The following is a 72,089-nucleotide window of genomic DNA, read 5'->3' on the forward strand; positions in this document are numbered from 1 at the left end:
AGCAGCACTGCTTGTTGTGTTTCAGCAGTGGCAACAGCATATGAAAGATAAGCCTTGTTCTAGACATCTGTGAAGATCTTCATAGGTGGAGCATGCAGTCTCTTGTTCTTCAGTGGTGAAAATGCATAACTAATGGAGGTGACTATGCTGAAAAATAGTGTTTTGTAGCTAAGAAATTGTTTATTCAAATAGAGTCATTGTGCTCACTGTATCATTGCTTTTGGAATTACCTATGTACATACATTTATACAAACCAGTATTCCAGCAAAATCCTAATATATGCATGCATAAAATGATCACTGCTTTTTGGACAAATTTCATCAGTTTGTAAATTCTTTCAGTTAAACAAAAATAGTAAAAAATACAGGGAAGTTCAGCCAATTCCTACCACTGGCTGGTGACTTATTTTTTTCACCTTCCAGCTTAATGAACTTATTGTAACACTCGGAGAAATCAAGCCCAACTTATCATGGGGACCAACCCCAATCTTTTAATTACCCTCCCATCAATAAGATATCTAAAATAATGCCACGAATAACACTGTTGTGTTCTATGCATATTTTCATGTGTATTTATTAAAATCCTTGGCCTTAACAATATTTCCTTAGCAAGATAAATGGGATTTTAAAACCTCCATGGGAAAATAAAGTTTTCAAATATGTTTTGAAAAATAGATAGCAGATGCTATTTCAAGACTCACTCCACCTACTATGAGGCACATCCAATTTTCTACACATACGTGCTCTTTTTTATTTTTATTTTTATTTTTATTTTTATTTTTATTTTTATTTTTATTTTTATTTTTATTTTTATTTTTATTTTTATTTTCCCTTGGACATTCCTATTCTCTTTTTAGTCATCCAACTTCTGCCTTGGTAGTGCCATTAACTGCATAGTATTTGTGCCAGTGAGCTAGGCTTCCTAACAATGTGTTACACTTTTTCAAGATGGAAGAGCATTGAATGTAAACAAATATAATGTTTTATAAGCATTAGACTCAGAGATAAATGTTTACATGTTCTATTTAGAAAGAGAGAGTAAACAGTATGGTATGATTAACCTATTTAAACAAATCAAAGATTGGAATTCATTCAGTGTTAATATACGGTTTACAGTTGCATAGATAGGAGTGCCCAGACATGCCTTCTATATACTGTTTGATTAGTGCTGTTATAAACAGAAAATCTCAGTCCCAAAGAACATGCAATGTAATGTGAAACAAAAAGACTGTGATTATTGAAAACTGCAGATATGAAGGAAATACGAATCTGAATATATCTATGCAATTTGAATCAGTTTCATGCGGTTCACCTAAGTAAGATTAATAACTGATCCTTGCAGGATGTAATGTGGTATGTTTCCTCAGGAACTACTACCAAGAGAAGAGGAGACCATTATTTGCAGAAGCATAGGGAGTGTTTTGATACTACTGAATATTCACTCACTTTAGGGTAAACCACTACAGAGTTCAAGGAAAAAGCAATATACATATATATATAAAACAGAAAGGTTATAGTTGTGAAGGGCATTGAAGGTGGGCATAAGAAATTTGCATATGATGCTATGGAAAATGAGGAGATAATGAAGACGTTCAGATAGGAATAATGTAGAGTGACAAGCAAAGAGGATGCTTTTAGATGATGCATTTTGAAGGGATTGAAAAGTTCCCAACTTGCATAATGACGTGTTAGAGTTGAGCACTTTGAAGGTCAAAGCAATGTTTTTATCTGTGAACCTTCTGATACCCATGAATTATCCTTAAACCAACAAATTCACCAGGGTTAAAATAAATTCCCTCAAGGTCAGCCCACTCTACAAATAGAATAACATGCATGCTTCTTTGGCTAACATGATCTCAAATTAGCACAGTATCCAATCTATAAGTGACTGCTTGTTTAGTGCACTGGAGGGAAAAAGGAGAATAAATGAGTAAAATAAAAGTAAACTGCCTTAAACAGTAAATAAATGAGTCTTTACTTTGTGTACAATTTTTGTCAAGGGGCCAAGAAGACAATGTCTTGGATTTTCCTGCAAGGATCACAGGTGCTTTTGGCATCTATCATGTTCAGAGCACATCTTGAGTTGATGGTTACATACAATGGCTGCATTTTTGTGCGGTGGAGCCCTCTGGGAGTGGATTTAAAGAATAAAGCAGCAGCTGTGAAGAGTTAAATTGCCATGCAATAAGTATATTAGGAAAGTTTACTTCACATTCCCTTCAGATTCCAAGGTCCCATGGAACCAGTGTGCACCAGCAGCTTGTGGGAGCTGGATGTGGTTGTATTCCTAGAGAACATGTGTTCTGATTTAGCTCTGTCTGAAAGGAAATCAGTTCATGAATACTGTGATGCTCGGTGATGTAAACAGAGATCCAGATATCTGAGTCAAAAGTGCACACATAATCTGAACCAAAATAATGAATGCAACACACTTGGTGACAGGGCATGTAGATTCACAGATGTGGATCTGGCCCTCACACTCTGATGAAAACTACTTTCTTCCTATAGTTCATTGAGTTTCCAAAATCTGCAGAGCATTGCAGATCCACTATCAAACTGCCTCAGGGCATAAACTGTAAGCAGATCTCCTTGTTCCTTTGGAACACCATATTATAAATCCTAATTTCACCATTCCTGTATGAGCTTGATGAAACAATTAAGTGAAATTTCTAGACATTAGCTAGAAAACACTAATTTTGCTAATTGTGTAGATTCTCTAGAGGTAAGTTGAAGCATGAGAGAGAGCATTATGTTACCAGAAACCTCAGGGAGAAAGATTGAGGGTCAAATACTCAAACAGGGAGGGATAAATGAAGGGAAAAACAAGAAGAGAATTTTGATTTCACATAGTCATAAAACCAACATTTCACCTGCAACACTTCTTTGATTAAAAAATAAATAACTGAGATGTGATAAATATTAGTTTTCTTTCTTCCAGATAGTATCACTGGGTAATAAAAAGTTAATATGCTGTAATAATAATAATAATAATAAAATAAAAAATAAAGAGGAGTGGAAAAAATGCTTCCCTTAATAATATTGCTGATATATGAGATAAAGGAGAAACAGAGAAACAAAAGTCTCCAAGTCTGGGCTCCATCAGAAGAGGCGTGGTCAGCAGGGACAGGGAGGTGATCAACTTTCTCTACTTGTGAGGTCCCATCTGGATTACTGTCCAGGTATGGAGCCCCCAGTAGAAGAAAGACAGAGATCTGATGTCCAGATGGGTCCAGTGGAGAGCCACAAAGATGATCAGTGGGCTGGAGTACCTCTCCTATGGGGACAGGCTGAGGAAACTGGGCTTGTTCAGCTAAGAGAAAAGAAGACTGTGGGGTGACCTCATTGCAGCCTTTCAGTACCTGAAGGAAGCCTACAAACAGGAGGGGAATCAGCTCTGTGGAAGGGTGGATAATAGCAGGAAAAGGGGAAATGATTTTAAGTTGAGGGAGGGAAGATTTAGGTTGGATGTTAGGGGGAAGTTCTTTATTATGTGAGTGGTGAAGTGCCGGAACAGTCTGCCCAGAGAGGCTGTGTATGCCCTATCCCTGGAGGTGTTCAAGGCCAGGTTGGATGGAGCCCTGGTCTAGTATTAATTGTGGAGGTTGGTGGCCCTGCCTGGCAGGGGGGTTGGAGATGTTGAGGTGCCTTCCAACCTGGGCCATTCTGTGATCTGGAAGTCTGTGTAGAGGAAATGGACCTGGGGGTATTGATTGATGCTCAGCTGAACATGAGCCGACAATGTGCCCAGGTGGCCAAGAAGGCCAATGGCATCCTGGCTTGCATCAGAAACAGTGTTGCCAGCAGGAGCAGAGAGGTGATTGCTCCCCTGTACTCAGCACTAACGAGGCCGCACCTCGAGTACTGTGTCCAGTTTTGGGCCCCTCACTGCAAGAAAGACATTGAGACCCTGGAAGGTGTTCAGAGGAGGGCAAGAAAGCTGGTGAGGGGTCTGGAGCACAGGCTGTATGAGGAGAGGCTGAAGGAGCTGCGAATGTTCAGCCTGGAGAAGAGGAGGCTCAGGGGAAACCTCATTGCTCTCTAACTTCCTGAAGGGAGGTTGTAGTGAGCTGGGGACTGGCCTCTCCTCTTGTGTCATTAGTGATAGGACTAGAGAGAATGGTTTCAAGCTATGGCAGGGGAGATTCAGGCTGGACATTAGAAGGTATTACTTCTTAGAAAGGGTGGTCAGGCACTGGAATGGACTGACCAGGGAGGTGGTGGAGTCACTGACCCTGGGGGTGTTCAAAGGAAGACTGGATATTGTGTTGGGGGACATGGTTTAGTGGGAGCTATTAGTAAGAGGTGAACAGTTGGACTGGATGATCTTTTAGGTCTTCTCCAACTTTGGTGGTTCTATGATTCTATGATTCTATGATTCTATGATTCTATGATTCTATGATTCTATGATTCTATGATTCTATGATTCATTCTCCAATAGGATAAAGCTGTAGAAGTATTTCTCAGTGTTCTCTTCTCCTTTTCCATACTTGACACTCTCATTCAATCTTTCTTTACACTAAGCTGGCACATTAAGTTTCAAAATTTTGATGATGAATACAGTGTTGTTCAAATTAAAGTTCATAGCCCATTAGTCAGATGAATGGAAGTTGGGAGAATTCATGGGACAACATAGAATTTGCTGCCATGAAGATCAATGGGAGCCATAGATATCCTGGTGGTAGAATCTGCCAGATTGAATGTGGAATATCAGACTGTGGGGCCAGTTTTGTGCTTTTTATGTCCTGTTTCTGCTCATCATAGAATTCAAAGTCATCTCTTGTCAAATAACAATTTTATTTTGTCCAATTTGAAATGAATGCAAATTCTATTTCTGATATCATGTTAATTATACTTTATATTTGTCATATACACTTTCATTTAAAGTCTTAGGTTAGTTTAATTTAATGAAAATTCCTTGTTGTTTTTCCCCTGAAAGCCTTTAGTTTTCCCTAGGCACGATATCATATAATTACTTTCCTTTACAACTTGTGATCAGCACTGAAAATTCAAATGGAAAACAGGACAGACAGAAAGAGAAAGGAAAATACACTTTATTATTTCACGTTGCTACCCATTCTGCACTCTCCACCTTCCATTTTATCTTCTCTTCACTATTCACCCATTCTGATTCTGTTGTTCTTTCATCAGTATTAATAATCTTAATTTAGACTGTCTCTCCTTTACACTGAGTTGCTTTTTATCTCCTTGGTATTGCCTGATTCCACCACTGTAATAAACCTCATATAGGCTGATGAATTTAAGCATTAGCACATCTGACTGATGTTTACTCTGAAATAAAGTTATCTCTCCTTTTTGCCATTGCCACTGTACCCTCTGATTTTCCTCTTAAATGATTATTAGCTTGGTCTGGTTCTGCCCTTTCTTTGCACATGTAAATTGATTTTTTAAGGATATTTGTAGCCTCAGAGTTTTAAGAAAGTTTCAATTTAGCTTTTATTAGGTGCTGGGCAGCCTAGTGCCAGACTGTGTACACAGTTAAATAACAAGAGCTCTCCCAGGGGTGTATATTGTTCCAAGCTTTGGCATCTATATGCAAATTAGTCTTTCTGTATTTGCTATCAGTTACAATAGAAATTTTCCACCCAGGCAAGATTTCTTTTTTTGTTGTTGTTGTTGTTTTTTTTTCTTTTTTCTTTCTTTCCTTTTTTTTTTTTTCTTTTTTTTTTTTTTTTTTTTCCAGTAGCTATGTAAAATACTGACAAGCCATAAAGAAAAGAGTCTGCTTTCAGTGGCTTTGAAAGTTAGAAAACCTGTAATGGTTTCAGGGATTTTTTGAAGAGGTAGGCTATCTTAAAACATAGCTATAGTAATGCTGCAAAATATACTAGAATAAATAAGGGTAGAAAATGAAGTCTACTCATGAAAAGAGAAATACAGTAATATCATGAAGCTTTCACTGTTTGACATGGGGAGAAGGACTCACAAGGAGAACAAAGAATGTTTTCATGAAATTTTTTTCAGGGTCACTAAATTCTGAAAGATGTCCTAAGAAGACTTTCTGTTGAAGTTATGGGTTTGTGAAGCTGAGCCCCATAAAAGGAAATGTGAACAAAACAACACTTACTTGGCCAGTAACCTTTGGAGGTTGAACAGCTAGGCTGCACTGCAGACCGTGATGATGGAAGATGTGCACCTCTTAGCTCTTGGCCCCAGAAAAATGGTAGTTTCTGAATTCTGGAAGTATAAGCATGCTTCTATTTCCATGATACCCATATGGGTGCTCTAAGATGCAATGGGCATGAATGTGGCACAGAATGAATCTGGAGCTAGCTGATTTTTATTATTACATTTATTTATTTATTTATTTATTTATTGCCTCTATCCAATTTGTGCAACAGAATAGACACATCTGGCTATAAAATACATTTGCTTTTTTTTCATGTGAGGCACTGATGCAGAAAAATAATGTGAGCGATGAGATGGGGGGGATGATGAACAATGTGAAAAGAAGCTGGAAACTGCCAGAAAATCATGGATTACACAACTTCTATGATTTTTATTCGAAGTGTAGCATCTGGGGAAAAAGTGCCTGTACAATATGGTAGCTAGAATGAGAGAATGTAATGCTTCATTTGGAGAATGATGTTGCTGCAATACTGTTTAAATTTAAAAGCAAACTCAGAACTTAAATCTTAATGATAGAAACAAAAAAAGCATCTCTTTGACAGAGCTGGGATACATTTATTCTTGTCTTCAGAGAAAGCAGGGCAGACTTTTTTTACTGTTTTTGTTGCTGTTTGTGTGTTTGTGTGTGTGTGTTTTGTTTTGTTTTTGTTTTTGTTTTTTTTCTGGTCTCTGTGAGTTTACTTTGTTTTTTTTCCTCTTGTAATAATAGGCATCAAGCATTTGAGCAGCTGGAGACCCTCTCCCCTGCATCAGCTTTATGCTGATTCTAACTGACTAAATAAATAAATAAATAAATGAACAGGAGAAACTTTCTGTACATATGTTTAATGCAGAACTATCTTTTCCTTCAGTCTTTCAGATAGGTAACTGCATCACGGTGGGAGGTAATGTGGCAGAGAAGCAAATGCATGCTGTCTTCTGCTGAGGTAGATTGCTCACTGAGTGCACACAAGTGAGCACTGAGAGGGAAACAGAAGACTTTCCATGGTGATTTTCTCCTTTAAGACAGTTGGGTCTGATTCAAATGTTCTGCTACGCTTCTGAAGATGTCAATCCACAGCATGGAGATGGGGAAGGGGCACCCCAGGAAATCAAAGCAAACTCAATTATCTATCTGCTGACAATGACAAAACCATTTCATTCCTCAGCTCTTCACAGAATGTGAGGGAAGGGGGGAATTAAAAGCGTGAACATTTTTAATGAGTGCAATTATTGAATCATCAGTCACACAGTCCATCTGCTTCAGAGTGTTTCAGTGACTACAGAAAGACTAAAATATTGCTTTGCCTTTTTGCATTCATACAATCATATAAATTTTCTTTAAGGAAAAGCTAATGTTATTCATATGTCAAACCCACCATTTCCAATAACTTGCAGTTCCCTTTCACTTACTTCACTTTATTAATCACTAATTTTGAATCTGACACAAGGCTGGTGAAAACATCTTGGCAGGTGCATGGATAACAGCTAACCCTACAACATTAAGTACAGAATCATGTAATAGTAAGTTGGAGAGAGAAATTAATGCAAAATCTATCTCAAAGGCCTCACTTAGCACAAATTTTAGTGAGAAAAATAAACTTTACACTGTAATAAAAAAGGGCGATGAAGGCAGATGGGATTAAAAAATCCTTTCCTCTGGTGCTATCTGTTCACTTGGTACACATTATCTGAGTGTGACAGCATATCAGGAAAGAGCCACAACTTACTCAATAGAGTTTTAAAATCTTTACAGATATTCAGGACCGATAGAGGAGGGAAGGTTCGGATAAGTGCCTGAACATGAGGAACTGGGGCAGAACTATAAATCTGTTTTGATTGTGGTATTCATCCCAGAAAGGCAGAGAAGGTAGATTTGGATCTCAAACCAGTAACAGCCTTTGCTATATGTTAACTTACTATGTTGGGATTTGTGCTACAAGCATATAGCTGATTGAAAAGAAGGATCATTTTGTACAAGGAAGCTTTTCTGGAATTGCAAATAAATTCAAAATTCGGTAGAAAAGTCCTTTGCCTAGACCTTTTCAGGTTTCCTCTCCCAGCTGAGAGTCACTCTAATACAGTAATCTTCACAACTCTGACATATATTAATTGAGAAATCTTTGATTTTTCTACTGGAATCTGTATCCAAAGATTCTAAACCCAGATTCAGGATTGCAAAAAATATTCAGTGTTTTCTCAGTAGGTAAAACAACAAAACTATATAGCATCTTACCCTCTTTTGGAGTCAGAAATTCTGTCCATTTAACTTTGTTTTGTTTGTTTATTTATTTATTTTGTAAATTAATAGTCTTAAAACAAAGTTTCATATTAGAGCATGAAATTCAAACCAACTGTTTCCAATTAACAGCCCCAAATAAATTAGAAATGTTGAGTTATGCAACATTAATCTTGGTACTTGAGTTAAATCCAGGAGAACTGCATGAATTGTAGTGAAATCTCTTTGCCCGTTGTGTGGGATAATAAGGTGAACTATTATTTTAACTGTTACATTATTCTATCCACTTTGTGAAAAAACTGTCACATATTCAGACTATAAATTTTGTCAACGTAACAAAGATCAAATAAACAAACAGCTAGTTGTAATGTTATCATGGCTGCCAGACTGTGTCTAATCAATATGCTACTAACTTTTTCCTTTTCTCCAAGTTTATTTCTAGCTAGAGCTACAAAAACAATTTTTGCTATTGGGTAAAGAAGCATTAAATAAATAATTAAGGCCTGAATTGCCAATTTGTTCTCTTTGTAGGAATTAATTAGATACTGGATTAGTTTTCTTTTTAGTTTTAAATGTGGAAATGCACTGAACCAAATCTCTGTGAAGAAATATGGCCCCATTTTCACAGATCTATGCTTTAGTAATTTAAAAGTAATCACTAATCTCTTGCGTCTCTGAGAAAGTAATCAGTGACATGTAGGAGATTATTGTTAGAATCCAGTGACTGGTGCTAGATTGATTTTTTTTTTTTTCTCCTTCTCACTAGTTTTGACAGCTCTGCTTAATGACTGACAGTAAATGGGTTTTGTGCTGTGTCAGGTGTTCTGGAAAGGGCTCTGGCAGGAAAGATTTGGCTTATCACATTGCAAACTAAGGTCCTGATCCAGCAGACATTCAGAGCACTAAATAACATTCCATTAGGGACTTATCCCTTTCATTTCAATGAGAGCATTTACTCATAAGCATTTTTAGTTTCTCTTACGCAGATCCTACTCCTGTATTTTCCTGAGAGCCTCCTGGGCAGGCATGTTCTCAGTAAGCAGAGGGAGATGGCATTTAATACCTCTTTGGGTATTACTAAATCCATCATTAGAACAATAATTATTATTTGATATTTGCACACTGCCCACAGATTAGCTAAGTGCTTCACAATATGAATATACGGATTTCAGCTTCAGTAAGCTTAAAGTCTAGACACAACAAAAGTAAGAGAAAAAATTATAGACAAGATATGTGACATAGCAATGCATAATATTTTGTGGCAAGACAGAAAAAAATGGCAAAGCTTGCCTTAACTGTTATGCTTTTTGTAGTCCTCAGGGCAGGCTACAGGATTAGACTTATCAGGATGAATTTGAATGAAATGAAAGTGGTGCCTTGGCAGATTGGTTTGGGGACACGATTCAGGGAAATTTTTAAAAAGAGGAAAAAAACGCAAAGGGAGAATTTTATGAGGGGTTGAGCTGTCCATGTGATCAAAGAGAGGAGCATTGCAGAAGAAAAAGTAGAAAGAGAGTTAAGCATTGCAGCACCTAACAGCATAGCCAAAAACTTGAAGTTAGGTTGTGCAGAAGTCATCTCTAAGTGAGAAAAGAAAAAAAACATTAGTTTTTTGTCGTTGTTTCTTTTGTTGTTTTTGTTGTTGTTTGTTTGTTTTTTATACAAAACAGACAGTTCTTAAGCAAGGACCCTACATCTGCTGGAAAGAGCAAAACATGTGGAGAACACAAATAGATTATTTCAGTTGTCAGGGCAAACCAAGAAAATTTACCCTGTGGAGAGACCGGCACCTGCAACACAGTACAGGGAAGAACTGCAGCAGGAGACCATTGTTGTAATTTAGCACAAGGAGAGAAGACAGGCTCAGATGTGATTACAGAGGTAAACATTAGAATCTGAGTTTCAGCCATTCTGATTTTGAGATTTCAGAGAGACAAAAAAAAGTAGGTCAGTTGAATCGAGAAGAACTGAAAGGCTGCATCACATTCGCGGGGTGGAGAAACAAAGATGAGAATTACGTAATGGAAGCACAGGTACAGCTGAAGTGAGACTTAGCTTTGGTAGCAAAGGGAGGGTGCTATTGCTAGCCATGTACTATAGGTATGAGTCAGTGTATCAAACTGAATTTAGAAAGTGGTTGAGTTTTGTGCTGAAACAGTGATAACTGCTACCTGATATGCGCTACCTGATATCTCACTCTTTTGCCACTTTGGGCCAAATATTGTTTGGAGTTTATAAAAATGTACTTACTGTAGACCTGGTCCAAAGAGCTTGAAGACTGTAAGGTCAGGCATAATACGTAACAGGTAACAGGATGAGGGGAAATGGCCTCAAGTTGTACCAGGGTAAATTTAGGTTAGATATCAGGAAAAACTTCTTTATAGAAAGGGTTCTTAAGCTCCCTGGGAATAGGCTCCCCAGGGAGGTTGTTGAGTCACCATCCCTGAATGTGTTTAAAAACTGTTCAGATGTAGTGCTGAGACATGATTTAGCAGAGGTCAGCTAGTTAGGGTAGTATGGTTAGGTTGTGGTTGGACTCGATGATCTTAAGGTTTATTCCAACCTGAGTGTCTCTAGAATTCTATGATTCTATGTGTACAAGTAAAGCAATCTATCTTCAACTTTTTCAGAAGGCTAATAAAATAACAAGTATATCCTGCAAAGGATATATATTAATAATCACAGGAATGACAGCTAGTCTCCTGACTCACCACAATCACAGGCATATTTCTATGGGTCATGTGGCAAATGCAGGCTGAAATAACCTGATATTACTCTGGTTTCTCTAATTTGACTTCCAGAATGGATCACATTTGGCTCTGACAGAAAAGCATGTCCCACTGATGCTGGATTCAGTACAGCTGATTCTCTTCTTGTCAAAATGAGTTTTCATTAAAAAATAAATAAAAACTCATAAAAAATCTCTTGTTATCCAAAGTTAACTGCTAGGAACAGACTGCGGTAAAATATGTTACAGAATACAGTGGCAATGAACTCAGAGGGCTTACTGCTACAGTAAATTTTAATGTCAGCAATATTTCCCACAGATGTTAACTTCAGAAAAACATTTTGCATAGCCATCAGTGCAAAACTGTCAAAAGAACACATCTAAAATGTCTTGGGATCACACACATTTTTATGTGTTTTTAATTTGTGACTGTACCTTTGATACCTTTGAATAACTTTGTTTGTTTGTTTTTGTTTCTTTTTGTTTAAGAATAAAGTTGTATTATGTAATCCATAGGTCATGTCTACAGTACCAGTGAATCTGATGACACAGTGACATTAGTAGAAGTGGTGGAGAGAAAAAAGAGAGATGAGAAGAAAAGGATGAAAAAAAATAAAATAATGGGTCCTTTTTACTGTAAGGGAAGGAATAGAGAACATTAACAAAGAATGTAATTTAATACCTAATCAATTTACTGATTGGATTTTCCATGAGATTAACTCTGAGTCCAAAATGAATTGCACTGATCCTGGAAAATGCTATGATGACCAGCAAGCAGTGATATGTGGCTGTAACAGCATGAAAATAATAATGTCAGAGACTTCAAACAGCTACAGTAGTTAATTAAATGTGTTCAGATAACATTATGGTTGGACATAAACCTACAAAAGCAGAGAAATTTTGAGGTAAGCCTGCCAGAGCACTGACAGAAAATTTTCCTGTGCTAAAGCGATGCTAAACATACAGACTCTTCTCTGAAGTACTGATGGGGGCAGATTCTGCCCTCCAACAAGCACATATGGTTTTGTTCAATTTCCATGGTTGGTTTTGTTTTGTTTGTTTGTTTGCTTGTTTGTTTTATGAGTATCTATCTAAAACTATCAATATATATGCCTGGGAATTTTGAGCTTTTAAAAAAACATATTGTGGCTGTGGGCCACAACTGAACTGTGCTTGGCTCAGGAAGGCGGCAGGCAAAACTGGCTCTTGGGATGTGTCTGCACTTTGATCTGGGGCAACAAAGCACACCACTGAAACAGAGCCAAGTACATGCAGCTGTGCTCTGGTCACTCCTCTTCGAGTGATGCCTGACGGTATTGACACAGGGAGTACAAGACCTGGCTCAAATTCCACAGCCATCATGATGGATTTGTTATGGCTGTACATGTACATGACTTCTTAACAGACTCCAGGATCTGTTCATTCTTCTCTCCTACTTAATCCTTTTATTTGCTGCACTTCAACTAAGGAAAGCTCTTCATATTATATTTGGGGAAACATAATTTATCATAATTCCAGCAAGGAATCATATGTTATTTTTATGCAGCAGAAGGAGAAAAGTTCCCAGGGGGTGCTTTTTTTAATATCATTTTCAGAAAAAGATGCTGACTCCCAGAGGCTACCATAGTATTTCCTACAGGATGCGCTTGCACTGTTAGACTAGGAGGATGTTACGCCTAGGAAAGCCTTGGGATGCCACAAAGAAAGGATTCTCCCTGTTCCACTTCTGCACTTCTGAGCCTTCAGCCACTTCACAAGCATGGAAAAATGTCCTCAAATTAGCTATAGAAGAGTTACAAAATTAAGCACTATTCCACCTAGCACTTACTGCAAATTCTGAAGGCAGCACCTTTTGCTAACCTTATTTGATCCTAAAAAGCGAAAGCACTGCATCTATTTACAGTCTAATGAATCAGTCTAAAAATACAGAGGTGAGACTAAGTTAACCTAAGAACATTTATTTCTGCTAGTCTAACGCTGGTGAATGTGGGGTAAGTCTTAGTCACAGTACTGAACAGTGAGAGAACCCATCTAAACCCTGAAGCTACCTTGTGGGGAAATGTCCCTTGAGATATCCAATGGCCAATAAAAACAAGGTTAAATAAATAGTTTTCATAAAAAATCACAAAAGGAGACCTAGTAATAGTGGGCCAAAGAGGGAGAAGACAAGTTATCTTGCACTTAAATCCACATCTATAGAGACAGAAGGAGGACAGGATGATCTAAAGAGCACTGAACACTTCCCTGGTGTGGCCTGAGATATTTTATGTGACTCTTATCATGTCATTAACTACCAGTGAAAAGCATCAGATGATTCAGCACACTGTAAAAATAAAATAAAATAAAAACAAACAAACAAACAAAAAAGAAATAAAAGAAAGAAAAAAAAGAAAGAAGAGACCACAAACAAGATGGCTCTTCAGTTTCTTGTAATATAGTGAGAAGACAAGAAAAATGACAAAGAAATCTGTTCTCGATGACATCTGAGAAGCTGTGGCAGTCAAGAGAATGCCTGGTGCCTGGAAAAAATACAGTGCCACACCCATGTCTTAGGAAGGAAGCACTTGGGAGTGCTGGTAAATGGCAAGCTGGACATAAGCCAGCAGGGTGTATGGCCCAGAAAGCCAGGTGTATCCTGGTTTGCACCAAAAGAAATCTGGCTACCAGAATGAGACAGGTGATCCCGCCCCTCTGTGCAGGTGATAACTCACCTGAAGTACTGTGTCCAGATGTGGAGTCCTCAGTACAGGAAAGTGCAGGGCCTGTTAGAGTGTTTCCAGAGGAGAGCCACAAAAATAAGTCAAGGAATGGAACACCTTTCCTGTGAGGACCGGCTGAGAGAGCTGAGCCTGTTCAGCCTGGGGAGGGGAAAGATGCAGATGATCTGACAATTATCTAAACTGGAGCTCTAAGAAAGAAGGGGATAGACTCTTTAGCAGGGTCTGTTGAAATAGGACAAGGGGAAATGGTTTCAAACTAAAAGAGGGGAAATTTAGATTGGATAAAGAAAACATTTTTTTTAATGATGAAGTTGGTGAGATGCTGGGACTGAAGAGGTTTCCCAGAGATGTACCATTCTTACAGACATTCAAAATCAGGCTGGATGGAGCTCTCTCGGAGTGACCTGATCTAGCAGTCAGTGTTTATTGCAGGGGTGTTGAACAAGATGACATTTGAGGCACCCCTACAACTCAATTCTACGATTCTACAATTCTATGATTTTGTGATAGCTGTCAAATTTTTTTACAAAGAAGAAGGAAGAGAAATTTTCAGGATGCCTGAGTCTTTCACAAAGGCAGTATCTCACAGGCACAAAGTGACTCGGTAAAGCATATCACTACTTAAAGATAAATAAATAAATAAATAAACAAATAAATAAATAAATTTTAAGAAATCAACATTTTAGAGCTGACTTATATATAGAACATAGCAGGGACCATAAAGACAAAAGGGAATAAGTGCATTTGAAAGCAATAAAAAACGTGTATCACTTGTTGCAAGTTGTTCAGTGTAATTATTTTATTTTATTCTATTCATGCACAGTTGTCAAGTTTAATGTGCACATTAGCTAGGACCCTCAAGCTCCTTGCAAGTCCTTAATAATGACTTCAGTGTCACAGAAGTGATGTGCTGCTGATTTCAGAAATCAATCTATCCAGTGAGATAGTATTTGACTAGTAACTGAAAAGCAGGTTGTATCAATAGATGTTAGCTACTTAAAGCTGAATTCTCCAAGGAACATATTCAGAATATGTTATACTTAGTAACATTATTTGATTAATAAGTACTAGGGAGATGCACTCAAACCTAATGCATTTAAACAGGATGGCAAGACCAACTTCCAAACATAAGGGCTGCTCTGAAAGCAGTGCCTTCTACTTTATTTTGCTTGCCCACGACCTTAGAAGTGGAGGCTGCTGATACAGCGGCAGAGGTTGAACCTTCCCAACAATATTCCATTACATTTAGTTGCCGTATGTCAGAAGCCAGAATAGGGGCAGTCTGACAGAATGGTGTCTGACATGGAGGCATGCATGAAGCAAAGGTGTGTCAGAGTTCCTCCAGGTGAAAATAATTGTACCCACTGACATTCTTCAATGCTTGCTGAACATTTGTGGATACTAAGGTGATGTGAGCACAGTGAGGGGTGGGTGGTGTGTTTCAGCAGTGGCAACTGCTACAGTGGGCCTACTCTGCTGGTGGTGATTTTCACAAGAGCAGCATGCAGGCTACTGTTCATTGCTGACTAAAATGCGCAGCTAAAGGTGGTGACTATGTTGTAACTGAGAATCCACTCTATCAAATAGTGTCACTGTGCTCTTTGTAACTCTTTTAGCATCCATAAATAAGAGGGAATTACTTTTGTCATGGCCTACATGTTTTATGAAAAAATGTGACTGCAAATTACACTGCAAGAATTACCTCAATATCTCAAATATTATACCAATCAAAAATATCAATACCTTTTTGGTACCAGAAACAAATGAAGTTTAGCTAGTGATGTAATTCTAAGTAACCACTATTTAAATTTGATTCTGATTGACAATGAGAAATTTTACACTATTCTGCATTTTTTAAGATATGAATATTTTATAAATTTGACACTGGAAATTGCTGTATTTTCTCTGATACATATACTTTTGCATCTTTGCATGATCTCTACACTTTCTTAAGTACGTATTTTCCATCCTGAACTATCTTCTGGAGTGTTGCAATTTAAAATCTTTGCTACCAGGGTAAGCATAATTGCAATAAATAGTCTATTTTTAAATTCTCACAAAGCTACCATATTTTCCAGAAGAGAGATTTTTTGTTTGTATATTTTTCATTAGAATATTTTAACGTGTTCTTTATCTTGGCATTATAAAAAATATAAATATAAAAATACATATTTTTTTTTCCCTCAGATATATACTGAAAAGATTACTTTCATATGATTTGGGAAAACATATGAATTTATCCATCATAGTGTTTTAGGAGCTCTTCCTTCTTCAGTCTTCATTTTCACCTAAGTTTTCTGTCATCTGTCTCATTTTCTTATCCCAATGCTAGTACTGTTAATACCCTATTATTAATAGCTGACAGCTATTTGTCCTTCCACAACCTAATCCTAAGAAGTGATAAACATTTTATCTATCAGTGAACAACCAAAAACTCCAGGAAGGTCTCACAGTCATCCTGGCTGTGTTTTCCAATTCAGTCATTGAAGAGGCTGACCTGTTCGACTTAGTTAGTGTAATACTCTGATTCATTTGACTTACTTACAGTATTATAGGCATGTTGCTTGAAATCAGCCTGTCTGTGCCTTCACAGCTGTAGAGTTTGCTGTGTTTTATTGATTCTCTCTCCGGACATTCAGCACCTTGTTGGATTAAATCCCATACTGCTACAGATTATCAAAGTTCGTGGGAATATGGGGAGGTCACTGCTGACTGGACAGAAAATGTTGTATGAATCTAAAAAAAGAGCATGAGAGAAAACCCAGGATGCTGCAGATTTGTTAGTTCATACTCAGTCCTTGGAAAACCTATGGAAAAGATTAGCCTGGGGGATACTGAAAGGTTCTTAAAAAAAAAATTAAAAAAAAACTACTAGGCACAGCCAACATGGATTCAGCAATGGTGTTGGACTAAGTAATCTCTGGAGGTCCCTTGCAACCCCTACGATTCAGTGATTCTGTGAGCAAGGGAAACTTCTGTCATGATATTCTACAATTTGATGAATCATAGCATGGTCTGGGTTGGAAGGGATGTTAGAGATCACCTTGTTCCAAATTCCCTAGACCAGATTGCCCAAAGCCCTATCCAGCCTGGCCTTGAATACTTCCAGGCCAGAGACATCCACAAGTTCTCTGGGCAACATGTTCCAGTGTCTCACCATCCCCACATTCTTCCTTATGCTAAACCCAAATCTACCCTCTTCCTGTTTATAGCCACTACCCTTCATTCTATCTCCACATGCCCTTGAAACACTCCCTCCCCAGCTTTCCTGTAGGCCCCCTTCAGGTACTGGAAGGACGCGACAAATTCCTCCCAGTGCCAACTCTTCTCCAGGCTGAACAACTCCAAATCTCTCAGCCTGTCCTCATAGGGAACTTCTCCCTGGAAAAGTTGTTGATGCCCCATGCCTGCCTGAGTTTAAGAGGTACTTGGACAGTGCCTTCAACATTGTTTTAATGTTTGATTAACTCTGAAGGGTTCAAGTAGTTTGGCTTGATGACTTTGAAGGTCCACCCCCAGTGATTTTTTTCTATTTCTTTCCAAAATTTCTGATTTCTGAAGAGGATACATTTCTTTTGCAGTTTGTGCAGACATCACTCGATCCTGCCTTTCAGAATTTTAGCTAGAGAAGAAGATGAACATAATGATACCCTGCTCAAACAGAAGAGAAAAAAGCAAACCTTTCTAGGCTATAGTCAGAGGTGCACACATTATGAATTACATGTAAGAATTATAGTCTTATACATGGCCTCACTGGATGAAGGAATGGTAGAGAATCAACCAAGATGAGAGTTAGATTCACTTATTAATGGAAGACAGAATGGAGGACGGTCCATATAAACACCACTGCTCAGTAGTAACAAAAATAATAAGATGTATTTTAATTCTTAAATACATGCTGTATGGAAAGTATGTTAATCGTTGGTATTCATGGTGCACTAATAGTAAGGTCTTAGCTTGTTTTAGTAACCCAGGAATAGATAATAATCAATAAAATCAGAGTCACTGATTTATGGTGATGCAAAAACAGTGAATTCTTACAATCAGCATACTCCAGGCATGTTAGCGAGTGTCCTGCTTGACACTGATGTTTCCCAATTGCTATTGTGAATCTTACTTAGCTGACTTCATTGGTGTACAAATCAAGGTACAAGCTGATTCTGGTAAATTTTGTGGCTGACCACAGCTCAGCAGTGTGCCTGCTTTTTCTACATAAATACATATCCATGTATTATGTTCATGTGTTATTTGCTCCAGTGGAGCCATGGGCTGTGACAAGCTCCTACACAGAGCGATAATACAGGGACACCTATCAGCATCTCTGCCTTCGTCAGCATGGCTAGACAAAGGCAGCTCTTCTCTTTGAACTCACCAATTTTTTTCCAGACATCACAAAGAGAAAAGTAACTCTGTGCAGGCTGCCAGCCAGTCAGAGGATGTGAAAGCAGCTGTAGGAAAGCAACTTGCAGTGATATTTTTTAACCAAGCCTCCAGCCTCTATGAACTATGCCAGCAACAGCACTACGGAAAGGAAAGCCAGCCACTCTCCCAACTTCTGGGATGGAAGAGGGTGGCAAGGAGTGCACCCACATTCTTGTCCCTGAAGGTATGCAACAGACCTCTTTATAGCCAGAGATGTGAGACATGAGTTAACTCACGAACAGTACCTTGGGCCTTGAGAAAGGCTTGTTTATCTTGTTTTGCCTTGTGCTCCTTTTGTGAAAGGGAGCAAAATCCATTAAACTAATCTGGGGAAGTAGACTGGACAAACTTCCCACTCACATGCACATGCACCCTATTGGCATGATCCTCAACCCATTAAGATACAAGAATGGCTTAACTCCTGTTCTGACTTGGGAGCTTTTCCTAAACACTTCCAATATACTTTTTGAAAAGGAAAAGCATTTTGCACTATTTTCTTCATGCCTTGCATCTACCCACTACAGGTAAATGTTCCAAACATAAGGCAGGATAAAAATTGTTCCCACAGGGAAGAATAGAAAAAATCCTGAATCTTTTCCAGATTCTGAAAACCACCCATTACATCAGAACTCTCCTACCTATATATATTATATATATTTTTTTATTCTGATGGAGTTGAAACAGGTATTGAAATATTACACCATCTGACATTTGTTGTTTCTGTACCACAGATTTCAAGAAAATAACAATGGCTCTATTCTTGAGTAATGTTCAGCATCTTATTTCACATGGACTAAAGGGAACAATTGTCTTTCTTTCTGTCCTCACTTCCTTCCTGTGCTTCTCATCCTCCTGATTACCGGGTAGTGGATTCCAGTGTTTATGCACAGCCTGTTCAAACACAAGCACAGTTTGCCTCACCGCTGTTTATGCAGCCTGTATATAGTCCTCAGCAGTACTCTATTTACAGCATCGTGCCTCAGACATGGTCTCCAAATCCTGCACCTTATTTTGAGACACCACTGGCCCCCTTTCCCAACGGTGGATTTGTGAATGGCTTTAATACACCGGGATCGTATAAAACAAGTGCTGCTTCTTTGAGTATAGGTCGCCCATTCCATAGGAATCGTGTGAAGCCTCACTTCCGATCGTCACACAGCTCAGAGCACGCTGCGGAGGGTCCAGCTGCTGCCGGTACCGTGTCAGTGGGGGATGGAACACTGAGTAGAACCAACTCAAGGAATCTTGTTATGGAGCGACATAACAGCACGCTAACAGGGCACCAAGAGCAAGGCTATTCCCAGAAGGATTCTCCTACCATGCAGATGGAGCAGAATGGAGATTATGGCATCGGCAGGGGCAGGAGGAACATCTTCAGAGGTCGAAGGAGACGAGAAGATGACCGGATTTCAAGACCTCAGCCTTCAACAGAAATAAAGACTCAGACACCAAAGTTTGATTTGCTAGCATCGAATTTCCCACCTTTGCCTGGTAGTACAGCAAAAATACCAGGAGAGCTTGTGCTGGAGAGCAGGATGTCGGATGTAGTCAAGGGAATCGGCAAAGAAAAGGAAAGCAAAGATATTTCTTACTGACTAGTAAGAAATAACACTGATCATCTTCAGATTTCATAGCAAATTCATCAATTCAGCTCTCACACAAAATTCAGTCACATGATATAAGCAAACAGATCTATGTTCTTATACAGCTGTTTCTTGATTAGGAAAACTGAATTTATACATTGATATTCTGTATTTCTCTCCTTCATTTCTTCACTTTTTTTCCAATGGAAAATTATATTTTACTACTACTTACTACTTTTGGAATGTAATGATAGCAAGTGGTTTCAGACAGAAAAAATAAGTGATATGATTTTAAAACACAATTAAGGATGTGGAATATTGCTTCAAGTGTTACTTAAAGAAACCAGATGTTTCCCATCATCTTTCATCACAACCATATAACAGACATTCTACTAAAACAAAAATGTATAGCTTAAAAAATATTTCTCCTGTTCAGCAGATGAATAAATGGTAGGACATATACCAGAAAGATTGTAGATGACACCAAGGTGGGAGGTGGTGTTGATCTGCCTGAGGGTAGGGAGGCCCTTCAGAGGGATCTGGATAAGCTGGATCACTGGGCTGAGGTGAATGGGATGAGGTTCCACAAAGCCAAGTGCCGGGTCCTGCACTTTGGCCACAATAACCTCATGCAGTACTATAGGCTTGGGGTTGAGTGGCTGGATGAACACGAAGCGGAAAGGGACCTGGGGGTGTTGGTTGATCCTCGCCTGAACATGAGCTGGCCAAGGTGGCCAAGAGGGCCAATGGCATCCTGGCCTGCATTAGAAATAGCATCACCAGCAGGAGCAGAGAAGTAATCATTCTCAAAAATATTTGATAGCAACAAAGAAAAGTTGAAAATTGATAAATGAGTACACAGTCCCACATTTAGCAAGAACATTTTTGCAGATGGAGACAAAGATGGTGATGAGTCAGAGCAAACCCTATTTCCAAACTGTTAGGGGAAATGCTCTGAGAAGACAGGTGTGATGGCACCAGAAACCCGATAATTTAATCCTGGCTTACAATGTATAGAACTTTAGGACTTAAAAATAAAAAAAAAAAAAAAAGTAAATTAAAAAAAAATAAAAATGTCCCTAATATCGCAGTGTTGTTGTCTTGTAGAAAAATAAGGAAGGAGTTATTAAGTGACCTTCATGGGGAATAAAAAGACAATAGCAATGGTTTACGTGAGGTAAGGATAAGAATGATTGGTGGTTTTAAAATGTGTTCCGATAAGCAGAAGAAGCCAATGTAAAACCACAGGTGAAAATAATGTGCTTTGCTTCCCAATATTTCAGATCATCCTAGACTCGAGATTTAGAGGTAGGATTTAGGAAGACCATAAAAATAAAATTGCTATCATTGAAAGGAGAAAATATTTATGCAATTAAGCTTCAGTAAACCATGGGAAATTATTGTACCATCTTCTGAAAAAAAAAAAAAATAATAATAATAATAAAAAAATCTGCCTTGTAACTGGTTTTAGGAAAACCTGAATAAATAACAAGTTTAAGCTGTTACAGTCAGGTACCTAATATTAGAAAAGTGTTGCTATATTCCATACGGTAAAAACTTCTCCAACTATCTAACTGGAAAATATATAAGCACTGGGCCTACATATGCTAATTTGTGGCTTCAATTGAAATCAGTTGTGATTTTATTTTTTTTTGACTGATGAAGGAAGAGCCAGATGCCATTTAATCACCTAATATGGTGCACAGGAATACTTTTCTTCAGGTATACCTATATTTTTACACTGGACAACATAGCTTTGGCTGTAAGAGCAGAACTTAATAAATATTTCCAAAGATTATAACTAACCCTTGAACTGAACACAAGGAAACTACAGAGGTATGCATGTGGATACAAGCCCAAATGGCTTAATAACAGGTGATATTCTTCTGAGAGTCTCCAGGGCTCACCCTGAAGAATGTAAAATAACGATAAACCATGCTTAAAATTCTTAGGATGGTTTAAGCACAGGGCTTTTTTTAAACTTTCATTCAAAATCTATATAAAATCTTTGTAAAATAACAGTTTATGTCTGTTCACAGGCCTCATAGAAAGGCAGTGATAGAGAGCTAATGGAGAATAATGAACAAGCAGAAAGACAAATAAATAAATAAATAAATAAAATTAAAGCAACTGAGAGAGATCATGGGCACGAAGTAACTGAATACAATAAAGATTAAGTCATTAGTTTCTAGCAGGGAAAATCCAATTAATTTCAAATATGTATCTTCACTCTAAATTTCCAAAATACTTAGAAAATGGAAACGGAACCCTGAGGATCTTAAACTAAAAGAGACATGATAATTTTTCCTGACACTCTTATCCCATGCAGCAGTGGCAGAATCAGTGCACCTGGCAGTTATGCATTAAAGGAAGTACATAAATGCCATTCACAATAAATGATTTGCTCCAAAGTATGTTTCCTGCTGGGTCAGAAGGGTTTGTTTTGCTCTGCTGACTATAGTGTTTAAAACCTGTGACTACTGAAATATACCCATGGCCTATTCAGAGTTAGCAATCAAGAAGAAAAAAAGCCGGGGGGGGTGGGGGGGGGGTGGGGGGGGCAGACAATGAGAATGATAAAAGGCAAAAGAGGCGGAAAGATCAGAAGGAGAAGTAAGGTGGAAAAGATGAGAGAAATAAAAGGAAAAAGAAAAAAATAAAAGGGAGAGAAACAGGAAAAAGGGAAGATCTGAGCTCTGGAGGCTTTATTCTTGTAGCAAGCAAAGTATGAAGGACTTTCCTGAGAAGTATAGTTAAGAGTCTTAATAAAGGAAACTGGTCTATTAGCTGTTTGAAAACAAAAAATGTTGATGAAACGGATGAAAGATAGATAGGCCACTTCTTTCCTTGGGTAGTGTGTTACAGAGGTCTATGTGAACTGGAATTTAAAAATCAATTAACTGCATCTTTCATAAGACTGTCCAAGTTAATTATGTAAAAAGCACATAAAGCATGCTATAAGGGGAAAAAAAAAAAAAAAAAAAAAAAAGGAAGGAGAAAAAAAAAAAAAAAAAGGAAGGAGAAGAAAGACTCGGTCTCAAGATTATCATGCCTACTTAAAGCAGAGACCACAAAATCCCAAGGGAAATACAACCTTCAAATGAATATTTCCCCTCCCTCTTCCCCCACTCATCTGCTGCTGCACTGGAAAATTTTAATATCTCATCAATTATATAGCAGTCATAAAGTACTGTCCTTTTTTATATAGTTTCAGATGCAAGAAGAAACACATTCTTTATAATGACCAAAGCCTATCAAATGAAATAACACTTTGGGATGATGAACTCTAAATTACGAGTGATTATTTCTAAATTCATTACAACTAAGTCTGGCATTTTTATTACCTTCTTAATTTCTTCCAGCCAAGCCACAGAAATTATTACTCATGATATAAACAGCGCACCAATTAGGATAAAGAGCTTTCCAGGTTTGCACTCTTGCTGTTTGGTTTCCAAAGTTAGATGACAGAGACAGTTATGGGGATGTCATTGAAGCAAACATCAGCATCAAAAGCATAAAAATAAAATAAATTTTGTCATATGCCTTGCACTCCAGAAAGTAAATGTATTTTTCAGGCATTAAGCAATTAAAATGCACAACAAGCTGTTGATGGAGGTATTATTAGCTCCATTTTACAGATGGAGGCAGAATGTCAGGAACTGAGTCATGTCACAGAACAGACAGCCCTTTCATATATCAGCAAGGAATCAGTTTGTAATGATAGAAATCTAGAATGTTAAGATTTCACCCAGATGGCAGTTAAGAAACACACAGGCACTCACTCATTTTCCTCCAGTGGAATGGGGTAAAAAGTTGGGAAAAAGGTAAATGTCATAGAGATATTACAATATGTCAGAAAAGAAAGAGAATTGCAGTGGCTTCTTCTGTCAACTCCCTTGTATTATTGTTCTGCAAGATGCTATACAGCATGGAATATCCTTGGAGGGCTAGTTGTCCTCAGTCTGTTCCCTCACAGCCTATTGTGCACCCCAAGCAACACAGGAGTTTCAGAGAAGCTGAAAAACCCATGACTCTATGTAAGAACTCCTTAAAAACTTTTATTACATTGGTGTGTTGTCAACATTACTCTTTTCTTAAATTCAAAACACTGTGTAATACTAGTGATTAGAAAGAATATTATGGTATTCAGAATAAGGACATACAGATATTCAAAAATGATCAGATTTGGGAAGATCAATGTGAAGTATGGTATGCTGTGGTTTGTGCAAATGTGTAAAATTCTGTGAAAATAAATAATAACTTAGGTGAGAAGCTGTAGGGAAGAGTGCTGTCTCACCTTGACTGAGGGCATAGTTGCAACAGCAGACTGATCTCCATGCCTCGGTGGAATTTTACTTGGCTCAGTAATGACGGCAGAGCACATCTGTCTTCATTTGCTGAAAGAGAAATCCTGCTCTTCTGCGCTTCTGTTCTGACATTTGGATCAGGTCCTAAGGTAGGATGAAGTCTGAGCTTCACACTTTCCACTTATCTACACAGAAACGGATGACATGAGAGTGCAGGGGTGTGATAACATTTGTAGTACTTAGAGTTAAGTTCAAAGCATCAGTCTATTGGGATCTTCTACATGACTGACTAAATATGTTTTCAGGCTTTTGGGCCTTCCACTGACAAATCAAGTATTGACCATTCTGTGAGGCAGGACATTCATCACGTATGGCAAAACCTGTGTTTCTCTGATCTCTCTCTCTCTAGAGGGATCTGCAATTCAGAAGTTACAAACTTCAGTCTGAAGCCAAGAAAAAAGGCAAGAATATGTTGAGTGCTGAAAGAGACAAGAGACCGATTTTGCTGAGGAAGGCACTACTGTAAATGTAATCAGAGCAGCTAGAAAAGCTGGTAAAACACAAGTGACTAGTATACATACACTGCCAAATACATCCTTTTCATCCAGTATATGCAACAAATCAAGTGCAAGTATTATTTTCTTTATCAGAAAAGAGAATATTGGAGTTGAACTCACAACATTATTAACTGGAGACTTTTTCTTTAAAAATAGCACAGGTCTTTCATAGGATTTGTGGCAATACTAACACTGAATAGTGTAGGTTCAGCTGGTTTATTCAACAGTGGAAGTCTGACCAAGGTCTCCTGCTTGTCTGGCTAACAGACTTCTTCACAGGAGCATAGCATCTCACCCTTACTATGAAGTACAGAAAGGGCAGCCTTGGCTATACTAGGCATGCATTTATACACCCACTCTTGTAGGGGCAGATGGTGCATGACCAGCATATCTTAGTCACTGTGACCCTTCCAAGGTTTGTTGTTTATTTTGTTTTGTTGTTGTTGTTTGTTTTGTTTTGTTGGGTTTTTTGTTTGTTTGTTTGTTTCAATTGAAAGCATCTCTAACAATAGCTTTGTCTGGGCATTCTGCCTGGAAATTTTGAGCCACAGCCTGATAGCCTCACACAATTACATACCTCATCTCATGTGCCAGGATGTGCCTGAGAGAAAATAGGTTAAAAACTTTCCCAAAGTACCTTCCAAAACCTGACTACCAGTCCCATATCACTCACCCAGAAACCCAAAATCTTGACAAGAATAAATGAGTGGCTGCATAGCAAAAAGGTGAAATTTTGTCTGGCAACTCTTTGTCAACTCAACATTATCCAACACCATGACAATAGGTAATGCCCAGCAGAGAGCTACTCGTACACTGAAATTCATTTTTCGTCTTTTGACTAGATGAATTATCTAGTTTAGAAGAACTAAACTGGAGGCAAAAAGAAATTCTACCTTTCAAATCTGTAATTTCTGTGGGAAAAATACTGGTATATGGGTTAACACTCCTTCACTTTCAATAGTATCCGCTTACCACTGTGTATCTTGGGTGCTTCATTTTACTGCTTCTTAATTTGCATATGGTCAACTTTTATTAACTTGTGGTTGCTGATCTACCCATGAAATATCAATGCTCCAGCTGCACTGCAACTTCAGAAAATGTTTTTTTAAAGAAACATTAAGAATCTAATATATCCCACAGAAATCGTAGATTTGTGCAGTGAAACACTCTCCAGTTTATGCTATTTCTGCTGATATTATTTTCTGAAAATATGAGCACCATGAGTCATTCTCTTTCTGTCCTCTCTTTTCCTAACCTGGGTTTCCTCACAGATATGACTTCTGCATAATCACAAGGCAAAGTTTTACCTTAGGAGAGCAAGGAATTTCTCCATCAGATGACCTATACTTGGCCCTGGAAATAGCGAGGCAGTCAAAAATATATTCAGATCTCTAAACACTGATCTAAAAAAATCAAACATCTTGCAGTGATATTTCTGTTAAACACCTATTCTCTATCATTATTTTAGCTTTAATTTTGCTTTGGTTTTTAGTGTTGTTTTGTTTTTGTCCAATATTAAGCAAAAGCTTTTTGAATTTGTTTTATACTTTTCCTGGGCACTGTACTTGTGGTCGGCAATAGCTGTTATTAATACTGCATTACCAGTTTCCTTAATCAAATGTTGTTTTATTTATTCCCTGCTCAGGATGAGATTAACTGTAATGAAGTACTTACCGTAGCTAAGTTCCAACGGCCTTTGAGTCTTTCAGGAAGAGGAAAGAAGTCATTCATAAGGCTATAAACATCTAGACATGGAGTACTAGGAAATTTTTAGAATCTATTAAATCTCTTTTACTTGAAGCGGACATTGTTTGATGTGATACATCGCTGCTAGACTCACTCCCTCCATAATGCTAAGCAGCTGTGTAAAGCTTTGCATGATCCTGCTGCAAAAGTCACAATCAAATCTCTATCTGACAAATGTACAATGACCCCTCCTGTAGAACCTGGCCCAGCAAAGTGCTTGTAAGCCCAGGAACAGCAGCAACACCATTATCAGGTAGCTTTATAACCGTCTTTCTCTGCAGGGCAGTTTTTCAATATAGTGGCATAGAAACATGCAGAAGCCAGGTGGTATATGGTCTCTTGGAGAGCCAAAGCTTTGACCTGCTTACAGATCTCCAAACATTACCAACTGTAATGGTGACAAACTGCTTATAATTTTTGGGATCATCTCAGCATAAATATTTTGTAATAAGATTTCAGAAAACGAAACAGACCAAGAACTTCCCAGGCCTTTTCTGGTAATAAAAGTCCACCCCATCCCACCAAATAGGACTGTTTTTGAGTTCATAAAGCATAAAAACAGGATTTAAATGTACTGGGAAAGATAATCAGTTCTAAAAGCACTTGGATCTAAAGTACAAAGCCTGCAGAGCCATTTAAGTATAGCTTACATAACTTACTGATGTAATCATTGTAATAACGAGTACAAAAACTGTAATTATATTCCTGGTCTTATAACATTTCAGAAGAATTGATATCAGAATTTTATTATGATATCTTTTGTTGGATCATTAACAACTCTAATTACATTTCAAAACTCACTGACAAACACTGAACTTTGCTTTTGTGATGAATCAAATATTTGAGAAAGTATTAAAAAGCTAAGGGAGAAACAGTCCTTTAATTTTTAACCTTTCTTCCCTTACTTATCAATTTAAAGACTCAAATCTAGAAATCTTTACTAAGGTGTTATAAGTTTGCAGCTATTCTCAGACAAAAATATCTTCAAGACAGGAGCAGTTTGGATATTAATATTTGGTGCAGTAGCTGCTCATTTGCTACATGTGTTTCATCCATAAATACGAATTAGCAAGTTCTCAGGTTTTCAAACCAAATATAAACATGTGTACTTTGCATCCAGATAGAGTTGATGGGCTTAATACACCTAAACAAACTGCATGTACGCAAATATGTGCAATCATCTTTTCATGAATGCTTTAAAAACTCTGTCCTTTTGATGCAGAAAATAAGAACCAGGCTGCTTAATGTTTGAGGAAGACTAGAAAGAGGGTTTTGTTGTTCTTGTTTCTTGTCCTTCACTTCACAAGCACAATATAATTTCTTCTATATTTTTAGCTTGTATTTCAGATGCTTACTATTGTACGTGACATCAAACACGTATGTTCTCCTTGCAAGGGAAATCTCAGCTTGTGGTATGTGAAAATTTCTAAACTGCTATACACAATGAATACAATTTACAGGACATTCAGTTTATTTTTGGGTTGAAAATAATCCAAAGTAAAAGGCGGTAGAAGAAAACAGGATTGGAGATGGGAATTCCCTAGACAAATTCTTCCTAACTTGCATGAAACTGTTATTTTATTAAATTAAAATTATTTCACCCTGGCTACATTGCTTATAAAAGGTAAATAGCCAGCTGCTTTTCCTCCCCTCTGAGGAGCAACTTTGCATTCTTCAGTAAGGATTCAGCTCTAGCAGTAGTGATTAGGCAGCACCATCGCCCAGGCATTCTATGACTGACAACAACATGTATCAGTGCAAAAGCAGAAGTAAAAACCACACCATTTCACTGAGGAAGGAAGGCTGGTGTTGGCAGATAAGTGACAGAAAGCTTTACTTTTTTTCTTAAATGCTTTGAATGAAAAGACCAAAGAGCAAGGCTGCAAATATGGAGTTTTAAGACAGTAGTAGTGAAATAGAAATATGTAACTCATATGTGCTAATGTACTGCTTCTTGCTGTTGGTGAGAAGAGAGCCCACAGATCCTTTCTATTCGAGCTGCAATAAATAAGCCAGCATCCAGAGACATATCTACAATGAGAGTTTATGAAACTTTTACATACTTTTTCCTGTGGTCTCCATAGGCTGGGACAAGATCAGTGGGACTGAGCAGTACATCATTTGTTACACAAACTATGCAGGATATTTTTGCTTTGCCCAGAGCTCTGAGAACTACTACATATGATAAGAATTGCTTGATCTTCTGCTTCACAGCTTTAAGATATTGACAGACAGATAAAATATGGGTGGACAGTTTTCTCTTTGGAGGATATACTGAGGTGGCAAAATACAGTTCGTTAAGAAAGAGAAAATGTCATAGAACTGCCATAATAATTTCATATAAATTATGGGTCAGTGACTCCACCACTTCCCTGGGCAGTCCATTCCAGTGCCTGACCACCCTTTCTAAGAAGTAATACCTCCTAATGTCCAGCCTGAAGAGCATGGGTACACTCTTGGCTGGGTAAAGAGCTGTCTGGAGGGCCAGGCTTGGAGAGTGGTGGTGAATGGAGTTAAATCCAGCTGGAGACTGGTCATGAGTGGTGTTCCCTAGGGGTTGGTGCTGGGGCCTATCCTCATCAATATCTTTATTGATGATCTGGATGAGGGCATCGAGTGCACCCTTAGTAAGTTCGCAGATGACACCAAATTGGCAGGGAGTGTGGATCTGCCTGGGGGTAGGGAGGCCCTACAGAGGAATCTGGACAGGCTGGAGAGCTGGTATGAAGCCAATGGGATGAGGTTCAAAAAGACCAAATATCAGGTCCTTCACTTAAGCTACAACAACCCTGGGCAACACTACAGTCTTGGGGCAGAGTGGTTGGAAGACTGTGAAGAGGAAAGGGACCTGGGGGTATTGATTGATGCTCAGCTGAACATGAGCCGACAATGTGCCCAGGTGGCCAAGAAGGCCAATGGCATCCTGGCTTGCATCAGAAACAGTGTTGCCAGCAGGAGCAGAGAGGTGATTGCTCCCCTGTACTCAGCACTAATGAGGCCTCACCTGTGTCCAGTTTTGGGCCCCTCACTGCAAGAAAGACATTGAGGCCCTGGAAGGCGTTCAGAGGAGGGCAAGAAAGCTGGAAGGGGTCTGGAGCACAGGCTGTATGAAGAGAGGCTGAAGGAGCTGGGAATGTTCAGACTGGAGAAGAGAAGGCTCAGGGGAAACCTCAGTGCTCTCTAACTTCCTGAAGGGAGGTTGTAGTGAGCTGGAGATTGGCCTCTCCTCTCGTATCATTAGTGGTAGGACTAGAGGGAATGGTTTCAAGCTATGGCAGGGGAGATTCAGGCTGGACATTAGAAGGTATTACTTCTTAAAAAGGGTGGTCAGGCACTGGAATGGACTGCCCAGGGAGGTGGTGGAGTCACCGACCCTGGGGGTGTTCAAGGGAAGACTGGATATTGTGTTGGGGGACATGGTTTAGTGGGAGCTATTAGTAAGAGGTGAACGGTTGGACTGGATGATCTTTTACGTCTTTTCCAACCTTGGTGATTCTATGATTCTATATCCACCTGGTATTCACAGAATAGATGGCTATACTTTCTGCTGTTCCGCAGAACAATGAAAACAGCAAAAAAACCTATTCATATCTACATTGTAACAGAAAATGGGACAAATCCAGGTCTCCAGTACAAAGGGTTTATTTGTCCATACTTTAGAAGCTGACATTTGTCTTTTGCTATTTCATTTCACATCTTTGCTTTCAGTAATCAAACAATCCCCTAGAATATTTATCTTCTGCTCAGAGAGTCTGTTGAGTCATCATCCCTGGAGGTGTTCAAGGAATGCTTAAATGTGGTATTGAGAGTATTAAAGGGAAATATCAGTAGTGGGTGGATGCCTGTAGAAGGTATCTTGGAAGCCTTTTCCAACCTTAGTGATTCTCTGAATCTATGATCTTATGGAGAAGGAGGAAAGAGAAAAGAAGGAATGGAACTCAGAATGTGGGATAAAAAACTGTAATCTTTACAGGATCTATTGTTCCAAACTGTGCTTGTTAATGCAATATCTTACATAAGAAAGTACATAAAAGCTAAAATTAGATATACACTATTTACGTTGTACAGAAGAGTTCTTTGTATGCTTATGTTACTCAAAATGCTGTTTATTCATTTTTCTTTTCTTAATAAATTCTTCTATTTTCTAATATTTTCTAATACATTTGGCTGAACACTGGTTTCATCTCTTCCTACACATGTCCACCATTTCTCATGCCCTATCTATCTGTCTATCTATCTATCTATCTATCTATCTATCTATCTATCTATCTATCTATGTCTAGTTTGATGTTTGATATATATATGTGTCTAATTTGGTATATATATAAAACTAGGAAATGTGATAGTATTACAGCAGTATTGTATACTGTTTCCAGAAGACAAATATTTGTTGTCCATAAAGGAACTGTACGTAACTTCAAAACAAAACATGCAAAGTACATGTTGTTGGGACATCTTTAAATTTGGTCTTCATGGAACTTCTCTGCTCCTAGGCTTTCTCAGCTAGGCAGTCATGCAGATAAGCATATTCCTTTCTGTGTCATATTTGCTCATTATCTTGAAGCAATCCTCTTTGTACATAAAACAAAAGATACATCATTTATATACATAATATTAATGAAGAGTTTAGGGTTTTAATTCACATGAAGAATTGAATGCTTTCAATTCATTAGGTTTATTTGCAAGTGTGAATATTTTTACAGTGCTGTCTGTAGTTCTAAGCAACAACAAAAAAAAAAAAGGAAGGAAGGAAGGAAGGAAGGAAGGAAGGAAGGAAGGAAGGAAGGAAGGAAGGAAGGAAGGAAGGAAGGAAGGAAGGAAGGAAGGAAGGAAGGAAGGAAGGAAGGAAGGAAGGAAGGAAGGAAGGAAGGAAGGAAGGAAGGAAGGAAGGAAGGAAGGAAGGAAGGAAGGAAGGAAGGAAGGAAGGAAGGAAGGAAGGAAGGAAGGAAGGAAGGAAGGAAGGAAGGAAGGGAGGAAGGAAGGAAGGGAGGAAGGGAGGGAGGAAGGGAGGGAGGAAGGGAGGGATGAAGGGAGGGATGAAGGGAGGGAGATAAATAGTCAGTTTTACTTTTGAAATTCATTTTTTCCACGTGTGTTTTATTTGTTCCTGGGGAAAGAATAAAGGTGGCCAAGACACGTTGAGCCTAAATAAACAGTTCATGAGATCTGAATTGCTGTGAGTGTGTAAGAGTGGAAGGTGTGAGCATGGAGTAAAAACATAATATCTAGGCTTTTATCTTACAGACAGAATAGTTTGAATTTTAAGTGTTAAGAGTTCCAAGAAATTCTGCACAGGTTTCAGACTTTGCATTAGTCATGACTGTGAATGCTGCTGTAATACCTGTTAGAAGAAAGAAAGCACTATAGTTGACCACACACTATAGTTAATATCTACCTTAACTTAGCTCATCTTGAAGGTGTTGCAGTCTTGCTCATTTTGTGCCTCAGATGCCTAAGAATTCATACAGGAAGTACATAGCAAAGGCAATTTTAGTTACCAGTCTGGGTCCGTAAGTTGTGTGCTCCTATCAGTAAAGCTCTTTTGAAATATTCTAAGGTAACTAAACCTAATTCAGGTTGTCAGCAAACTGCAGCATCTGTCAGTACAGGAATGTGTCACTGACCTAAAGACACATGCTCCCACCACCTTCCTTTCAGTTTTGATGCCAGATGAATATAAAAGAAACAAAAGCCTAAAGGAGGTAAAGTGGGGGAGTGGGACCATGCACATTTTGATTCATGTTGGTTTTCATTTGGTGTTCAGAGACATTATGAAAGCACCAGATCACACTGGCCCCATCTTTATTATTCATGTGGTATCTGGTGGAAAATGGAAACATCTGCATCTGCAATGGGGAAATTACAATTTCTACCTTAAGTGAGGCAAAAATCAGGTTATGATTAAGGAACATCAAGTATGCCCTCAGAGCAGCCAAAAGCACAATTACTGTACTCTATATTAGGAAAGAATGTTGTGAACAATTGTTCACCAAGCTGGAAAACAACCTAGTGATAAACACTGCTTTTTAAAAATTCATTGCTGGAGTAAAAGCCACAGCTCTGGAAGTTACATGTCACCAGGAGAGTCATAGTGAAAAGTGAGTGAAACAGGAAATGATCTGTGCAAGCCTGAATGCATCCAAACTCAGGATCAAAAAGAATACATCTGCCTCTGCATCACATATAATCCTTTGGCTATTATGATCTTAAGCACATAAAATACTATAATGCAGGATTTGTTGGCAAAGGTTCTTCCCTTAAATTGTGGGCATGATTCCAACACATGCAGAAACCCCTTATAACAAGGATGGTTACGAGTTGCATTGTCCTTACCAGCATGGTTCTTAGAATTTGTTCTCTTTAATAAGATTCTTTTCGCTACCAATTTTTGTGAAGAGGTCTTTGCATAAATGAGGAATGTATGCTTCATTTTATCCATACAAAGACATGCAAACAATGTTTCAGATAGGCAAATACCAAAAAGTAGGTAAATTACCATCTTTCTCAATCCCTGGTATCTCTGGGAGACTTCTCTCAGAAGAAGCAGCGTATCTTGAATCTCCACTTAAGGATCCCTAATACATGTTGTGTATCCCCTCCCATTGCTCGGAAAAAGAATACTGAGCAGTCAGTGGGGCCTATACTATGCCCAGATATAGATATCAGCCTGGTGATCCCTGTAGGAATCGGGCTGTCATTCCCACAACTGCCGAGGTGGTTGCCTTGTTCCTCCTTAGCTCCACTTGTAGTTACTCACACTGGTAAGCAGTTTGCCTTCAGAAACTGAGTTAGGGGGTGGTTCAGTTAAGTCTTCCAGCCCCTCTGAATGCTTTCAGACAAAAAGAATTGTAGGGAAAAACCCACTGCAACACTGTCAGTAAAAAGGTTATTTTTATTATTCTTCATTACTTCATCAAAAACTGCAGAAACTCACAAATTTTGCTTTAAGACAGCTATACTTCCATACCCAGTTTTTTCTGGATTTGGAGACAAGGAGCTATTTGTGTACTACGTTGTGTATAAGCAAATTGATTATTTTTTGAAGACTTCTGAACACTTTTAACCCTTTCTGATCCTTTTAAGGCACAAAACTAATATTAATAAGAATGGTAATAAGAAGGACCATGAATGTCACTCATGTTTCCTCTTTCTCATAACTTCTTTTTATTTAATTAATGCACATTTTTCTGCTTTGATGCACTCTGGTCTAAATGTATATATGTAGTGAGAAGCCAGAGTGCAAGCTTCTCATGGATTTTTGTTACTTACCCATTTCAGTTACTTTTCATTCAGTCCAGGCTCCCCTAGACTGTATACACCGAAAAGAACTAAAGGTGGAAAGTTGTTAGAGTAAGGCCAATCTGAATGTAAAAGTCCTTCTGCTGTTAATCAGACTGTGGGGTTGGTAACATTCCCACGGCCTGCCCTCTCTTAACTGCCCTCTGTATGCCTTGTATAGACACATATATATTCAGTGTAACTCCTGGTGCAGTAGTAAAACACCCTTCAGGTTAATTTCTCTAATCCACTTAAGTAGCAGGAGGCTTAGCAGCTGGGGCTCATCAATGTCCTCCTTTTATGCTGATTCAGTGGTCAGCAGAAAATATGATGGTTCACAGATGTTCACACTTGATAGACACAACAGGCTCAAGAGGAATACAAAAGAAATTGGAGGCAGGTGTTTTTCTTCCTGCCATCATAAGGGACACAGAGGAAAAGCACAACATAATTTTTAAGGAGACTGGTGTTTTGGATGTTTCCAAATATTAACAGACCCTTTGTTATCTGATGCTGAAGTCCAGAATAGGGAAATGTGACAATGCATGTATCTAGCACATAGCTCCTCACATTTATATGCATATATTAGAGTATTTTTATTTGTACTCATTAACAAAATCCAACCCCTTTTTTCAATAATACTGGCATCACAATATTCTGGTCACAGCAGACAGTAACTTTATTCAAACTGAAGTTTGAATAATGCTATTGTAAACTGGCAGCTCTCACAAAACTGTATGCTGAAGATGGATGACAACCAAATGAATCAGAAGACACGGAATGTAAACAGATTGTCTGAATACAGAGGTGGTGTTATACTTGGTTGGGTCACTAGACTTGTTAAATATTAAAGGATGCAGCACTTGTGTGGCTAAGAACATGTTTATATATTCATGGTGTTTCCATGCTCTGTGCTTAATTCATTAAGGAAGAAATCAAGGATTTCCAGTTTTAAAGTTAGCAAACTGTTTTCATATTGTCATGGCTTTGTAATTTTACTATTGGTATTCCACATCATAACATCATGTGGAACACAGAGAAGAACTACACGTCCCAGAGGACCTCATGGTCAAAGAGGGAAATACATCACGGAAGTGACGCTGGCTCTCTCTCTCTCACTGCCTGGCAGCAGGTATAGGTGTGCTTCCAAGCCGCATGCCTTCAGTTTCAAAGTAGGATTCTCAGACTCTGGAAACTTTCTCTCTCTCTTATGTTACTTGATTTATTAGCCTCAATTTCAATTAGATTGTATTATATTGTATTATCTCATATTCCAATATCATAGTTAGTAAAATAAATTTTCCTCCTTAGACCGTTGCTGCTGGTCCATTTGTTTCCTTGAGTCCAGCTCTCCTCTGCCTACCCCTTTCATAGTATCATATCATAGTATCATAGTCTTGTGTGGGTTGGAAGGGACCTTAGAGATCATCGAGTCCAACCCCCCGGGATTTGAGCCTCCTGTGTAGCAGAGCGGCACTTCTACCACTTGCACCACAGGGGGGATTCGAACCCAGAGCCTCCGGTGTTGCAATGTGGCATTCCTACCACTTGCACCACCCCTTTCCTTTTTTCCTTCCCATTTTTCAGGGGTCGAGGGCCCACGGGCCTGCTGCCTCCCAGTCATGGACATAGATTGATCTAGGTAACTCCATGACACATGTGAAGAACAGCTGAAGCAAGAAAAATTCCATGATCCTGGTAACATCACCCATCTAATACGTGTTTGACAGAGATAATGAGGAGTGCTTTGAGAACCAGGCTTAAGTGAGGACATACATCTGAGCCAAGTATTTTAACTGCAAGGAAAAAGCCTGTTTATCAGTGTATCCTCCCTTTTGAAAACACTTATTTTACATTGGCTCTCTCTTGGCTGATCATATAGCATATTTGGCTATGATATTCTTAGAAAATACTAGTCTTTTACTTAACTACTGCCTGTATAATCATGGACTGAATTTTACTGAATAATGCTGTGTATCAAAAATGGTTGATCCCAGAGGAAGGCTCCATATCCTACTCATGCCTCACAAACCTCACAAACCTGCTGGTTTGTTCATCCTTTGCAAGATATCTGATTAAGCAAAGTGCTTGAAAAAGCCCCAGTTGCTCCTCTGTGCGCTTGATGTGTCCCAACACCTTGTCAATGAACAGCTTTTAGTACACAGTAAATGAGTAAGAGCACAAAAAGGCAACTTGTGATTTAAATATATACTCGATAAAAGTTGGGATCATGAATCAAGCTATGATTAGCAATCCAATTCCAAGAAAAATAACTAAGTCCATAATGTTCCATCTTATCATCTGAACTGGAATCAGTAGTATATCCTGTTCTGAGTGTTTTTTCTATGAACAGAGAAATGCCAGTCCTGCAGTACTCATCATATCATAGCCATTGAACAACAAGGGTGGTCTTCTGTCTCCATTGCAAAGCGTTAGTCACACAAAGTTGTTGGTGTGGTGAGCAGAGGGTGGTGTCATTGTGTGGGTGGATGAGTCAAGCTTGGTGGGTAAGCAGATGACTGTTAATTCACAAAGAGTAGGAACTCTCTTCACAGGGAGAGTAAGAAAAACATGCTGTCTTACAACAGAATGGAGGCTGTTTCACAGCATTGCTTTTTCTACTTTCATCAACATACTTAAAGCCCATCTTCTCCACTATTCTTGAACATGCTATGCTCCTCTCTTCCTCACTCCCTTCTGCTCCCTTGCTTGGAATTTACAATTTTCTCCTTGTGCAGAGTAGGAAGAGTGAAACAGTTTAGCCAGTATTTGGGGGACACACCTGCAAGAGCTGTTTCCTTTTGTTCAAGCTAAATGCTGGGTTCATGGGATTCAGTTCCTACTGAAAATAATACTTACACATGCAGAACAAACTAGTCAGGCATTGTGAATAGCTGCAATATCCTAATAAGTGATAACTGGAAAAACAGAGTCCCTTTCAACTTAAGTACTGAAATTTGCTTTCAGGTAGATCAGGTAGATTTACAATTAATTGCCCCTAATCAAAACAAAGGCCACAAAGATGATCAGAGGGTTGGAGTACCTCTCCTATGAGGGTAAGCAGAAGGAACGGGGCTTGTTCAGCTTGGGAAAGAGAAGGCTGTGGGGAGATCCCATTGTGGCCTTCCCATAGTTAAAGGGAAGTTATATAGTTAACTATATAAGCAGTAGAAAAATCTATTTTTTACATGGGTAGATAGTGATAGGATAAGGGAGAATGGTTTTAAAATAAAGGAAGGGAGATTTAGATTGGATGTCAGAGGGAAGTATCTAATAAGTTGAGAGGTGCTGGAACTGGTTGCCCCGAGAGTGTGAGTATGGATGATGCATCCCTAGTGGGATTTAGGGCAAGGTTGGATGGGGTCCTTTGTATTTTGATCTAGTGGCTAACAACACTCCCCCTGTGGCAGGGGGAATGGAACTCGAGAATCCTTGAGGTCCCTTCCAACCCAAGCTGAACAAGCCCCGTTCCATCCTATCATAAAATTTTGCTTCAGTTTCCAAGATCTAGTATGGAATAGTCAGGCTTACATACAACGAGTTTCCTTTAAGATCAAGGAAATGCCCTCTCCGAAATACTTTTCTTTAGCAACAGAAACAATAAGTCTGTGTATCCTTTCAGATGAAGAAAACCTATTAACCAAAGACAACACAGGCAGGCTATGTAATAGAGAGTGGCCATCAAAAGCAAACTGACAAAATTTCATAATGCAGCGTGACCTACTGCATTCACAGTTTCTGGCAGTAGAAGGATGGTCCTTTTCATCTTGCTACTCTGAAGGGCAGCATCTGTGGTTCAAAATGACCTAGATTTACCCTTGAGATTCTAGCCTTTCCCTTTCTAGCTTGTACCTTTTTTTTCTCTTTTCTGTCTTTTTTTTTTTTTAAAAAAAAAGCATTTGCCCAGGGCTAGGCATACACTAATCTCTTCAAACAATCTGACCTTGTTTTTATTGAAATGTTTGTAGAAGAGGTAATCTTCATTTCAAACTAGGATCATTTTCAAAGCTTGTGTTTCAAATGAGTTTCATTTGTCTTGTTTTTCATATTTGTATGAATGTTTTACAATCAGTAGTGATAACTCTTAAACAAAGTGTTTCTGCTCTGTGTTTTGCCTTTTGAAGAGAATTACTTATGTAGCTATTATACATTGCTTGGCATCTATTCATTTGAACTCTGCTGTGCTGTACATCCTTTTGTGCAGCTGTCACTGTGACACTACCTCTCTGGGCTGTTTCCAGCAACTGGTTAGCACTACCTTTTTCCTTTCAAGAGCTAAGTGGATATGCTGTATTTTTCTCTGACAGCTGGGACATTTTATTTGAGCCTTATTGGTCTTGATAGTTACCCTTAGGGAGTGTCTTTTTCAATTGTTTATTTCCAAAATCTTCTGTCAGTTCAGACTGTGAAACACAAAGGAGAATGCTGAAATTGTTGGTAGTAATGCATTCACATAGGATAACAAATGTTTGGGGCATTGCTGTTCATTGGACATCACAGAAGATTATTAGTAGCCTATTAGTTTTCCAAAGAGAGAGAAAAGCTGGTTTTATGTTTTCTTATAGCTACACATCTTTAAAAAATATTTTATTTATATTATTCTGACCTTATTAGCATCATTCTTTGGAGTTATTTGGATTTTTGGGACTTTATCAGGCACAATGGAAGTAATGGCACTGTTTTAAATGGACTTTTGTCCACGTAATGGCATAAGAATCATACAATCATTATGGTTGGAAAGACCAAGATAGTCTAGTTCAACCATCAGCCCAGACCTGGGACCGTTATGAATCATGGCACTCAGTGTGACATCTACACATCTCTTGAAAACATCCAGGAACAGTGACTCCATCACCTCCCTGGGCAGCCTGTTCCAGTATATCACCGCTTCTTTCAGAGTTGATATATGTCCTAATATCCAACCTGAATGTACCCTGGAACAATTTAAGATCATTACCTTTAGTCCTATCACTAGTTACTCAAGAGAAGAGGCCCAAACCCCCCTCTCTTACAACCTCCTTTCATATAGCTGTGAAGAAAAGTAAGGTCTCCCTGAGCATCCTTCTCTCGAGGCTGAACACTCCTATCTCTCTCAGTCACTTTTCTTAAGACTTGTGCTCCAGACCCCTCACTAGTTTTGTTTGTGTTCTCTGGATACACTCCAGGGCCTCAACGTCTTTCTTTCAGTGAAGGGCCCAAAACTGGACACAGTATTCGAGGCGCAGCCTCAAATTCAAGGTACAGAGGGACAATGACTTCCCTGCTCCTGCTGACTACACCATTTCTGATACAAGCCAGGATGTCATTGGCCTTCTTCACCAACTGGGAACACTGATGGCTCATTTTCAGCCAGCTGACAAATAATACCCTTAAATTCTTTTCTTCTGTGTGACTTGCCACTACTCTTCCCCAAGCCTGCAGTATTGCATGGAACAGATTTGACTGAAAAGCAGGACTTGTCATGGTCTTTCTAAAGGCCTTACAACTGGGCTCAGCCCATCAATACAGATTGTTCATATCCCTCTGTCGAGCCTTCCTACCCTCAGGCAGATCAACACTTCCTCCCAGCTTCATGTCATCTGCAAACTTACTGTGGACACACTTAATCCCCTTGTCCGAATAGTCAATAAAGATGTTAAATAGGATGGGTCCCAATACTGATCTCTAGGAAGCACCACTTGTGACCAGTCACCAGATAGATGTAACTCCATTCACTACCACTCTCTGGGTCTGGCCATCCAGCCACTTCATTACGCAATGAGAAGTGTGTCTGTCCAAAACACAGGCTGTGAGCTTCTCTAGGAGAATACCGTGGGAGACAGAGCTAAAATCTTTATTAAAGTCTGGGTAGACTATGTGAACATCCCTTCCCTCATCCACAGGGTGGGTCACCTAGTCATGGGAGGACATTGTGTTGGTCAAGCAAGACCTATATTTTATGATCTCATACTGGCTATGTCTGCTTACCTGCTTGTCCCTCTCATGCTGTGTGATTGCTGGAATGGTGAGACACTCCCCTGTACAAGAAAAGTTGCACAGATACTATGTTCTGTTATGTTGCATATATACTACATATCTGCTATGTTGCAGATGTGGCAATTACTAGCACAGCAAACTCTTGAGTCAGCCAGTCATACCCTATGACATTTGCCAATTATCCCCTCTTTTGTACATCCTTTGGGATGACGTGTATCTCAAGAAACATGTTATATATCTAACTCCATAAGAAAGTTTCACAGAGGTGTAGTGGCTTTAATAAGCCCATATTTGAAGAATACTTTGTCATGGGAATATATTCAATCACAAACACATCCAGTCTTATTTAAAATATTTTGGATATTCCTGTACTTGACACACATAACAAACCTGTATAAAACTTTAAGGTAGTTCTATAAGTATAAAAAACTGATTGGTAATTCTATCCTCAGTTAGACTGCTGTGAATTAACCTAGATGTCTTAGTTGGGGTTTGTATGAGAGTATTTTTTAAAAGCTTTCAATGTCATTACCTAGTGAGGGCTTGAAAAAGTCATTTTATTTTCAGGACAATTCCTGTAGTATTCACTCAAGACAGGCAGTAAAAATGCATCTCTAACGGTAGACAAAAATGGCTTCTGTTTTTAAAACTGGCAAATGGGGAAAACTGTTTTCAAATTAATAACAAAATAAATTGATTTATCACATGGATTTTCCAAAGGTTATTTATAAGTAATACACACAGTACATTCCAGGCAAAGAAGAGACTTACAAAACCAAGATTTTTATTCTATGATTTTATTGTTTGCCTGGGTTATTTCCTAGAAAGACAAAGAAGAGTTATTTATTTATTTATTACTCCAGGACTAAAATGTTTTAATGCAATGTATTAAAAGAAAATGAATGTATAATTATTTTAATAATGAGTCCAACCAAAAATATTGTTAAGACAATTCTTACTCTTCCTTCTTTCCCATTCTCCAGGAGTTCTATGGTCCTCAAAGAAGTGATATTTCTATCCTGTGATTTACTGAAAATTTTGTGCCTAATTGAGGCAACCTAACTGAGTGTAAGGAGAGCCACTTTTATTTTCTGTCAAAGCTTTATCATGGAACCAGGTAAGACATCTTTTATTTCACAACAAATTGATAAAATAGATGTAAAAATGATGCAAAGTAATTTGAAGTGGTATTCTTGCCAGTCTGACAGGTAAACAATAAGGTTTCTCAGTAACTCCTTCTTCATTATTCAGTACTATCGCTGCAAGTCTTTGGATTAATGTAAACTTTGCTTATATGCATTATTTTTCACTATTTTCATTATTATTTTTTTAATCTTCTCACTCTTGAATAGTCTTGAGAAAATTCAAATTCTTAATTGTATCATCAGAATGTTTTCATTCAAATGAAGGATGAGAATATCATAAGGATTAGTCAATGTGGATTGACCAAGGGAAGTAACACTTGAACAACTTGATAACTACCTACAATGAAATAAATGTCCTTGTAGATGAGTGGAGTGGATACTGTCTACCTAGACCTTAGTAAGGCTTTTAATAATATCTGCCTTAAAATATTCGTACACAAACAGTTGGTGTATGGTTTGGACACACAAATATCGAAGTAATTACTGTTACAGTGCCAGGTTGGAGGCTAGTCACTAGTGGTGTGCCCTATGGGTCACTGCTGAATCCAGTCCTGTCTTATGTCTTCATTAGTGAGCTGGATGATGTGGCAAAATACCCCTTCTGCAAGCTAGCAGACAATGCAGGACTGGGAGGAATGGTGAATACACCAGAGGGTCATGCTGCCACCCAGAGGGACCTAGACAGACTGGACAAACGAGCTGATGTGAACATCATGAATTTTAAAAACGAGATGTGTAAAGTCCTGTTTGTGGAGGAGAACATGCACAGGCACCAGTGAATTCTGGGGGCCACACATTTATAGCACAGCCTGGCAGAAAAGGACCTCTGTGTTCTGGCGTATACCCAAATAAGCAGCAGCGTGTTTTCCCAGTAGAAAGGTTAATATTAATCTTGAGTATATAGACAAAGTATTGCCAACAGGTTGAGGAAGGTAGTCCTTCTGCTCTACTGAGCACTGACGAGTCTACACTTAGAGTTTCGTGTGCAGTTCTTAGCTCCTCAGAGTAAGAGAGTCAGATATATTTGAAAAAGCCCAACAAAAGGCTACCAAGATAACAAAGAGAGTGGAACATTTCTTCAATAAGGAAGGACTGAGAGAGTTGGGACTGTTTAGTCTGGTATAGACTCAGTGTCAATCTTGTCAAATTAATATCTGAAGAGAAGGTGCAAAGAGGGCAGTGTCAGACACTTTCCAGTGGTTTACAGTGGCAGGCAATAGACACAGACTGAAACACAGAATGTCACATCAATACCAGGAAGCGCTTCTTTACTGTATGGTGATTGAGCATTGGCACAGGTTTTGCAGGGAGATTTTGGAGCCATATATTTGGAGATCTTCAAAAGCTGGTCTTATCTTATGCACATTATGCACATTCTAGGTGAGCATTCGTGAGAGAAGGGGGAGTGAATCAGATGGCTACCAGAGACCTCTTTCAACCTCAGCTATTCTGCTATTCTCCTTGTCTGTAATATCGTTTGACCACCATTATATGGGCGCTGAGCATGCTTGTTGGCTTTCTACCCTATCTGTACAGACAATCCAAAGTGATCCCAAGTACACCCACAACCACTTGCCCCTGTGTCCACTGAACTTAATTCTATAAACATCCAAACGTTGTCCTGGTTATGCTTTAGATAATTTGTCTACAGACCTTTATCCAGGACAGCACCTCATGCCATACTCTAACTTTGTCTCTGGCACTATGACCTTCAGTTCTCTTTTGTTGGCTCCTGGACCTCTTTCTACCTTTACACTGGATTATCAAGAGTCCCACCATCCCCAACACCTCACTTGTTTTGTCCAAACCAATGCATTGCAGGGTTGTGTCCCACACAGGGTGGGTTCTGCCACTAGGAAGATCCTCAGTCCTGAAGTGCCTGATGAACTTCAAAAGAGTTAGTCCCATTATGACAATTCTGAAGTCTTTAAAGGGATAATAATCTTCATCTAAGATATTTTGTAGTATTTAGATACAGTCTTAAATGGACATTGTAGCTCTCTAGGAATTAAAACCACTACCCTAAGGAGTGAGGTCAACTAAATTAATATGTATTACTAATATTAAATAATTAAAATATTTATTATTAATAATTAAAAATATTCTTTATCAGAAGAAAATGTCTTTCTTCATATTGTGCTTCCACAGTTATAGTAGAGGAGAGCTTTCAAGTCCTTCTGAAAGATACAGTAGAAACCCTCAGATCTAGAAATAATTTACCTCCCAGGATGAAATAGCATTGATTTATGAACCAAAAGGCAAAACAACAATGTGTGACAATCTGTTGCAGCAACTGAGGTTTTATGTAAGTGTATTTGAGTGTAGAAAAGAGGTTTCATGTCTAGAAATTGGCCTAATTTTTTACTATTTCATTTACTGAAAAATTTAATAATCTCTTTTCCTTCCTTCCTTGCCTCCTTTCCTGCCTCCTTCACTCCTTCCTTTGCTCCCTCCCTCCTTCCTTCCACCTTTCCATCTTTTCTCCCCACAGTCACAGCCTGTATGAAGAACTACATAGGCGTATAAATAGGCATAAGTATATATCAATATGTACATCCAACTTTCTTCATGTTTTATTTCTAAATGAATTTATAATCCACTAGAATAACTCCAACAGCAAAGTTGTATTAAATAAAACAAGTTGTGGAGAACAAGTGAACATTTACAGTGTAGTTCAGTCATATATAACTCATTTCAGTAATATTTAATAAAGTGGAGATTATGAAACAAAAGGGCAAAACTGGGCAGTCAACAGATGGAGGGAGCAGCAGGAGAGGCAACATTAGCATTCTGCAAGTCAACTTGGCAACACTAAGTTAATATCAGTAAGTCAATGGATCAACACTCAGGCTTTCAACAATACCTGACCGTACATTCCATTATTGCAATTTAGAACTTTATTTCTCCCTTTTCATATCTGCAATAGTAATTATAATTTAATTTGTTTTTATTTTTTATTTATTTATTTTTAGGAATAATGATATTTCTCTCAGGCTAGCAGCCTATGGATGAGTGCTTCAATAACTACCACCATGTCAATACATCCCAATCATGATTGCAAAGGCATAAAAACATGACAGTCAAATCATTTGTAGAATTACAGGGGTGGCTAAATTATTCTGTGGTGTAGCTGAATACCAACGTATCCCAAACAAACCTAAAAAGGCCCCAATTCTATTGTAATTCTCTTAGTCCACTTCACATGTCTGAATATATTAGCCAGGTGTTCAGGAAATTTATTGTTCAGCTGTTGTGTTTAAACACTGATAGATGACTAATTTTCACCAAGACACTCTCTCATTTCTCCTCCTCAGCAGGACAGTGAGAGTACAAAAAATACTTGTGGGTTTAAAATAGGAGTAATTCAATGAAGGAGAAAGCCATGGTCACATGAAGGCAAAAGGGAAAAAAAAAAAAAAAATTTCTCTATTTCCATCAAAAATATTCAGATATTTTGTGAGAAGCAGAACCTCAATATATGGAGAGGGTGACTGAGAAGAAAAATGCTCTTATAATGCAAGTCTATTCTTTTTTCTTCTTCCCCTCTGAACTTTTGTCACTGAGCATGGCATTATACAACATGCATTACTGCTTTAATCATCTGGGGTTGGCTGCTCCCTACTTCTTGCCCATCTCTGCCAGCTGGCCTTTGAGGGACTGGAGAGATGGTCTGGATGCTGCATCAGCACTGCTCATCAACACTCAAAACACAGAGTGATATCAACATCACTAGTGACAATGCAAAGCACAATAATATATAGACCGTTGTGAGGAAAGTCACCTCCATCCCAACCATACTACATACATCGGCTTTTTCAGTGTCTATGCAGATGAAAAAAAATATATGAAATATGATAGAATGATTTGGGTTGAAAAAGACTTTAAAGATCATCTAGTTCCAACTCCTCTGCTGTGGGCATTCTTTGCCACCTACTTAATCAGGTTGTCTCCAGGAATACAACATCCACAGTTTCTCTGTTCAAACTGTTCCAGTGCCTAGCCACAGTCCTGAGTAAAAACTTCATTCTAACATCTATCATTAATCTCTCCCCTTTTAGATTAAATCCATTCTGCCCCATCCTTTCACTATCAGACCATGCAAAATAGTCAGTATCCCTCCTGTTAAAAAGCTTCTGTTCAGTTTAGAAAGGCCACAATGAGGTCTCCATGGAGTCCTCAGTTCTCCAAGCTGAGCAAGCCCAACTCCCTCAGTCTTCCTTCATAGGGAAGTACTCCAGCTGATCACCTCCACTGATTCCACATTTTTCTTGTGTTTTGGGCTCCAGACCTGGATGCAGTTCTACAGGTGGGGCCACACAGAGCAGAGCAGTGGGAGATAATTACCTCCCTCACTGTGCTGTCTGCCCCTCTTTGATGCAGCTCAGGTTACAGTTGGCCCTCTGAGCCGCAAGTACACATTGTTAGTTTGCATTAATCTTTTAATTCACCAGGATCGCCAAGTACTTCTTCACAGGGCTACTCTCAATGAGTTCTCTCAGTCTACACACACACCTGAAATTGCCCCAAATCAACTGCAACACTTTGCACTTGTCCTTGTTGAATTTCATTAGGTTCACGCAGGCTCAATTTTTAGTCTTGTCCAGGTCCATGTAAGGCAATGTAAGGCAATGGAATTGTGAGTGAGGGCTGCAAGAACAAAAAGTACTCCAATAAATCTGAAGCATAACAGAAAGATTTTACTGTGCAGTCTTTTGATGCAAAATGTGTAAATCATCTCTCAGAGACAATTGGTAGCAATCTGGTGAGGAGGACAGAAGTAGGATCAAAGTCCGACACATCTACTAAGTCACATCTGGGATCAGAAAACTGTGAAGAAACCTGGAAATTACTGATCTGTACCAGTGATGTAAAAAAAATGCTAGGGTTCACTTGTAAATCCTTTGAACCTTACTTTTTAGTGATAATGGGAGGAGGTCTGTGCACACAATCCAAACCAAAATAATTATAGTGTAAAACTACAAAAGAAAAATTGTAAACAGAAAAGGAAGAGCTTCTCTGTCATGTGAACTTTGCCATGCTTTTTAACAGTGTACTAGTTTCTTTCACTAGAAATAATGATAAACTACTCATTTTTTTCTTATCTATGTACTTACCAATAAACAATTCTATTCTGTGTATATGAATACATATAGCATAAAGTAATGGAATCACAGAATGGCTTGGATTGGAAAGGACCTTAAAGATCATCTACTTCTGCTATGGGCAGAGATACCTTCCACTATATCAGATTGCTCAAAGCCCAGATCTTTAGGGACATTTCCAGGGAGGGGGAAATCCAAAGAACATCTAGAGCTTTTCTGAGCAACATCTTCCATTGTCTTAGTACCCTCTGGGTAAGGAATTTTTACCTAATATCTAATCTAAATCTATCCTCTTATAGTTTAAAACCATTACTCTCATCCTATCACTTAAGTAACTGATAACCAGTCATTGTCCATCTTTCCTGTAGGCCTCCTTTAAATACTGGAAGGATGCTACAACATATCCCTGGTGCTTTCTCTTCTTCAAGCTGAACAATCCCAACTCTGTCAGCTTGTCTTAAAAGGGAGAAGTGCTCCAGCCATCTGGTTATTTTCATGGCCTATTTCTGGGCTTGCTCCAACAGCACCTTGTCTTATGCTGGAAGACAAAGACCTAGATGCTAGTACTCTCAGTGGAGCAACAAGAGAATGGAGTAGAGTGGAAGAATCAACTCCCTCAGTCTACTAGGGACACTTCTTTTGATACTGCCTAGGATATGATAAGCTTTCTGGATCCAAATACACATTTCTGACTCATGCTATGCTCTTCATCAACACCTCCAAGTCCTCCTTTATCTACTAATCACCCAGAATGTAGTCATGTTTGGGTTTGCCCCAGCCCAAGTGCAGAACCTTTCACAAGGTTTGCATGGGCCCACCTCTCAAACTGCACTGCTCAGCTAGTCATCAGTAAACTTGCTGAGGGTTCGTTCAGTCCGTGTCACTGACAAAGATGTTAAACAGTTCTAGTCCCTGTACAGGTCCCTGAAGGATATCACTCATCAGTGGTCTCTACTTGAACATCAATCCCTTGACCACAGCTTTTTGAGTGTGATCATTCACAAGTACTTATTCACTAAGTGATCCATCTGTCAAAACATACCTCTCCTTTTAAGAAAATATTATCTCCTTTTTAGAGACAGATATACATATATATATATGCATGTATACATATTCTTATCTACAAACATACATAAACATAACCACAGCATGGAAGAATTGTGTTTATATATAGATGTAGATGTATGTGAGCAAGTATGAAGATTTGTATTTAAATATTTCCTTTCTTATCAACTAGCACATCAAAATGTTGTGATACATTCTGAAACCTTTCCCATGGTTACTTTAGCAAATAGTGTCATAGTGAGAAGAAACAGTGCCGAGGAAATAAATATTTTGTTGATATAACACTTTTTCACTTATTTAAATAGGGAAGAAGAAGGTGTTATCATGAAATGTTAAAGCCATTGAATCATAGAATCATAGAAGCATAGAATTGCTCAGGTTGGAAAAGACCTTAAAGATCATCAAGTCCAACCTCAACCTAACCATACTACCCTAGCTCTAACAACCCTCTGCTAAGTCATGATGCTGAGCGCAACATCCAAATGGTTTTTAGACATTTTCAGAGATGGTGACCCACCCTCTTCCCTGGGGAGCCTATTCCAGTGCTTAACCACCCTTTTGGTATGTTCTTCCTGACATGCAACTTAAACATTCCTGGCACAACTTGAGGTCATTTCCTCTCATCCTGTCACCTGTCACCAGTGAGAAGAGACCTGCTCTCACTGCCATCACCTTTCAGGTATTTGAAGAGAGCAATACGGTCAGCCTCCTCTTCTCCAGGCTAAACAGCCTCAGTTCCTCTAGTGGCTCCTCATAAGGTATATTCTCCAAGACCTTCACCAGCCTTGTTGCCCTTCTTTGGACCTGTTCCAGCACTCCAATGTCCTTTTTGTATTGAGGTATCCAAAACTGAACACAGTACTCAAGGTGGGACCTCAGTAGTGCCAAGTACAGGTTTAGGGTTACTTTCCTAGTCCTGCTTACCATACCATTCCCAATACAAGCCAGGATGCCATTGTAGAAGTAATTGGAAAACTGGGATGTGTCTGTGCGGCCAGGAAGGGTCATGAAAAAATACGTTAATGGCTTTCAGTCTCTTTCAAGGAAGACTATATGTCAGTCAATATACTTAAATGTCTATTTTTTTCCAGTTTCTGTTTCAGTTAATTTCAGTGCATAGTTGTCTTATTACAGCAACATTTTAAGTTAGATGTAGTGTATGGAATAGCATAAAAATATTTAAAAGAAATACCATATGAAATAGTACAATGCAAATGAAACAGGCATGAAAAACACATTCTGTAAGTGGGGAAATATGATAATTTCATCCTCTTCACAGCATATGGTAACTATGTATGTGCACGTTAAGTGCCATACACAGTAAAATATACTACAAAACTTTGGTCCAGAATTTACAGACACTTATTTCTGTGATACACTCTTAAGGCATTCACAATTTCCTAGGTACAGATTACTTGTGTAACACTTAATAGCATGCAATTTTTACTATAATAGCAGAAAAAAATGTATATTTTTTGTTGAAACTCAAGAATTGGATGTACTTCACTTTCTCCATATGAGACATGTTTTAATTAAATTTTAGTAAATTCAGTTGAGTAAATCAAAGTTATATTTCAGATGTAAGCATAAGTAAATTTGACTAATTTCAACTCTATTCTTAAGTGATATTGGGATAAAAAGAAAAATGAAACTGTTTTTTATAACTGCGCGTAAGTGATATAATATCATACAACGTGCATTAGTTTTCTAAGGAAGTAAATGTATATTTCATTTATTTAGTAAAGGAAATTGCACATTTTCTTGAGACTCAAATTTGGTGCTTTACAATGCTGTGAAATATGAATGTTAAATGATAGTCAAAATTATGACAAGGATGGGAAAATTTTAAGAAAGGGTGGCGTCCACAGCAGCCACATCTGGGCTTCAGTATCTTTTGCAATAAGATACCATTAAAGGTTTTCATGCAAAATAGATTCACATTACAACATGATATCAACTGGATAGCTTTCAAATACACCCTCTATTCACTGTTATAAACTATAAACTTCTGCTATTATCATAATCTCATATGCACACCAAAACTTAATCACGTATCGTGGCTTGCTTGGGACTTTGCAAATTCCAATTGGGAATAGCCCTTGCTTTTAACTGTGTGGGCTGACAAATACTGTGATACTACCCTTGCTAGATTTGTGGGGATTTTTATACTACACATTCATAAACTATTTCTCTAAGGAAACATTAGTTTTTAAAATAGCAAGTAGAAGGTATCAGAGAGAGAAGGGAGAGTCTATAGCTTGAGCCTTGCCATGAGGTTATACAATGCATCTGTCTTGCCAGCAAAACTGGCCAAATAATGTCTTCCCTTTTTCAACCATGGATGAAAACTATTAGTCTATCAGCCATATCAATGCATTTGTTTATTAGACTATGATATTAGTCAGAACAATAAAATGATTCTGGTTAATAATAATAACTTCCCTTTTGGCAGGTACATCTGAATGAGTTTTCCTACCAATTCTGATGTATCATATAACTACACGTGTAGAAGAACAAATCAGATATACCCCTTTGGAATATTTTTTCCATTTTGCAAACCACAGTGAGGCATTCAATTACCATTTAGGCATTCTGAAAATCATTCCATAGTCTTTTTCCCTATTTAAAAGTAGGGAAATATTGCAACTCATTTCTTTCATGCACATGTTCATCTTGTAGATTTGGGTACACTGGCCATTAGATTTGACATGTTCTGATGTTTTTCAAAGGTACTTAAATATTCTGTCTGTAGCCCAGACTGGAAGGATCACACTGTGCTATAATCAGGTCTTTATACTGGTCTTTTTGATATGATGAGCGTGTTCTTTCTTACTCATCATTTAGCATTAAATTATTATTATTTTTTTTTCAATATCTCTTCGGAGTTTTTGAACTGTTTTGCTTTGTTTTGTTTTGCTCACCACTTGCAGACATAGACAAGATGAAAGAAAATGGAAAGAGTTTGAAAAGTGTGTTTCTGTAATTCCAGGTGCATTGTCACTTGCTGCTCAGCTCCTTTCACAGCTCTTCCTGTTTCTCATTGGTCCTTTATCAAGAACATGTAACTGAAAAAATACACAAAGCAAAAATTAATAATTACTTGGGAGATAAAATAATAGAAAGAAAGTTTTATTTTATGATGGCTTTGGATCTGGCAGTTTAAAACACCAGCTGCCAGTTTGTTTTATTATTATTTGGTCTAAATTTATACATGAATGGGTGGGAGGGAAGACAATTTATAATATTTGCTTCTGTTATGCTCATTATTTTATAACCTTGAGCTTGGTCCAAGCAGAGTTGATAGTGGAAAAGAAAAGAATCACTGTTCCCCATGTCACAAGAAGAAGGCTGCTCTATGTCTGTTTCTATTTCTTCTCTGGTAGCTATAAAGCTTTTCCTTCCATGGTGAAAAGTTCAGCCTCTTACAGAAAGATTTTTATTTCTGGTACTGTTTGGCAGATTTCATTTGCTCTCAAGAACTGCTAAAAACCCACACTTCATTCTCCTAGTCACCGTTCCCCAGGTAACATCTTTGTTTTTAGGTTCTTCTGTCAAGCTTATTTAGTTTTGAGTCCTGGGTCTCAATGATGTCAAAACCAGACCAAAACTTTTAAAGAATAATCTAATCCAGGAGAAAAAAGAAATTTAATATAGAAACATGTTTCATACAACTAGCCCAAGTAGGATTACTCTGATTTCCTACTATCTTTACACAAATGTAGAAAGCTAGGGAAATTCTCATTCTCCTGTATCAATGTTAGTACCTCTGCTGCACAATCACACTGAGGAAAAGCTCATAAATCCTTTGCAAATTCAGAATTCCAGAGAATTCCAGAGCTTACAAAAATCTAACATTTTGTGCTGTCCTCCTACCTCAGTTCCAGACATAAAAATTAATACTGAATGCAATCTGAAAAAATGAGGAAGTGGATCTCTCAGAGACTGGCAGAGTTGTCTATAGAAGCTGCTTTACAAACTCAGATATTCGGCATTTTATTAGTTAATTTCAGGGTATGACATTATCACACATCTCCATGTGTGAATTTGAGCCTAGTGACTTAAAAATGAAAGAAAGGAAAAAATCGTATTCTGATATCCCTTTGAATTCTAGACATTATTCTTTAATTACATTTTTAAACGGCAAGAAGTATAAAGAAAAACTGGAGTCATTCTGCTCAAATAAATGTTTTAAATACAGTCGAGTATCTTTTTTACACACCTTTACAAGGTAGTGTATTACATTCCTCAGAAACAGCTGGAAAACTAAGATTAAGTCTAAATCACTTTAGGATTAGAAAATACCTTACTGGGATTGATAATTCTAGCCTTTGAAAGCAGAGCAATCTGGTTGTCATTTCCAATGGAAGGGAAATGACTTCCAAATGTCTAACTGTATCCTATATTTTGGCTGCTTTTTGACAACAGGCACCATAAATCCAGCTCAGGGAGTGATTCCTTGGATTTATGCCAAATTACCAGGCCATTTAAATGGAAGCTTTACGCGGTTTCACACTTTAAATTATTTAAGCTACTTTTATAATAATTTCTTCAATCTGTTCTCTAACACTAACAGAGTAGATAATGCTTTACTTTAACATATCAGCATATTTTGTTTTTTTCCTTTTGTGGAGAAAATATTATCAGGCATCAGTGTAACTGCAGTGAGGTTTCAGAGGATGTTTCATTTACAATGCAAGCAGCTTGATTCCTTTTGTTTTGAACATTTGTTTGTTTCTGTTAATTCCATTTCCTTTCATTTTTCTCTTTCGAGTTCTACCCATGCAGCTCTGCAATTGCTTTCCAAGCTTCTGAGGCCTGAGTACTTAGTAGTTCACATCTGGGAGCTGTGAATGGTCAGTTTTGCTGGTTGGAGTACATAATGTTTATAGCAATACTGACAATTATGACTGATCAAAATTTACAGGTTCACAACCCTCAGAAAATGTCAATTAGAATTGCTTTGGTCACTTTAATATCAGTTAAGACTGTAGACAAATAAATGGAAATAATTTTATACCCATCAGTTTTGCACGGGAGATGCAAGGAATGGCTTGAGGAAGTAGCCTGAGAGGTTAAATGTGGAATCTATCTGCTTTTACTTTGGTGCCTAATTGCCTAGTTTCATGCCATCTGTTCCTTTTCCTCCCTCCAGGCAAAAGGGCATTATAGCAGAACCAGAAGTAGGAAAAGGAAGAAATAGAATTCTATACAATCAGTAAATAGCAAGAAAAGCAATTGCAAATGTCAGCAATTGAACAAAAATCTGTTTGGCGCTGTAAGTAGAGATCTGCTTTTCTCAGCCTCACGTCCTTTTTCTTCTAGGTGAAATGCACAGGGGTGATATTGCAGCCACAATTTCAGACTATGGCAGCTTTAAGGAAGTTTTGATACCTCTAAGTCAGTGGTAAATCTTATAATGACTTCAGAAGTATCCACCAGAATCTACTCAAGTTCATTTTTGTCTCTGCTCAAGAATTCTCTTGGGTCCTTGAAGTGATCATTCAGGTTCTCTGAAACTCCTCATCATCTCATCATTAAAGAAAAATATATACTTGAGAGCTTGTAGAGATTTCTTAGCCTGTTTATTGGCAATCCTGTTTGGTAAGTGTTTGGCAGCGCCTGAGGCCTTTACATGGACTGTGCATAGTATCCTTTCTGAATAGTCTCTTTCCCAGATGCTTTAGTCATATCAGCTTCTCATTTATCCCTTTTTGCCTTCTCTGCTTCTGCCCCCATCCTCAGTCTTCCAGAGACCATGAAAAAATGACTGCATCAGTAAATGTCTTTTCTCTCGAGTTAGCCTTCAAAGAAAAAACATGCTTGAAATATGTGAAGTTACCATTTGCTTTCGTAGTCAAAGAGGGATATATATATATATATATATATATATATATGATCTATCCATAAATATCTATGTTCTAATTTATATTTCTCTTTATGCACAACATGAAAAACCTAGTCAACATGCAGAGACAAAAAAAAATAATGACTGGGAGGATATATTTTTATAAGCTGTTTGTGTAATTCACATAATGGTAAAGAAATCTTATGTTCAGACAAATTGATAGGCCATAGAGATTCAGATTATATGGCTAAATGTCATCTTTATATTAACCGAAAATCATAAAACCATGACAATTAAAGTCCTTGTACTTTCTCTTTCTCATCAAGTTTCCTAGTTTTTCTGGGGTTACTTGGTTCCTCTCATCACCCCAAATCATAACATCATAGAAATATAGTATGGCTTGGGTTGGAAGGGACCCCAAGAATTGTCAAGTTCCAATCCCCTCACACAGGCAAGGCCACCAACCTCCAGACTGGTACTAGACCAGGTTGGCCAGGGCTCCATCCAAACTGCTCTTGAAGACCTCCAGGGATGGGGCATCCACAGAGTCTCTGAGCATCTTGTTCCAGCACCTCACCACTCTCTTTGTGAAGAACTTCCTCCAACATCTAATCTAAAGTTCCCTCCTTGAGCTTAAAACCATTCCCCCTTATCCTATCACTATCTACCCTTGTAAATAGTTTATTCCCCTCCTGTTTAAAATCCCCTTTCAAACAAAGGAAGGCTGCAATGAAGTCTTCTCGCAGCCTTCTCTTCTCCTGTCTGAACAAACTCCCTCAGCCTGTCTTAAATGGGGGAGGTGCTCCAGACCTCTGATCATCTTTGTTGTCCTCCTCTGGACCTTCTCCAACAGCTTCACAACTTTCCTGTATTGGGGACCCCAGACTTGGATGCAGTAGCCCAGTCCTCTCAAGGGCAGAGTAGAGAGAGACAATCAACTCCCTGCCTCTGCTAGTGACCCCTCTCCTAATGGAATCACTGCTGGCTCATGTTCAGTTTTTCATCCACCAGGACCCCCAAGTCTTCCTCAGTTGGACTACTTTCTAGGAGTTCTTCTCCCAGCCTGTACATGTATCTGTGGTTACCCTTGCACTTTGCTATGTGGAATTTCATTGGGTTCACAGATGCCTCCGGAGTCCTTCATATTCCACCACTGCATCTGGGAAGCTGTTAGTAGGTTACTATATCCTCATACATTGACAGAAGACTAAGAGTTGGATTGTTTCAGTGCCCTCAGTGTCAGTGGAATAATCCACTTAGTTTTGCCACTCTGTTTTTCCTCTGTGATTTCCAGTAAGGGTACAAAACTGTGAGGAATAAAAGCACTCCATAACATAGGCTGATGTAAACACCACAGGATGAACTCTTAGGGTGGTGCTGACACTTCAGTTATGAGACTATCTGGACCTAGACAGTTTACCAACTTCCTCTGACTCTTGACAAAGAAAAAAACAAAATGAAGAATATTGGGAATTATCTTGTATTGGTCTAATCCAATGATATAAAAGCAGTCAACACAATCAATTTCGGGGGGGCACTGCATATTCCTGTAGTCTTCTAATGTCACGGAATGTTTGATGTGACCTCATCTGGTTCAATCCCTGTCCAAGCACGACAGCCTAGCATAGCTTTTGAATGTCTCTGAGGACAAAGGTTCTCCATCTCTCCAGGCAACTTCTTATACTCAGATGGAACCTTCTGTGCTCCAGTTTGTGTTCATACCTCTACTATTTGGGCTAGCTTTAAAGTATCTCCACTAAGGCAGACTATGGGCACATTATAACATCCAAAGCTTATGTATACCTTCCGAAAGTCTTTGAAGTCTTTATGAGTGTATGACTTTGTTCATCCTCCTTCATTTGGAGGTGGGTAACAGCCTTAGTTTACCCATCAGTTCTCCTTAGCTCATTGACTTTGTTTCTTTTCTGCTTCATTACGCTACCTGTGTAAAATTTACACAGAATTTCAAGCCTCCTTTTAACCCTTGAGTCTTTTGAGCTATGGACTAAACAGCTTTACAGTTCAGACTGCTGGCAAGCAAATGTTCACTGAAGTTAATGGACTGCCTCATAATCCTTCCCTCCATCCCTCCTCCCCTTCTGCTTACTCCACTGCATGGCCTTTCTATTCAGCAAAAACCTAATCTTCACGGACACATCTACAGTACTAGGAAATCTGAAGAGCCATCTTAGTTGCTTTCTCCTATTGCTACTTCACAATAAGTATCTGAGAATGACTACATCTATTCTAGGAACATTGACAGAGCAACTTCTTAAATATACCAAACTGGAATGACATTAGCTATAAAATTAATTATTCAGTTTCAAAACTGCTGTGTCAGAGAACACAAATGGGGATTTTTCCTTGCTTCTCATGTTTAAAAAAGGAATAGTTTGGTTCTCCATTCTGGTCTCTTTTATGTTTTCCACTTACAGAATCTGACTCAGTGATCCACAGATTAAACAGAAAATTATTTCTGAGTATGAGTTAAAGTGTATAAGGGTAGGCTTCATCTCATCTAGCTGGATATGTCCACAACATAGACGTATGTGTCTGAGCTACTCTACTGATCTCTCTTTTCAATTAGCAAAGTTCTCTTTACTCTGAAGTGCATTCATAGGCAATTTTCAAGCTTGATTGATCTGGCCTATTTCAGAGTTCTACTTTCAAGTGAGATTAATCATGTCCTGGACACCACCAGCTATTTTGATTAGGTTGTCATAGATCGGACAGGAAATCCACAGTGACTAACTCAGTTTAGATATCTCCATCTAGTAAGAAGATTCCCATTCCAAATGGGAAGCTCCGTGAATAAGCTATGTAGGTGTTTTTGTCTATTTCTTGTTTGTACATAAGATCCCAAATACATTTTCTCTTTCATATCTATTCCATGTTAGAATTCATTTGCTAAATATGTTTGACGAAGCTGATCATTTAAACCATGGAAGTAATTGAACCCACCACAGTTTTTTTCCTTTCTGACTTATGCAGATAATGGTTAGATTGTATTGTCCAAGTGAATGTTTATTTCAGTATATTTTCCATGTCTTTTTTGGCAAATTCTCTGAAATTGACAATGAGTCTAAATGTACTTGTCCATATATTTTTGACAATGTTAATGCAAGTAACTTCTTAAAAGCAGACCAATTAGATGCCACTTTTAAGAAAGTGAAAAAAAAAAAAATGTTTTTAGAGAAATTGCTAAGATAAACCCTAGAAATATTTGAGAAAATCTGATAGTAGTTAATCTGTTTTTACTATTATACATTAACTAAGGTGTGGATTTCCTGTATGGCTATATGAAAACATGAGCTTAATATTATGTATAAGTCAAAAGTCTGTCAAATGGCAAATCAGCATATATCTAGAATTTAGGCAATACTTCTGATACAGAGAGACTTGGAAAAGATAAAGAAACAGGCAGGAATCTCATGAGGTTCATCAAAAGCAAGTACAAAACCTGTCCCATGGGTCAGGCACAGCTCTGCTGCAGAACCATCAGAGGCTGACTGGTCAGGAGCAGCTTTTTAGAAAATGTTTGAGGGCCTTGAGGACACTGCACTGATCATGAGTCAGCAGTGTCTCTACAGCAAGGAAATACCCTCTCCATCCCAGGCTGCACAAGGTAGTGTGCAGCCAGCAGATTTGTGGTATTATGCCCTGCAATCCAGGACCCTTGTGATGCATTTGGAGTGTGTCTTCTCTTTCTAGGAAGAAGCAAAGTCTGGGAGAAAAGCCTGTTGATAATTGATGCTCCACATAGCAGATTACAGAGAGTTAATGGGCACATGTTTCATCCCAGGAAATTCTAAAAAGATATTGTAGAGTTTTGTTTTGGATTGTTTTGGTTTGAGTTGGGTTTTGTTTTATTTTGTTTTCATTTGGTATGTTTTGTCTTTATCTGCTTTTGTTTGGTTTAGTTTGCCTTGAGGATGGCCATACACTGGAACAAGTACCCACCATATCTGTGAGGTGTCAATTCTTGCAGATACTCATGAACTTACTAGAGCAATTTGATCAGATTTAGACCTATTTGGGGCAGGGAGATGAAAGATCTCTACCTGTTCTTCTCAATCTATATTATTACCTGAAATAGTGATTTTACAATTCCTTTTTTTCCTGCTTTTTTAGTAATGCTTGAGTGAATTTTCATCTTTTTGCAGAGCAAATAAATAAATAAATAAATAAAAGATCCACATTTTTGACATACTGACTCTGCCTTGAAAAGGGAACATGGTTTTTATTCAATATGCAGATTTAAAGATCTGTGAGGAGTCTATTATCGTTTTTTTTTTTCCTTTTCCTTATAACACATCAAATATGAACTATATTAAGTGCTTCAAGCAAAGCACAAGCTGAGCAAGTGCAAAAAGATAAAATAACAAAACCTTTTAGTATATTGTCACTGATTGGCAAAAGAATAATTTAAGAATGTCTACATTATTAGGCTGGATGTCTGGAATGTATTTATGTACATGTATACACCAGTTTTGTAGAGAGAATAGAGAAGAGTAAGGACATGATCAGCAACTATCATCCAGCTCATATCACTGCTTCAATTCTATGGAGATGTGATTCTAATTGAATTTTCCCAGTTTTCCAAATGATGTTCTGCCTAAAATTATAATTTTTAGGCAGACATCCAAATGCACTGATGAGATCTCACAACACTACTCTGAAAGTCTGGTGTAAAGCTGACAGTAATAAAGGTTTAGTTCATTATATTTATTTACCTACAATACATTACTCATTGGATTTTTGAGACAATTTATTTTACTTCCCAGCTAGACTTTTAATTAAGTGGTGTAAATGCCTGTTACTAATTTCTGCTAGAAAATTTGCTCTGATTTCTTGCAAGGTCATGGTATATTTAAGTCTTAAAAATGCACAGAATTGTATAAATTTAGTCTATCATAACTGGAATCAATATAGTGCTTGCTCCTGCTCCAGTTGCAGCCCATGGGAATCCAAACTTCAGTTTTGTTGCAACCAGCCTAAAAAAGCCTATCTTGACATTTTAAATAGGTAGGTGGGATCAGGTTCCCCAAATCGCTTCAGCCTGCTGGGTTAGTACTATAACAATATCTAAACCTGGTAAATGCAGAATTGTATATTGCTGAGCCAAATCCTGACGGTGGAAATTAATGTAAATTGGGCTGAATGATGATTGGATTAGGTTGAGCAGGTGGCTAAACTAATTGTTCAAGAATTTAGAGTTTTTGTTTGGTTGTTGTTTTCACATATATTGAATATAAATATATATGCATTAGCACACTGCTTTTATGTATATGCTGTTTGTTGCTGTGCTGTGATGAAGGCTGAAGTCACATAAAAACCCCTTGCCCTTCCAGAGTCAAAATAGCTAACTCTTTTTCATGAGTTAAACAAACAATAGTTCTTTGAAGTACTCAGGCTGTTTCTCAGTTTTAAATATGTGAGGGGATACCACAGCAGAATATATCTTCTCTCCTCCTCATCACACAAAGTTTTCTTTCAATTATCATGCGTTATTCCTCAGAAAGATATTAGAGTACATTTGAAATTATTCCATTAGTGTCAGAATGAATTACTATGCAATGTTCAGATTCCTATCATCTGGAACTTATGCACAAAATTGTGAAAATAAATAATGATACCATTACATTCCTTCTTCCCCAAGCCCTTTATTTTCATTATCTTTTAGGTTCAGTTCTTTTTTGGTCATCCTATTTCTTTGGAGTTTCTCACATGGATTGTAAGTCTCTTCTTAATTGGCACCTGATAAGAGGGACCATTTGAGAAGATGCCACCCCTGCAAATCTTAGGCAAACCTCATCATGTTGTCTCTGTACACTGAACATAACAAAAAAGGAAGGGTCACTAGAAAATCAGAAGATGTCTGCAAAGGAAACATTAAGTCACAACTTGAAACAGTGATTGAGCACCTGGTGGGAAGGCAGGGCCAATCCATGGGAGTTCAGGCACTTGCAGAACAACTGTGTGACTGCCAGGGGTTGAGCCAGGATCAAATCCCTTCCCAGGCCTCAATTAAGGACTAACAGTGGAGGGAAGGGTATCTCTCTGAAGATCCTTGCATACCTGAGGTTTTTTGAAGGTAAACAGATTCTCTCCCTTATTTCTGTGCTCACAGCTGTTGCATCTGAATGAATCTTCAATTGCAGCAGCCTGGGATCTTGCTGCTCTGCTGCCATTGTTGTTACAATATCTTCTTATCACCAGTAAGCATGTGAAAAGCAAGCATGAAACATATGAGGTGTGTTGAGGAGTGAGGCATCAGTGTTTTATCATTTTTCTTCAGCTTGACACTGAATACCACTTTGGAATATGCCTGAAAACTGATGGTAACCTAAGGATATAAAACAATATCCTGATTTCAACTTCAGTAGAGTTAACATTCTTCACAGGTGCAGGCATGGTGCCATGTTGGATTTAAGAGAAGAATAATGGTGATTAAAAAAAATAAAATAAAATAAAATAAAATAAAATAAAATAAAATAAAATAAAATAAAATAAAATAAAATAAAATAAAATATAAAACAAAATAAATTAAAACAGTGTATTTGTCTACTGTAGAGTTCTACTTATACAGAGTCAAGAACATTTCTGTTTCCTTTACTGCCATGCCAGCAATAAGCCAGGAGTGCGCAAGGAAAGTGGAAGGGATGCAGGCAGAGCAGCTTGCCCAAACTGAACAAAGTGACGCTCTACATCATATGTTGTTAAGCTCAAAAATAAAACTGAGGAGAGTTGTCTTGGTGGAAGGGATTGCCACTGCTCATTGGCAGTCTGGGTATTGATCAACTGGTAGTAAGCAGTTGCCTCATGCATAACTTCTATTTTATGTTATGTTGTTTTTCTGGATATTGTTGCTGTTGCTATTATGAACAGCTTCACGGCACTGGGCTGCCTGCCAAGTTAAACCACAACATCCAGAAAGAGTTTACCTTTATTCAAACTGTTCAATATCTCTACATCAAACGGAGCCCTATATCAGCCCTTCAGATTTCTGAATATCCATACTATTTGTGAAGCTGTGAGGAGAGTGGGACTGCCATTCACCAGAGAAAAAATGAGTGTCCAGGGAGTACAGTTGTAGCTCTTGCATCATCTACTAGTTAGAGCAGAGACTTTCTTGATGAAGTCACATACTCAATGAAATTAATGACATTAACTAAACGAGTATGAAAATTTTCCCTTTTCCATCTCTCATCACATCTGTGCAAGGCCAGGCACAGCATTTATCACTGAGAGCTTAATTTCTGGGAAATGACAAAAATTCATACTAAAAAGAAACCTATCATGGATATTCACACATTCATTTTATAGGCTTGTTTTTCTATATGTTTCTTTAGCTTATATTTCTTTATTTTTTCTTTTCTTTTTGTCTTTTTATGAAAGTATGAGTAGAAACCTGTGTGGTTTTAAGCATGATACAAACATGCTTTTAAAGTAAACTCCTATTACAGAGTGGATCATATAAATATAAGCAGCAGCTATCAGGATCTTACGGAAGTTTCTTTTTCTTGAGCTTTGGTAAGATAGCACTCCATAACAAAAAACAAAAAAAAAAAACAAAAAAAAAAAAAAAAGAAAGAAAGAAATCAGTTACTATTCTAAAACTGAAGATATAAGAGTTTGCAAGATAGTTTGATCTAAAAAGCAAGATTTTATCCCAATTCTCAATTAACTGTTTTCTACTATTAATTTTAGATTTGCACTACTCAGACGAAATTAGTCAAACTTTATGTCAATTGATCTGAAAGCAGAATTTATCTTGGTGACATTGCAATAGAGTGGACTCTTTTACAAGGCAAGACATCTCCTGTTCATAATACTTTATTTTTTTCTACTTTATTTTCCCCTACCTTTTCTCATACTAGTTTTAAAGTTCCTTTATTTATCCCATCTCCTGTTCTCCCCTAATTTAGTTAAGAGAGACTCTGAAACATGTTTCATTATCAGTTCCCATGCCTACATTTCAGTTTTATTTTTATATTCCTCCTACCTTTGCAGCAAGTCTTATTACCATTATCCCACTATACAAATATATTCTGCCTGTTATCCTTAGGCACACACAACATCTTTCTAAACCCTGTTTCTTAGTTTTCTTGAGCAAATATGCTAATAATAGTTTACATGGATTCTTCTAGTGCACTGATTTACATACTTTTTTTTTCTTTTTTTTTTTTAAATTGTCTGTACATCATAAACTAACCTATACTATCTTTCTAAGAACATCTCAAACCCACTACGTTGTCTGCTTGGTTACATTTTCTCTAAAACTTCACAGTGCCAAATAAAATAAAATTTTCTGTCAGAAACCCCTCCTACCCCAGCAGAAAAGCAGAAACCTCATTAAAAAAAAAAAAAAAAAAAAAAAAAAAAAGCCATCTTATCTAATCCCACTGTTCACACAGAGACATCTAGAGCAGGCTGCCTAGAATTATATCTAGATGTCTTTTGAATGTCTCCAGTAAGGAAATGATTCCTGATATTTGGACAGAAGCTCCTGTGTTTCAATATTTGCTCATTGCCTCTTAGTCTTACTGGAACTCAAAAACAGGTTAGTCATTTACGAAGCACTGCCAACAGATTTTTTTAATGAAAATGTAAAATGATTTGTGTAGAGTTCTACTCACAGCATGAGCAAACCTTTCTGAACAGAGTAAAAGACAAAAATGTTCCTGAATTCAAGGGAAGAGCACTTGCACACCTCTGCCCTGATTTTTGCAGAGACCTAGCACAAGACTGATGCAGCTATTAGAGCCTGCTGAACTCTCTAAGAATGACTATAATTCCTAGTTGGAAGGCATAGCATTATAATTACAGAGTTGGACAGGGATTCAAAGACAGGAAGCTATTCACAGATGTTCCTTTGGCACCCTCATGAACAATGAAATGATCAGTTTTTTTCTGTGCTTCAGTTTCCTTGCCTGTAAAATGGACTGAATATTTCCATGGTAAGGCTTATGTAATTATGGCTTCAGTACAGAGACTTGCAGTAAGATTTAATCAGTCAACAACCATTATGCCCATCCTGGGAAAAATAAATAAATAAATAGATAGATAGATAGATAAATAAATGTTTTCTTCTGTGGGCTATGTGTTTTATTCAAGGCATAAGTACACTCTATTTCACTAGCTATTTTGTAATTTCAGTTTATCAGTGCATTGGGTTAATCTGAACAAGTTTTATATCACATGGTTCTCTAAGGGTGACCTGTAGGATCAGAGTTCAGTGACTGCCTCACATCAAATCCAAGGGTCCAAAAGTGACAGCAAGCAGAGCAACATTAGTTGCACCTTTGGGACAACAGATTTGAGAAACAGTACAGCAACAACTATGATACAAAGGAGTCAAGCCTGCAGACACAAGGGTAGAAGCAGAAGAAAAGCAGTAGGTGCTCCAGGCATTGTTAAAAAGTAACCCTCAACCCAGGAAAAGACAAAAGGTGGAGCAGACTGTCCTCCATATCCACCACGCAGAGCCATGGAGGAGCTCATTGTGCATCAGTGGGTATGTCTGAAGGAGGTACAGCCCATGGAGAGCCCCTGCAGGAGCAATCATGGGCACAGCTGCAGTCTATGGGGTGCAGCCTGCAGCGGGGCAGGAGGGCTGGGGAAGCTATCACCTGTGAGGACATGTATGGATTAGTGCATGAAGGGCATGCCCCATGATTTTGAAGCTCTCCAAGGAGGATGGCTTCACAATCTCCCTGGGCAATGCTCTATTACTACATCGTAAAGAAGCACTTCCTAATGTTGGAACATTTTATGTTCCAATTTGCACCCATTACCTCTTATCCTGGCACTTGGCATACTAAAAGGGATCACCAAATTATCAAGGTTGGAAAAGACCTCCAGTGTAATCCAGTCCAACTGTTCACACGCCACCAGTATTTCCTCACTAAACCATGTCCCTTAGTACCATACCTAGATGGTTCTTGAATAACTCCAGGGAAGGCAACTCCATAACCTTTCTGGGCAACCCTTTCCAGCTCCTGTCCACCCTTTTAGAGAAGAAAAGTTTCATAATACCTAACCTGAATCTCCCTTGGCACAACTTGAGGACATTCCTTCGAGTCCTATGGCTATGTATGTGGGAGAAGAGGCCAAACCTTAACAGCAAATGTAATTACTAATTTATTTTCAACTTGATGTCCACCAGAACTCCTAGGTCTTTCAGAGCAAAACCTTCTTTCCAGCTGGGCTTTTTCTCCCCAGCTGCAGAACAAATTTTCATAGTGTGTCTCTGCTCTCACTTTAATTGATACAAGTTGCACAAGAGGAAATTTTTATTAGATATAAGGGGGGGGGGGGGGGAAGAAAAAAAAAAAAGCTTTGAGAACAGTCAGTTACTGGAAAAACTTTCTTACAATGTGGTATATTCTTCAACACATCAGACTTTTAACATTTGGATGGATGGGATGTTAGCCATTTTTGTCTAGGGCCTGCTTCCATCATGGTAGGTTGGAATACGTGATCTCTAATGTTCTTTCCAACATGGGGTATTCTGTGATTTGTATAATAAAAGCATGTGTCAGCATGCAGGTATAACAAGAATGAAAATTAGATGGCATGTGCTCCAGCATGTGCTAGCAGTCAGAATTAGTAACCTGGCTGCATGAAGCATTTGAAGCTACCTGGGGCTAGTCCTAGAGTTCATACTTATATGCTCCTACCACTACTGCAAAACGAAATACTCTGCATGAATCTCTTCAGTGACTGTGAAGACCTGCCTGTCCAAAGAGCAAAATGCAGACCTGAACAGATACAGAACAAACACGGGAACACAAGGTGAGTTTAGCACTCTGCTATGCAATCAAAGTAAAGTGAGGTTCAGATAAAATTTTCTGATGCTGTGATTCCTTCTCTTTCCTTCACTCTGAGGTGTGTTACCACAGACTGGGGTGCAGGCACAGTGTTGAGGCATAGCACATACTGGCAGGTTTACTGCACCGTGTTCTCAGCTGAACTCAAAGACTCAGTTCAATTCAAAGAATTCACCCAAATCATTTGCCTGGTTCTTGTAATGAATGTGTAGGCATGACCTTTAGCACATAAACTCAAAGTAAAGTGGAGTTCATTGAACTGGCAATGACTGGATGATTTAATATGCTTTTATTCACCAGTAAAGTTTAAACTTTCTCACAAATGCTTCATTAAATGATTTTCCCATGTGGTTTGTTACATCTGTGCTTAGATTTGACTAAGTGAATACAGTGAAACAGATTATTCTTATAGAGGTTTTGTCCTGAATGATTCCAGAGATCACTGGCAAGATTATAAGGTCATTCATGTGAATTTTAAAACAAAGACTTCATATGAAAGAAACAATCCTGCTTTGAAAAGCTGTTTAATTCAAACAAAAAAGCTCAAGGGAGATTCCATCATCATGAGTGAGAATATTTACATAACTGCTATAGAAGTCAAGAAAGACATGCACACTTTCTTTAAGGAAAATTTTGCTCTAGTTAACCATGTTAAGAACACATTTGTGTATTTGTTGCTAAATACTTACTCTGAAGTTCTAGGAAGCTCCTTCTTCTGGGATTTGTCTCGGTCTGAAATGAATTTACATGGAGAAAAAGTTTGCTGAGGAAAAAAAACCTTTGATTTTAATAAGTCTTCCAGAAAGTAAGCATTTAATAAGCATGTTCTTGTCAGAAAATGCTGTGGAAGAAACTAAATGTAGCTTTTAAAACTTCTAACACAATTTTGGAAACCATAAGCAGGCCAGAAAATTGAGGAGAGGCCACATTAACAGCATTTTCCAGAAATACCTTGACTTCAAGAGGACACAAGCAGCCAACATTGCTTCAGGTAAGTGTATGTGGGGTACAAGATCCAGTACATAATAAAACCCTCAATGTTGGCTGGTCAATCGGTATAACTGTAGTTTCTCAGTTTACCTGACACACCCTGTATTCTACACTTTATTTCCATTACAAAATCTCCAAGTCCCCTTCCAGGTTTTTTTGCCTCATCCTCCTGCCAAACATTAGTCTTTTGGAAAGGATTCTTGCCTCTTTTTCTTTATCTCATTGTCCTTTTTGATATATAGGAACAACAACAAAAGGCATTTAATTTTTTTCATGTGTCTATTTCTTGTAATGCAGCAGAAAAAAATTAAAGTGAATTTGGAAAATAACAAATTTTTCTCTTTTAAATGAGAGAAAAGGCAGAAAATACTATTTCTGATACTATATGATGAAAATGTTGCATGTGTTGACTGCCTCAGTCTTGCTCCAAATACTTTGTGTTAGCAGAATTATCTGCATAATAAAACAACCACCAGTAACCAGTTTTGATGCACAATTTTAACAACAAGAATAAAATAAATTCTGTTCAGTATGACCTCACAAGAATGTGCTGCATGTATGGAAGCAAGCAGAATTATAGAGTTGTGGCTCAGTTTAGGGCCCAATTTTGATCTTGACCGCATTAGGTTAAGCTTTTGGTTGTTGTTCAAGGTAATATACAAATTTAATTATCTGTCTTCTGTTACAGCAAAAAGGAAGCTACAGAACTGCCTGATTACTTCAGAAACATTCCAGTCTGATGATCTGCACTTTTATGAAATTGAACTTCATTAAATCAAATGTCCTCTCCTGTGCTACAGTATTAGATAGCCACTGCCTTTCCTGTAGGCATGCTCATTTGATGTTGTTTTCATTCCATTTTAAAGCACTGTGATTGTCAAGAGTCAACCTGCCACCTGATATTATTTTTTATAAAGTTCAGTTTTATCATTTACAAATTCCTGACAAGTCAAAAACTGCAGTTGATTAAATGTCCATAGGGAATAAGGCTGGTAAAAGTGAAGAGGGTAAGAAGGCAAAGTATGGAAATCCTGACACACATGTTTATTTCACAGATTAATTGCTGAAATTATTTTGATTTCCAAGCCTTTATGATTTCAGCTGTATTTGCTGAATTTTGTTTATAACATAGCTTCCAGACTTCAAGCAGATACTAGCCATGCCTTACATTTTACTTCCAACCTTCCAATTTTATCTGTTTCATATGGTAAATATTTTGACTCAAAATCCTGCAGTTTATTTATAGAGATAATTATGTAGTTTAAGAGTTTTCCTCCAAGTACAGGCGAAGAAACCTTACTCAGCCTGCTGGCATTCCTGTGTTTAATGCTGCCATGATACACTTGATCCTTTTGTCCACAAAAAATTTATTGCTGAGTCACGATCAACTTGGTATCCACAAACACCACAGCCTCTCCTTAAGTTTGACATTATTATTTCCCATGCTTTCCCAAGGTTTTGCATTTGTCTTTGGTTGTGCTATATGAGTTTGTTGTTGGCACATTTCTACAGTTTGCCTAGGTCTCTCTGAATGACAGCAGGATCTTCTAGTCTGTCAGTCACTCTTGTCAAATTTGAATTGTCCACAGACTTGCTGATGGAATTCTCTAACAACTCTAAGACATTAATAAAGTTGTCAAATAGCATTCATCCCAGTATTGATTCCTGGGGTGTGTCACTAGTAACTAGTGCCTAGCTGGATTTTGTATCACTGATCTACACTGTGAAACTGGCTATTCACCTTTTACCTCATTGACCATGTATCTAACTCGCATTTCATCAGTCTGTCAGTGAGAATTGAACAGGATACTGACAGAGTCCTGTTAAGTACAAGATGAACAGCATCCAGTACTCTACCCTTTTTCACCATGGAGGGGGTCCTGCCTTGTCACAACCCATGCCCTTTGCTAAAGCCTATTACAACATATAGGTCCTTACAAACTTGCATATGGTGTTCTTTGTGTTCCTATGTGGGCATTCATGGAACCTACCTGGTGCAAATTTTGTGATAGTTCAGTGTTGCCACCACCATTTTGAATGCTCCAAAGCCAGTATTCAGCTCTGTTTACAGTTCCCTAGTCATAATCTGTCTATTCACATGGTTCAGTGGATCAAGATGCTCTTTGTTCTGTGGTGTGATATCTGAATCTAACTACACACCTTGTATCATCAAGATTAAGTTATGAACACAACTGATGTCATTTTATCTGTTCCTATGTATATCTTACAAAATCACAGAATCACAGAATAGTAGGGGTTGGAAGGGACCTCTAGAGATCATTGAGTCCAACCCCCCTGCCAAAGCAGGTTCCCTACACCACATCGCACAGGTAGGCCTCCAAGCGGGACTTGAATATCTCCAGAGAAGGAGACTCCACAACGCCCCTGGGCAGACTTTGATATTTTTAAATTAAGATAGTGGAATAGCATTTGAAAATGAAATGGGAGAAACCAATAAATTAAGACACATTAAAAACTGGAAAGTCATGTTTTCAAATAAGTTTTATAATTCCACTTCCAATGAATACTCTGTAAACCGCAGAAAAACATACATTTCTGCCACCTTGCTGGAAAGGACCTAGGGTTGCTGATGGACAACAGACTGAACATTACTTTCTCTCAGAGAAATTGAGGAGGTCTTCCCCAAATGGTAACATAAATAACAGCCCAGCTGAAGTGTTTCTACATCAGTGCATAAAGGATGAGAACTAAACAGGAGGATGTGGAAACTATCCTGCAGTAGTCAACTAATTGCTGTCACAAAACATGTTGGAATGAATTGCAGGGATGGAATACTATGATCAAGAGCAATAGGCTTTTTAGAAGGGATAAATATATAGACTGCAAAGAACTGCCCCTGAGAAACAACCAAGATCAGGTTGATAGACTATGAGTTAAAATTAAGGACCAGACCAGCAAAGGTCCTTGCTTGAGCTGGAAGAAACATCAAATTTGCAGGCTCTCATTCTGTTGGGGAATTTTAACCACCCAAATATCTGCTGGGAAATAAACACAGTGAGCTGCAAGTAATCCAAGAGTCTCCTGGAGTCTGTTGAGGATAAATTCCTGGTCTAGGTATTGGACAGACCTAATAGAAATGAAGCTTTACTGGGATGAAGCTCTCTCTAAACTAGAGTAAGAATTCTTAACTCCTTAGTTCTTTCATCACAAAGCAGGGTTTGTAGTAGGCAGTAGTAGGCACCAATGCATAAGAGTTTATTAAAGAGGTTAAGACTGGAGACAAACTGTGCTGTAGTGATCATGCCCTGGTTGAGTTTGTAATGTTGAGGAATACGGACCTGGCAAAGAGACAAGTCAGAACTTGGAACTCAGATGAGCAAAGTTTAGACTTTTTAAGGAATTACTATATCTCTGATAGCTGAGATATTCAAGACGTTCTTTGCTTCTGTCTTTTCTGGTAGTCAGGCTTCCCACATTTCTCATGTCACTGAACCTCTAGGCAGGGATTGTGGAAGGAAAATCCCTCTTCTGGAAAAGCAAAGCAAGTCAGAGACTAACTCATAAGACTGAAAAGTGTGTGGGATTGGACTGTCTACATTCAGTTTTCCTGAAGTTGGCTGATGTAGTTGCCAGCAGCGTGCACTTGCAGCCCAACAGTCCAACAGTATTGTGGGTTGCATCAGAAGTGTGGTCAGCAGGGTGAGGGTGGTGTTTGTTCTTCTCTATTCTGCCCTCATGAGGCCCTGTCTGGTGTACAGTGACCTAGACTGAGGCCTCCAATGCAAAAAAGACACAGAGATTTAGGAACAAATCCAGAGGAGGGCCACAAAGGTGATCATAGGGTTGAAACATCTCTTCTACAAAAATAGTGAGCTGGCCTTGCTGAAGAAAAGAAAGGTCTGGGAAGATCTCCATGTGGTTTTCAGTATTTAAGGGGAGCTTATAAACAGGATAGATACCTTTTGCAAGAGTACTTAGTGGTACAAGGGGGAATGGTTTTAGATTAAAAGAGGTGATTTTTAGCTTAGATGTTCAGAGCATCAGCAGTCGGTTCCAGTGGTGAGGCACTGGAACCAACTGCCCAGGTAAGCTGTGGATGCTCTGTCCCTGGAAGTATTCAAGGCCATGTTGGATTAGGCTCTGTGAAACCCAATCTAGTGGCTGGCATATCTGCCCATGGCAGAGGGGTTGAAATTAGATGAACTTTAAGTTCTTTTACAACTCAAGACATTCTTTGATTCTGTGATTCTGTGAGAAGACAGTGCACCGCTGCAGCAGTGAAGGTAAATCAGATCCTGGGGTGCATTCATGGAATCATTACTAGGTATATATGTGATTATACGACTCTAATCACTACTTGTCAGGCCATATCTGGTATACTAGATAAACCAGTACTTGCAGTACTGGTCCAAAAGAGGGTCAAGAAGATGATCAGAGGGCTGGAAAACCCTGCTTTGTGATGAAAGAACTAAGGAGTTAAGAATTCTTACTCTAGTTTAGAGAGAGCTTCATCCCAGTATTTGAATACTTAAAGAATGTCTACAAAGAGAGTTACGGTTAAAAGGAGACACACAGATAAGACAATAGCTCATGACTAAAAGTTACCCTAGGAGAAGTTTAATCTTGATAAAAGAAAGATATTTTTTGCAGTGAAAATAATCAATCACTATAAAAATCTCCCCAGAGATGTGATGAAGTACCCATCACTGCAAGTTTTCAAGATGTGATTTGACAAGGAGTTAGATAATGTCGTCAAAATTCTCTTTTCCCTCCAAAGGTTGGAAAATCCTGTTTTATTATTCTGTACCCCTAATGACTCCATGATGGTACAATCTTTTGTCTAAGGGAATGCATTCACAGAATAGTATAGGATCTTCCTAGAAAAGTCATGGACTTCTTGCATCAGCCTTGGCTTCAAACACATCCAGATTATTAAGGGTATTGAGGAGAAAAATAGATTAGATGCATTATATCTAGCACATCTCTACTGCTTCCTGTACCCATACTAGTCCTGGTGTTTAGACGGCATGGAAGATAAGTGTTACATGTATAAACCAAATGCTGTATTTGAATGTGAGTCTATAAGCAGAAATAACAGAAGTAAGGTCAGATAGGGTTGTTTTCCAAAGCCCTGGAGATCTACTCATGTTCACAATTTCTAGGGAAGAAGGGGGGTAGAGGAGGAAGGCAGCAGATTAAGCACGTTGCCCCTGCAGCAGTTCATCACAGAGCAGAGAGCCTTTTCAGCCCTTAGCAGAAAAGCAGAAAGAAGGAAATAAAAATCTTGAGTTTGAATGAGAAGATGAGGGCAAAGAAAGCAGCTGCCAGAATTGAGCCCAAAGGCAGAAGGTCTGCTAGGGACAGAAGGTAGTGACCAAAACACTGCTGGAAGGAGAGAGCATATGCAATATTTATTGTATATGCTTTAGGCTTAACAGTTCCTGTGTGTGCTTTCAACAAATTGCTTATGACCAAGGTTCCATTGGCTGTGATTTTAATGATGCTTACCCAACTACATGGTTTCAGTAGTATGTGAAGAGTTCAGTATATGGAAATCATTCTTAGTTAAAGCTTTTGAATGTTATCTTATATCCACTTAGGTGGAGGCAAAATCACTGATCATTTTTTTTCTGGGAATCAAGAATGCCCTGAACTCTGTTTCTTTGGCAAGGGGTCAGCTTCCTAGACAGGGTAATGTGAATGTGGCTTCTTTTCAGAGTATTGATTAAATTGCACCCCTGTCATTGTAGAAGATCATGCTTTTCTTGGTCTGTTTACAACACATTGTATGTTCTTTGCCATTTAACTCCATATAGAATTTTCCTGGCCTGTAGCTCTCTGATAAGACATAAGATATAATGCTTAGTAGGGTTGGACAGTTGGAATGGGGCATGATGAATGTTACTGAATCCTTGATTCCAGTTTGTACCCTGCAGCAGGTACGGCTGTCATGTAAAGACCTACTATAATACATGATTTCAGCATGACTGCATATATTGGTTTCATAACTTTAACTCATTAAGGAAAAGAAACAGCTTAAAAAATGAAATTTCTAATGTGATAGCTATTCTTCTCCTAAGAGCAAGCATTTAAAGTGCCAGCATGCCATGCCTAACATTCAAACCATTTTCTGGCTTAGTTTTATACTGATATCTCACTTTTCTAATCTGTCTTTCATTTACCCCCCTTTCTGTGAGGAATCTGAAATGAACATTACTAAGAACAAGTAAAAAGTAAGTGGTAGTTTGGTAGAGTTTAAGTAAATAATATTGCTAATACAGGAAGAAGTGAAAGTATTTCATCTTTAATTTATTTCTTCTCCTTGAATGCACACTGGAGACAGATTTGCTTACAGGTCTTACTCCAGAAATGCTCTATCTAAGTGGTGGACATAGCAACCATTTAAAGCCTGCAACACTCAACGGGAGTTCTCAGAGGGAATTCAGAATTGCTTTGCAATTCAAATGACAGGTATATTTCACATTGACAGAATGTAATTTCACTGTCTGGAATTTGGCCAAGATATCAGGGTCATGTTCTTATCCTTTCAAAAAAGAGTCTTGGGATTTTTAATCATCTCAAGCAGTTGGGAGCTTGGTTTTATTCCTGAATTAAATTTAAACATTTCCCTCAGGATGCTGAGACAATGCTGAAGCACCTGTTCAGTAAAGGCTCAGACGAACAAGCATGTCATCTGATTCTAAATACTACCCCCACTTGCTGAATTTTCACGCATGATGCTGTTTCCTACCCAAGTTATTAGCAAGTATGGCCATACTCTGTATATGAGACCTGATGACAGCAGCCAGCATATCTGTATGCAGAAATACATACGGGTGATTTCACTGCCTTTTGCAACTATCTAAATCTTCCTTTCAGACTAGGAAAATATGATTTGCAAAAAAATCTCTAGACTTCCAATTTGGCTAATCAGTAGTAGCATAAACAAAGTAGCTGTGCAGTCAGGCAGAGCAGAACCAAGAAAGCATGTGCAGTTTAATGCTGACAAATAGCACGCTATATATTAGGGCAAAGAATAAGAAGAGAAAATATTTGTCAAATGGAGAGGATCTCCAGCGTACTGAACAAGAGTCTTTTGCAGTAATATGAGGAAAGACCCCCAAGCCATTGACACAGTGTGCAGCTGTAAGATGAAGGGAAACAGAAGGGTGGGTTGTACTGCTGGAGGAAGACATTATCAATCAAAGCAAGGGCAAATTCAGGACACCTTCTGGGGAAATGCAAGTAGAGAGAAAACTCTCCACCCTTTTCCTCAAGCTGCCCACCTCCTTCTCTCTCAAATTCCTTTATTAAAACCTTCATTTCTAGTCTGTCTTTCTGGTAAGTTTGGAGATCAGCCCATAGCTACAGCCAGCTTCACATCCGTTGTTATCCACAGAGACAGATCTTGGGGTGCCCATTGCTAAGCCTCCATGGTATTGAGGGAATGGTGGGAAGCATTTTCATG

This window comes from Coturnix japonica, chromosome Z (genome assembly GCF_054131305.1).
Source record: "Coturnix japonica strain WE chromosome Z, WE-NBRP24, whole genome shotgun sequence".
In the NCBI taxonomy this organism is placed as follows: Eukaryota; Metazoa; Chordata; class Aves; order Galliformes; family Phasianidae; genus Coturnix; species Coturnix japonica.